The sequence below is a fragment of the Malania oleifera genome, chromosome 1, assembly GCF_029873635.1.
Source record: "Malania oleifera isolate guangnan ecotype guangnan chromosome 1, ASM2987363v1, whole genome shotgun sequence".
NCBI classification, from domain to species: Eukaryota; Viridiplantae; Streptophyta; class Magnoliopsida; order Santalales; family Ximeniaceae; genus Malania; species Malania oleifera.
Window position 1 is genome coordinate 133,751,041 of NC_080417.1, and position 72,089 is coordinate 133,823,129.

Consider the following 72,089-nt stretch of genomic DNA (forward strand, 5'->3'; position numbering starts at 1 on the left):
AACAAAATGGCAAATTGGTTCCACTATACTCAAAAATTGTCTATTAAAGGTATTTTAATTGGGCTGATTCCATGTTTGATTACGTGGTATCTTTGGAATCGAAGATGTAAAGTGAGAATAGAAGGAGTTTATCCAAGTGCAGATTATATGGAGAAGTGTTCGATTTTAGGTTAATTTTATTGCTGAGAGCACCAATTCTTTTCAAAAATTGAAGAAGTCGAACATTAAGATTTTCAATAAGTTTCAAATTAAGCATCAGGGAGTTTGCGAAAGGCTTGTGAAAATTATTTCGTGGGTTAAACTTCCAGTAGAATAGATAAAACTTAATTGTGATGAGAGTTGTATGGGCAATCTGGGTACTTTAGGAGGTGGATGAATTATTTGGGATTGTCATGGCATGGTAAAAACAGTTTTTTCAAGTTATTTTGGTAACAGTACGAATAATAGTGCGGAATTGAAAGCAATTAGGGAAGGAATTCGTTTGTGCAAACGTTTGCATTATTTTAATGTGATTATTGAAAGTGACTTGCGAATTGTAGTTGATTGGTTTCAGAAAGGTAGATGTACTTTGAAGTATCTTTGGAAATTTTGGGAGGAGCTCGTGGTGGAGCTAGAAGGAGTGAACGTCATGATGATACATCAATATAGGGAAGGCAATAGTGTGACTGATTTTTTTGTTAAAAAAGGAAAAATGGGAAACAATGTAATTTACGAAAAATAACATCTTCTACCACGTTATCTGGAAGGTATTCTTCAGATGGATAGGTGGGGTAGCATTTCCGTTTGTCGTTAGTTCAACTATGGAGTTTCGTTTGGTGTATTTTTGTTTTGAGTTTGATTGTATTTATGTTTTTATCTTCTTTATTAGTTATGTTTAGTTTTGTTGTCCTAATTTGGTTGGTTGCTAGTGTTGGCTTGGAAGGGTTTTTCTGTACTCTCCCTTTTGTTTTATCTTGTAATCACGGTATTCTTCCGCAAAAAATGAGGGTATATTAATAAATAAATGAAGGTACTGCCCTCTTTTAGTGAAAAAAAAAAAAAAGTACAAACAACAAATTTTAAAATGTAAATAATTATTTTAAATGGACTAATATCATTATTAAAACTTTTAAAAATGAAAAATGAAAATAAAATCAATCATGTGAAATTCATAAAATCTAATTTTCAATTTTTATGAAAAAAACTAAAAATTAACAACAAACATTTTATAAAAAAAAAAATCCAAGTAAAAAAACACCAAATAGCGCACACAGAAGACGCAACAGTCCAACGTTCACCCATTATTGACCAAAAATAAAGTTAAAAAATACATGAAAATGTAGCCATTCCTTGTGTCTTCTTCCCCACGCCATGGTAGATGCCAAAGACCCAGAAAGGCATGAGCAAAGGGTAAAACCCAAAAGCAGTGGGGGTGGCCGGTGGGGCCGTGTTGTTGAAAGCCGAACAAGGCAAACCCAAGTTCTCATCTGCTGCAAAACAGAGCAAGGTATAAAAATCCCTCTACCTTGTTTAAATACAAGCAATTAATCTCTTTCATAATCAGTACAAAAGGGGACCAGTAGTGAGGCAGAAGAGGGTACATACCGTAGTGGGTAGTGGGCACTAGCTTGAGATGATTACAGAGGCTGCTGGTTCAGAGGGTACTGCTTCTTCTGCACAGCCCCTGATACTGGTAGAGGATGGTAGCGGCAATGGAAGAGAATCATACTCAAAAGACGGGAGTTGGAAGAACTACTGGAAGAAAGTTCTTGTGGAGGCGAAGCGGCAGGTGCTGTTCTCGTTGCCCATGATCCTTACCAATGTTTCCTATTACGCCATTCTCCTTGTCTCCGTCATGTTCGCCGGCCACCTTGGCAACCTTCAGCTCGCCGGCGCCACCCTCGCCAACTCTTGGGCTACCGTTACCGGCTTTGCTTTAATGGTAATTCTCTCTCTCTCTCTCTCCCTCTCTCTCTCTCTCCGATAAACCTTTGTGAACAGTTTTTCTTTCGAAACACTAATGTGATGATGTGTTTGGTAAGAAAGAAAAAACGGGGAAAGAAACTATGCAAAGAGATAAAAGGAAAAAAAATTATACTTTCCTTTTTCTCTCATTGTTTGGTGGAACAGAAGGAAATGAAAAAAGTTGTCGAAAATTTTACTTATGTGAATTGCTGCTCGTCCTAAGATTGAATAGAGAATGAGTGATTTATATAGATGGGTCTGAAATTGATGAAGTTTTTTGAATGAAGTAGGTGCTCTATGTATATCAAACCTAAAGGAAGCAATTCAATTGATCATTTAAATTGAGTTCATAGTTTATGCCTCTTTTTTACTTGTCTTCCTCATATTTTTGGAGGAAGCATTGAGAAATTTTATTTTCGTTTGTTCTCTTTCCTTCCTTAGCCCTTTAACCTACTGAGCAGGAAGGGAAGGGGGGCGGGGGTGGGAGCTCACACTCACCTTAATGATCATTTATTTTATAGCCATGTGAAAAATTTCAATGCATATATATAATTATTTTATCATGTATTTGGTGCATGGAAGGGTGAGAAGGAACCATACATGGCAAGACATAGTGTCCCGTGCTACTATTCTACAGATAAGGTTTATGAAATGCTTGGTTTTCATAGGCTGTCCAATACCTGTCTATCTTCAATAAACAAAAGTTAACGTGTTTATGCTATGTTTCAATTGACGCTTGTCCTTTCCTTTTAGTCTTGGGACACCCTATTCTATATCTTTCATAGAATAATTTTATCCCATAGACATGGCATAAGGTATTAGGTCAAGAGATAATAAATATTATTAGTGCTTATGCTCCTCAAGTAAGCTTAGTAGAAAATCTTAAGAGATAATTTTGGGAAGATATGGATAGTATTATACAAGAGATACCAGGGATTGATAAAATATTCATAGGAAGAGATTTGAATGGACATGTTGGAAGAGATAATAAAGGTTATGAGAGGATACATAGAAAATATGGATATAGAAATGAAAATGAGTCTCGGGAGATGATCTTAGACTTAGATATGTCATATGATTTTATTAGAATAAATGTTTGCTTTAAGAAGAGAAGAGAATACTTAATAACCTTTTAAAGTGGACAAAATAGAAGTCAATTAGATTTTTTTTTTTTTTTAATTAAGAGAGTAGATCGTTTATAATTCTAGGATTCTAAAGTTATCCTAGGTGAAAGCCTAACCACACAAAATAGAGTCTTAGTGTTAGATATATGTATTGAAAAATGGAAGAAAGAAGGTAAAATTTACCAGTATAAGAGAACTATGTGGTGGAACTTAAAAAAACAAAATATAATAAAATTTAAAGATAAAATGATCAAAGATGAGCATTAGACTATAAAGGATGGAATAGATACAAATACTTTTTGAAATAAATAAGCTAAGTCTATTAAAAAGATAGCAAAAGAGATTTTAGGTGAATCAAGGGTAAGATTCTTGAATAATAAAGAAAGTTAGTAGTAGGATAAGATGTTCAAAATTTTGTAAAAACAAAAAGAATTTGGTATAAAACGTGGCAAAAATGTAGAAACATGGATAACTTTGAAAAGTAAAAAAAAGACGAGAAAAGGTGCAAAAAAGGTCGTTAGTAAAGCTAAATATAGATAATTTAATGGTTTGTATGATAGATTAGATACAAAAGAAGGGAAAAGAGATATATTTAAATTTGTTAAAGTTAGAGAAATGAGGAGTAAGGATTTAGGAAATGTAAAATGTATAAAAAGTGAGGATGATATTGTCTTGGTTAAGGACGAAGACATAAAAGATAGATGACGAAGTTATTTTCGTAAGCTATTTAATGAAAACCAAATAGAAGACTTAAATTTAGAATTTACAAATGTGGAAAATATTAAAAATTTGAGATTTATTCGTAATATTAGAGTAAACAAAGTTAAGTTTGCACTAAAAAAAATGAAAAATAGAAAAGCTATAGGACCGGATAACATCTCAATTGAAGTTCGAAATTCTTAGGTGATAATGGAATTATATGGTTAATTAATTTATTTAACACAATTATAAAAACTAAGAAAATGTCAGATGAATGGAGGAAAAATACTTTAATTCCTACGTACAAAAATAAATGAGATATTCAAAATTGTAATAACTATTGTGGAATTAAACTTATGAGTTATACAATGAAACTGTGGGAAATAATAGTTGAACAAAGATTAAGGTTTGAAACGAAAGTCTCAAAAAATCAATTAGGTTTTATGCTTTGGAGATCTACCATAAAAACTATATATCTTTTAAAAAGATTAATGGAAAAGTTTAAGAAAAAAAAGAGGAACTTGCATATGGTATTTATTGACTTAGAGAAAACATATGATAAGGTATCTGGGGAAGTTCTATGGTGGGTTTTAGAAAAAAAAAGAAAAAAAAAAAAAGGTGCATGTAGTAGGTATACTAATGTCATTAAGGATAAGTACGATGGAATAATGATTACTGTAAGGACTATAGATGGAGAAACTAGAAAATTTTCAATCACTATAGGTGTACATTAAGGATATGCTTTGAGTCCTTATCTTTTTGTTTTAGTGATAGACTAACTAACCAAAAGCATTCAAAATGAGGTTCCATAGTATATGTTGTTTGTAGATGATATTGTATTGATTGATGAAATTAGGGACATAGTAGAGGTTAAGTTAGAATTATGGAGAGAAGTTTTGGAATCTAGAGACTTTATGCTAACTAGAAATAAGCCAAAATATATGAAATGTAATTTCAGTAAAAGTAGGAGGAATATTGGAGACAAAGTTAAGTTTGATGATGAAAAAATAAATAACACTTGTAGATTTCGATACCTTGGATCTTTTATGCAAGCTGAAGGAGAACTTGAAGATGATGTAATGCATAAAGTTAAAGCAGGTTGGGTAAAATAAAGAAGTACTTTGAGTGTGCTTTGTGATCGTAGAGTACCCTTAAAATTAAAAGGGAAGTTTTATAGGACGGCTATGAGACCAATTATGCTATATGGATCTGAATGTTGGGCGACGAAGAAACAGAATATCCAAAAGGTAAAAGTTTCTAAGATGATAATTCTTAGATGGATGAGTGGTATAATACTGAAAGATAATTTAAAGAATGGACATATTCTTCGTAAGTTAGGTGTAGCTCCTGTAGAAGATAAGATAAGAGAGGGACGACTTAGATAGTTTGGACACTTGCAATGTAGGCCACATAGTGCGCCAGTGAGGAAGAGTGAATTAGTTACTGTGGGGGAGAGTAGAAGGGGTAGGGGTATATCTAAAATACTTGGAATGAGATAATAAGGATTTAATAGCTCTGAATTTGTGAAAAGAAATGGTCTATAATTGCATAAATTGGCGGAAAGGAATTCATATAGCCAGCTCCACCTAGTGGGACTTAAAGCTTGGTTTTGTTGTTGTTGTTGTAGACATGGCATAAGGTGTATGTACATGATATATTATCTTTTGCACATATAAGGAAACCAAATATGAGATGAAGGGTAGGATAACAGATCATATCCTACTCTTCTTTTCTTGCCAAACAATGGGACCAGAATTGTCCACAATTATGTGTTAATCTCCAGCATCCAGTATTCATTAATGTGAGGGAGTTTTAGCTCCCACCCAGAGGAGAATGATAAAAATGAAAAGAACCAAGCAGTCAAAAGGAAGAAAACTACCTAAGTCGTGTTTGGGACCTCAAATTGGTTCCTCGTGAATAGGAATAGGAGTGCTGGAATGGAAAGTACTGCAGTTGGAGTTGGAGATATTGATAGGAATGACAATCTGTCTCTGTCAGGCTTGCCACTTCATGTTACTAAAAATGCAAATGGAAGATTGGAGACTTAGTCGGTGGGTTGGGTTGGGTTGGGTAGGATGGGAATGAGAATGATTGGATTGAGACTTCTAATATTGTGTTGCCTCCCCTGATTCACTTAGATATATAACTAGTACTTGAAAGAAATATTAATGAGTCATATATTCAGCATATATATGCATAGGATTTAGTTAGAGAATTAGTGTTTTGGTGATCCCTTATCAAGCATTTTCCTTGATTAGCAATGATGGGTTTCATGTTGGAAGTGACTTCTAAGGAGAACTTTCGTTTTATGTGAGGCTTTTAGGGGCAAATTTATTTTATTTTAATTTTCTAGGTTTCTGCACTGCACTATATTTAGGACTCATGTACTGTAATAAAAGCTATGGCTTATTATCTTCTACATTTTGCACCTTAAGCAGTCAACACTGCATCTACATTTTATGGTAGTGGTTTTAATTTGAAGCTGATGGGCACTGCTCTTCCCCACACAGCCCTGTTGCACGCACACATTTTTTTGAGGGATTTTTAAATTTGCATGCAAGATTTTACAATATATTCTTGTGTATAATTTTGCACTTAATTGTCCCCATGTCCCAAGTTGATCTCAAATTTTTCGAAAGGTACTCAATTTTCTATATTTTCACTTATGGGCTTTCTAAACCTAATTAATGCTCCTCCTTTTTCATAATATCCTTCTAATTTTTTTCCCCCTCCTTTTAGATTGGCCTAAGTGGGGCACTTGAGACTCTTTGTGGGCAAGGATTTGGTGCACAGTTATATGGGATGCTGGGAATTCATCTGCAGGCATCTTGCATCATATCGTTCTTTTTCTCCATCATTATATCAATCTTATGGTATTTTTCAGAACCTGTACTGATCTTACTGCATCAAGATCGCCACATCTCAAAAACAGCTGCTCTCTTCATGAAGTATCTTATACCAGGATTATTTGCATTTGGCTTCCTCAATAACATCTTGAGGTTTCTTCAAACGCAATCTGTGGTTATTCCTCTTGTTGTGTGCTCAATGCTCCCATTGATCGTCCATTTGGGCATTGCATATGCATTGGTTCATTGGACACCTCTCGGTTATGAGGGAGCTCCATTAGCAGCCTCAATTTCATTGTGGATATCATTCCTCATGTTGGCCACATATGTTCTTTGTTCCAAGAAATTTGAGCACACCTGGAAAGGATTTTCATTGGGTTCACTTTATTATGTTTTTATGAACTTGAAACTAGCCGTGCCCTCTGCAGCAATGGTGTGGTAAGTGAAGTTTACATCATTTCTTACCTAGTTTGTTATTTAAAACCACAAAATCACATGTAACTTCTTTCAGCTATCACCAGTATTCCCTCTTTCAGCTATTACTAATATTAAATATAAAATTTCTATCTGGCTGCCTCATTCTGGTGCAGCTATAAATCAAAGAAGAAATTGCATTCTCAATCACATTTAAGAAAATCAGCATTATAGTCTTAGACCCCAAAAAAAAAAAAAAGACAAGGAGGGCTTTTGAACATGATTTGTCGAGCCAATCTTGCAATGAACCTTAAATGGCTGACTTGTATAGTTGTACTATTAATAATTGCATGCCCGAATCAATTTTACGCTTTACCATTTTGGTTCATGTTTTTCAGTCTGGAGTACTGGGCTTTTGAGGTTCTGGTGATACTAGCTGGATTGATGCCAAACTCTGAAAATACTACTTCCTTGATTGCGATGTGGTGAGTTCCACTCCTTCGGCTTTGGTTTTAGCTATTCTAAATTTATGTTTGGTGGTCTAAATTTTTTCCCTGGTGGTGGTTACATCTTCAGCGTGAGTACGGAAGCAATCGCATACATGATTACTTATGGTCTGAGTGCCGCTGCTAGGTTAGTTGCTAAAGTTACTTCTTTCACTAGCATTGTACCACTTCTGTTCCTCTGTTTTTTTTTTTCTCTCCATATTGTTCAAAATATAAAGAAAGGAATGCTTACTTAAACAGCACGAGGGTTTCCAATGAATTGGGAGCTGGCCATCCAGACCGAGCTAAGAATGCTATGGCTGTGACTCTCAAGCTATCCTTCCTTCTTGCTCTTGCAGTTGTATTGGCCCTTGTCTTTGGTCATAATATATGGGCTGGCTTCTTCAGTGATAGCGCGGTTATAATTAAGTCTTTCGCTTCAATGACACCTTTTCTTGCAGTCTCTATAATATTTGATTCTGTTCAAGGTGTATTATCAGGTTAGAATCATATAATGATGAGTAGTTCTGTTTACATTTTTTATGGGTCTTAGTCTTATTCTTTTTTTTCTTTTTTTTTTTTTTTCTCTTGGCTGACAATTATATTAACAATTTGACAACTGTAGGAGTGGCCAGAGGATGTGGTTGGCAGCACTTGGCTGCCTATGCTAATTTGGCAACCTTCTATTTCATTGGCATGCCGATTGCATGCGTTCTTGCATTTAAGTTGAAATTATATGCTAAGGTAATATAAACAGTAACTTAGGTTGGTTGGTTTAGATACATACCTACATGCATACTAACATCCTTTTTATCTTTTTTGCTTCATGTTGGTGCAGGGTCTGTGGATTGGCTTAATATGTGGTCTATCATGCCAATCTGGGACCTTACTGTTTATTACACTGCGCACCAGATGGGCTGAGGTGGGGCTATCTGTAAACAATGACAAGGAAATTCCAATTTCAGTTTAAGTTCATGTTGATAAATAGATCACAACGAAAATGCCCGGACAAAAGACAGGTTCTAAGAAGAAACATATGCATTTTGTAGCCTGAGATGAGAGATATGGTAGTCGCCTAGTAACAAGAAAAGCTTTTGTCATCAAATTGAATCTTTCTATTCGAGCAAACATCATAAACTTCTTTTTCATCACATGAAAAGATTATTGATCCCTTGCCTCTTGGCTTGACATTTTCTTCGAGGCTAGAAAACAACTGTACAATATAGTTGTGAAAAACGAATTTGCACAGTGAAATATTTTTGTATGTAGCATCAAACATATAATGCGGTAATCAATAATAAATATATAAAATAATCCACAACCACAATAAGTATATAAAAGCATTAATAATACAAGGAATTATGTGGTTCGACAATGCCTACATCCACGAAAGCAAATGACAAAATTCACTATCTTGTTCAAAGGACATGAATAATGTACAATTTACAACCATTCTCTCAACCTTCTACAAATACATCTGATATGACATAATGTTGAGAATTCAACTTTTGAGTTTGTCCCATATTGGAAAAAAATGAGTGGATGATGGGTGCTTATATAAATGGTTGGATTTAAAATCTAATAGGCTTAAATTTTTGAGTTAAGTTGGTGCTCACACATGTGTATCAAACACACCTATGGACTCCTTCGTTGCTAACCGACAATTCATAACTTTGAATGAGGGAGTGTGTGACCGAAAACTAAGATGGATTTAAATAAGGTCAAGACGTGAGAGGTAGGATTGGTGTAAAGGCCCACATGAATTATAATCCGAGACACGTAAGACGTAGTGGTAAGGCTCACTTGGGCAAACTATTGGAGAATTAGTCTCATGAGGGAAAAGATGACTTCCATTCAAGGGGGAGCAGTTGATACTTACAAGTGGGGGGAGCTTCCGTTCAAGGGGAAGCAGTTGGAACTCATAAGTAAATTAGAGATTGTTGAGAATTTCACTTTTGAGTTTGTCTCATATTGGAAAAAAGTGAGTGGATGATGGGTTTTATATACATGGTTGGGTCCATATCCCAATAGGCTTAAACTTTTGGATCAAGTTGGTATTCACTCATGTGTATCAAACACACATATGGACTACTTTGGTGTAACACATATAAATAGAGTTTCAAAGGTTTTCCCACCAAACCCCAACCATATTAATGTTTCCTTTTCAAAAATTGAAATTTGCGCTGGGTATTCCAAGTTAAACCGTCGACGGTTTGGGCCAAATCGTCGACGATTTAAGACATAATGAAATATTGCTCCAAACCATCAACGGTTGCTTGATTTCCTTCATACTTTCTCTTCATGTATGTTTTCCATTCAGTATGTGAGCCACATTTCACAATAGTTGTAGACATCCCAATTTATCTAACGACCTATATAACAAAATTTATTTCATAAAGTGAAAAAAAAATACAAAGAAATAAATTTGTACATTGGAAATAAAAAAAAAAAAATCAGAACAAGGAAAAAATAAAAAGAGGTGGGCCAACATCTTCAAGTTCCAAAATTCAAACCTACAAAGAAAAAAATCAAGAAATTAAACATGGGTGAAAAATGTGCAAAAATCAGAATTAGTGGTGATTGATGAAATTAAGTGTTGATTGATTAAATCAACATAAAGTTGGTTGAATTTAAAACCTATAAATAGAGGCTTTTGAAAGTGAGAAGGGGACATTCATGGAGAGAGACAAGCGTAGAGAGAAATCATATAGGCATAGAGAGAAATCGTATAGGCAATTGTGAGAGTACTAATCAAGAGTGAGATATAGAGCTCGAAAATTGGAGATAATGTGAAGAGGAATTCAAAAAACTGCTGAAGAAATTCAAGAGGTCAGGGGCAATTGCAAAGTTGAAGGAATCGAAGGTTTGAATTGTAGAAAAGAGGAATTTAGGAAGCTGCTAAAGGAAATTCAAGCAAAAGCCAGAGAAGAATTGAGGGTTGGCAAGAAGACTGAAGGAGTTAAAGACTAAAGTTTATTACATTTTCATTTTTGTGATTAATTTTACAAATTCAATGAATTGGAATGCAAAGATTTTGATATGAAATTAGCATGTTATTCTGACCCGTTGACCTGACCCATTGAATTGGGTCCAACCCTTTGGACTAGGTTCGACTTGTTGACCCATAACCCATGACCCATTAGTTGGATCTAACGAGTAAGTTCAAGACCCAGGTCCAATTTGGACATGGGTCCACAGACCAATTACCCATGATAGCCAGTCCAATATCCAAGCTGAACTAGGTCTGGCCCAATTATCTAGTTAAGACCAACACTAGAAACCAGGACCCAAAGCCAAATCACAACCCATTAGGCTCAATCCCAATCATGGCTAATTAGGCCCAATCATAATCAAGGCCTATGGCCTATTAAACTTAGCCTAGTTTTTTGTCAGCCCAATATTCTTAACCCAGTTACTCAAGTCCACAAAACTAACTTGGGCTTAGCCCAGTTGAATCTTAACTCAAGCCCATAATCAATTCTAACTTAGGTTAAGTTAACTCAATGAGCCTATTTGAATTATAGGAAAGTGGTAGAAAATTCAGAGGAAAAGAAAACATTCAAAAGGGGGGAAACACTTTTTCATGCAAATTAGAAAGTAAAGAGAGATGACTATCATTCAGATGAAACATTCCATGTCTAATCTATTCTCTCTTCTGAAGATTCTCAAATAAGTCTTCATGTTCAAATCTAGCTCCTCCATGAAAAATATGGTAAACTCATACCTGCTGTTGCATACATTGATATGGGATCCCATAAGACCATGATTAATCCAAAAGTCCTACCTATGAATTGTTGGTCTTGCCATACTCAATTCTTTAGAGTTGCAAATGATCATATTTTTACTACCACTTTGATTTCCAAAAGGAAAATTGGGATTAAACTCCTTCCTAATTGCATCATTTGGACTCATATTATTGGCAGCCCACTTCCTCAAAAATATGTTTTATTAGGATGAGATGTTTATTGTCTTTCTAAATCCCTGAGAATTCTTCCCACAGGAATTCGGTGCAAAAGAGAATTCAAAGCTTTTACCTCGATAAACAAAATATATTCTATTTCCTATTCCTCATCTGATTTCCAAACCATTCAAAAACAATTGTTGAAACTATGTGCTGAAAGCCATGACCAGTTCGTCCTTGATCATCCACTCTGGAAAAACCCAGACTTTTTCATTCACATTCCTTTCAAGCTAAATGAAGATGTTAGTCCAACAAAAGCCTCCCATTTGGGAATGTCCCCATTAGATCTTAAGCTCGCAAGAGAAGAATGTCATTCTTTATTATCCCATAGGACCATCTTCCTAGGTCCTCATCTTGCTGAACAATTATTACAATTTCTTGATGATAATCTCTCTATCAAAGAAATACAACAATTTCTCGATATCATTAATTACGTCAGAGACTTTATCCCGCATGCAAGTCAATTCACCAGTGCCTTGTCATGGCTTTTGAAAAAAAGCCGCCCCCATGGGGCCCTAACCAGACATAGACTGTTAGACATCTTAAAAAGCTGCAAAGGATCCACTGCCTCTGACTATTCCATCCATAAGAAATCTTATCCTCCAGTTAGACGCTAGTGACCATTATTGGGGTGCTTTACTGCTTGAAGAAAAGGATAATAAGAGATCCTATTGTGGACACGCTAGCGGAGAATTCAAAGATTTCCAGAAACATTATCACACTGTCTTTAAAGAGATTATTGCGGTGAAAAATGGAATTCAGAAATTTGACTTTTATGTCAGATCAAAGCATTTTTACAATTGAAATAGATAATTCATCCTTTCCCAAAATGCTTGAATTCCAGAACAAGATTCTTCCTGATCCACAAATTCTCAGACTGAAAGATTGGTTTTCCAGATATGACTTCTCTGTGAAGCATATAAAAGGAAATCACAATGTTCTTACTGATATGCTTTCTCCCCCTCGGAAAACTATTCTTCTGATCTCAAGATACTAGGCCATCCCTTTGATCCTTATGGCTTCTTCTTTCTCCACAGATATCCTTCACCTTGGAGACTCCACTTAAATGACCTTCTCGTTTGAATTCCCTTCAGAGACTATGAACACAGCCCAGCTGATATCCTTTTCCTTGACCCACATACGATCTTATATAAGATTGGACATCACCTCACCTTTCCATCTTATCCCTTCTTGAATCCTTACATCATCAAATCATCATCTTTTGATACTAATGATATATGGTATATATGGTATATTTCTGTTTTGCAGGTACATGTCGTATTCATACCACTTCAAGAAGTCTACGCACACCTCCATGATCCAGCCAATCATGATTCCCTGCTTTGGACTTTCCTACAATGATTCGACCCTCTTCTCACCTGGAGAAAGAAGTTGACCACTCTTATGGGAAACCACAACGTTTGGAAGCTCGACCCACAGCTTGCATCCTTCATCCACAGTATCTTTATCCTGCATAGGCCATATTTCTACAACTCCAACAGGAATCTCCTTTGGTCCCAAAACCAGTCTTATGAGTGGGATACCCTCTATGATTTCCCCAGTTCGTGGCCAAACTACAAGCTACCATTGCTCAAATATCTCTATGAGATGAATGATTTCAAGTTCTGTTCTAAAATCTTTTATGCCATCCTTGATGTTATTCCAGCTCCTAAGCCACCGTCCTACGAAGATGTTCTACAGGACTCACGGGATCCAATGGAGACTGATGACTATCCGTTTGATCCACCAACTTACCACCATCTAATCCATGGAGAAATCACGGATAAGGATTACATCAACCTCAACCTTTCACCGTCACATCACATATACATTATGTATTATTGTCACCAAAGTCCACAACGGTGGGCCGCTTTTATGTTTGCGTGTAATGTATGGTTTTTAAAGTCAAAAGTTGTTGCATGATTAAAGGTGGTGGGTCACTTCCGCACAAATGCAACCGCCCATGTGCTGTCACCTTTTGTCGTGTCAATCGTCAATCGTTGCCAAAAAGTCTTCACCCACTTTAGTATTATGTCTCCATCTACTTTAAGTCTTTGTCCACTGTTGCTTTATGTCAAGTCAAGAGAAAATGTTGTGTTTGTGCTTCTCCCTGAAATCTCTATATAAGGGACTGCCTTCCCGTTTGTAAGGCAGAACGGATTGAGAAATGAATAACCCCTTTGTGTGTTCTTTTCCATGACCTTCTAAGTTCTCTCTTTCCCAAGGACTATTTGTCTGACAAGCTTCTAACCTCACTTCTAAGAGCTTGTAATATCTTTCATGATATTATGAGGGATGACTTTATAGTGGATACCTGTAACCTGCCGAGTCATAGTGTTGGTGCAAGACTAACTTCAGGTTTAACAAAACTGTAATGGGTACCTTTGATGTTCATGACATGGCACTGAGTATGCTCTGTGCTTACCTCTAAGGAGGATCATGCACATCAGAAAGGTTGTACGGTCCCTGAAGACCTCCTATAGTAAAACATTGGTTGAAGGACCCAAGTTCTCCCTCTGAATGTCCGTGTGGAAGGACTGTATTGGAGATGTGGTCCTTTGAGTGGTCGTGAGAGAGATGCAATCTTTCTTTGTAAATCTGGCTGAATGTCTTTTGGTAAATAATTAATATAAACTTGCCTGAGATTTTCATCATTAAACCCACCAAGAAAATAATATCGCCTGGACATTCTTTGATAATGAAAATTAAGATCTTTTCTTTTCATGGAGCAACATCTCATTTCAAAATACTCTTGTCTAACCTCATTAGCATAAGTATCTGGGTCTCCAATAAATTCTCGATAAAAAGTTCCCAAAGCATAGGAGGGAGTTTGTGATATAATGAATGTTATCTATATATATTCACTAAGACTTTGAAACCAGTCCCTTAATATTCCAGTAAATCTGGATGTGAATTCAATAAGAATTGTTTCTAAAGTATTCGTAGGCTTGGAAAGCTAGAAATCAATCAATGCACCAAATTCACAAATTCGGCCTCTCCATTTAATTGGAGGTAATCCTTCAAAAGAGAACCAAGAACCCTTGCTAGAATGTTGAGGAACAGAATGATGAGCTATTGAAGTAGCCTCAATAGGTTCCTTCACAATGGGGACTGTAGTGTCGGATTCTTCATGAAATTCTTGTGTTTTGGATGATCTGGGATCAGTAGGAGATGTCATCAACATATTGGTGAGATCAGTAATCTCTTGATCTGAGGAGGACAATGTTTCAATAGAAACATCACTGTTATCATCAGTAGGTATCTTAGGAATGAGGTCTGCAAGTAGAGATGGAAGCTGATCAGGTGGTCAAAATGGGCTTTTGAGTTTTTGATCTCTATAGTTTTAGCTTGGGTAAAAGACACTTATTTTCAAATTTGACAAAAAAAAAAAAAAAAAAAAACAAAGATTTTGCTTAAGGTTTCAAAAATACCACAGATCTTCCTTGAAGTTTGCCAAAAAGTTCGCCAAAAAGACATAGATCTCCATTAAAAAAACTTATTTTTTTATAAAATACAAAAGAAAACTTGTGTCTTTTTGTCAAACCTTAGGAAGGTTCCTGAAATTCTTGAAGTCTGAGGAGAGGTTCCTAAAATTTTTGAAACCTCAATAAATATCAGTAGGAATTATGGTTTTGAGTTTTAGAACTTTTATTGTAACAAAAAAAAATTAGTAATTAATTAAGGTTTTCCTCCACATGGGCAAAGTTGAAAAACAAATATGTTATGTAGAAATAGATCCTCTAAGAAGAAGTAAAAGTAATAGTTTTGATTTAGGAAAATGATAATTAAAAAAAAAAAAAAAGTGACTGTCATTTGAAATTACAGTCACAAAAGTCATAAAAATCATAAAAGGAGAGAGAAATAAGGGAGATGATTGAATTTTATTAGGTAAATTTTTATTATTCTTCCATTATATATTAACTTTAGCAATAAATATTTTTCTATCAATTTTGTGCATAATCATACATTGTAAGATTTAGTTATAACATTGTACAAACAACAAATTTTAAAGAAGTAAATTGTTATTTTAAATGGACTAATATCATTATTAAAACTTTTAAAAATGAAAATAAAATCAATCATTTGAAATATATGAAATCTAATTTTTCCATTTTTATGAAAAAAAAAAAACTAAAATTGACAACAAACACGAAAACACAAATAATCTAAATAAAAAAACATCAAATATCACACTCAAAAGACACAAAGTCCAAAGTTCATCCATTAGTGACCAAAAATAAAGTTTAAAAAATACATGAAAATGTAGCCGTTCGCTGTGTCTTCTTCCCCACGCCATGGTGGGTGCCAAAGACCCAAAAAGGCAAAAGCCTAAATCTAATAGCAGTGGGGGTGGCCGGTGGGGCCGTGATGTTGAAAGCCGAGCAAAGCAAATCCAAATTCTCCTCTGCTGCAAAACAGAGCCAGGTATAAAAACCCCTCTCCCCTGTTTAAATACAAGCAATTAATCTCTTTCATAATCTGTACGAAAGGGGACGAGGAGTGAGGCAGAAGAGAGTACAGACCGTAGCGGGTAGTGGGCACTAGCTTGAGATGATTACAGAGGCTGCTGTTTCAGAGGGTACTGTAGCTACTGCACAGCCCCTGATACTGGTAGAGGATGGCGGCGGCGGCGGCGGCGGCAATGGAGGAGAATCAAACTCAAAAGACGGGAGTTGGAAGAACTACTGGAAGAAAGTTCTTGTGGAGGCGAAGCGGCAGGTGCTGTTCTCGTTGCCCATGATCCTTACCAATGTTTCCTATTACGCCATTCTCCTTGTCTCCGTCATGTTCGCCGGCCACCTTGGCAACCTTCAACTCGCCGGCGCCACCCTCGCCAACTCTTGGGCTACCGTCACCGGCTTTGCTTTAATGGTCATCCTCTCTCTCTCTCTCTCTCCCCCCCCCCCCCCTCTCTCTCTCTCTGATAAACCTTTGTGAACAGTTTTTTCCTTTCGAAACACTAACGTGATGATGTGTTTGGTAAGAAATAAAAAACTGGGAAAGAAAATATGCCAAGAGATAAAAAGAAAAGAAATTATATTTTCCTTTTTCTCTCATTGTTTGGTCGAACAGAAGGAAATAAAAAAAACTGTTGAAAATTTTACTTATTTGAATTGCTGCTTGTCCTAACATTGAATAGAGAATGAGTGATTTATATACATGGGTCTGAAATTGATGGAAGTTTTTTGAGTGAAGTAGGTGCTCATGTATGTATATCAGGCCCTAAAGGTAGCAATTCAATTGATGATTTAAATTGAGTTTATAATTCATGCGTCTTTTTTACTTGTCTTCCTCATATTTTTCGAGGAAGCAATGAGAAATTTTATTTTTGTTTGTTGTGGATATAAAGACAAAAATGGGTCGGAAAGATGATCTTAGACTTGGAAATGTCATGTGATTTTATTAGAATGAATAATTGCTTTAAGAAGAGAGAAGAATACTTAATAACCTTTAAAAGTTAATAAAATAAAAGTCAAATATATTTTTTTTAATTAAGAAGGTAGATCGTTTATCATATAAGGATTGTAAGGGAAAGCCTAACTACACAATATAGAGTTTCAGTGGTAGATATATTTATTAAAAATAGAAGAACAAGGATAAAAGAAATTGGAGTAAGTGAACTAGGTGGTGGAATTTAAAAGGAGAAAATATAATAAAATTTAAAGATAAAATGATTAAAGATGAGCATTAGACTATATAGGACGGGATAGATACAAATACTTTTTGGAGTATATTAGCAAACTCTATTAAAAGATAGTAAAAGAGATTTTAGGTGAATTAAGGGTAAGATTTTCCTCGAATGGTAAAGAAAGTTGGTGGTAAGATAAAGATGTTCAAAAAGTTATAAAAACAAAGAGAATTTGGTATTAAACGTGACAAAAATGTAGAAATATGGATAACTTTAAAAAGTATAAAAAGACGAGAAAAGATGCAAAAAATATTGTTAATGAAATTAAATACAGATAATTTAATAGTTTGTATGATATATTGGATACAAAATAAGGGAAAAGAGTTTTATTTAAATTTGTTAAAGTTAGAGAAAGGAGGAGTAAGGATTTAGGAAATGTAAAATGTACAAAAAGTGATGATGATATTGTTTTAATTAAGGATGAAGGCATAAAAGATAGATTGCAAAGTTACTTAATTAAGGATGAAGGCATAAAAGATAGATTGCAAAGTTACTTTAGTAAGCTATTTAATGAAAATCAAATAGAAAACTTCAACTTAGAATTTACAAATGAGGAAAAGACTAAAAATTTGAGATTTATTCATAAAATTAGAGTTAACAAAGTTAAGTTTAGGTGATAATGGAATTATATGGTTAACTAATTTATTTAATACAATTATAAAAATTAAGAAAATATCAAATGAATGGAGGAAAAACATTTTAATGCCCATATACAAAAATAAAGGAGATATTCTAAATTTTAATAATTATCGTGGAATTAATCTTATGAGTTATACAATGAAACTGTGGAAAATGGTGGTTGAACAAAGATTAAGGCTAGAAATGAAGATCTTAGAAAATCAATTAGGTTTTATGACTAGGAGATCTACCACAGAAGTTATATATCTTTTAAAAAAATTAATGGAAAAATTTAAGAAAAAGAAGAGGGACTTACATATGGTATTTATTGACTTAGAGAAAGCATATGATAGGGTACCTAAGGAAGTTTTATTGTGAGTTTAAAAAAAAAAAAATGCATATATTAGACATACTAATGTCATTAAGGATATGTACGATGGAGTAATGATTAGTGTAAGGACTATAAATGGAGAAACTAAAGAATTTTCAATCGCCATAGGTGTACACCAAGGATTTTCTTTGAGCCTTTATCTTTTTGTTTTAGTGATAGACCAACTTCAAAATGAGGTTTCATGGTATATATTGTTTGTAGATGATATTGTATTGATTGATGAAACTAGGAATATAGAGTAGTGGCTAAGTTAGAATTATGGAGAGAAGCCTTGGAATCTAAAGGCTTTAGGGTAAGTAGAAATAAGACAAAATATATGAAATGTAATTTCAGTAATAGTAGAAGGAGTATTGGAGACAAAATTAAACTTGATGGTGAAGAAGTGAATAACACTTGTAAATTTCGATACATTGGATCTATTATTCAAGGTAAAGGAGAAATAAAAGTTGATGTAATGTATAGAGTTAAAGCAGGTTGGGTAAAATAGAGAAATACTTTGAGTGTGCTTTGTGATCGTAGAGTACCCTTAAAATTAAAAGGGAGGTCATATAGAACAGTTATGAGACCAGTTATGTTATATGGATCTTAATGTTGGGCAATGAAGAAACAGAATATCTAAAAGGTAGATGATAATATTACTTAGATGGATAAATGGTATAACACTGAAAGATAAATTAAGGAATGAACATATTCTTGGTAAGTTAGGTGTAGCTCCTATAGAAGATAAAATAAGAAAGGGACGACTCAAATGCTTTAGACACTTGCAATGTAGGCCACATAGTGCGCCAGTGAGGAAGAGTGAATTAGTTACTGTGGGGGAGAGTAGAAGGGGTAGGGGTATACCTAAAATAATTTGAAATGAGATAGTGAGTAAAGATTTAATAGCGCTGAATTTATCAAAAGAAATGATCCATGATCGCATAAATTTATGGAAAAGTATTTATATAGCCAGCTCCATCTAGTGAGACTTAATTCTTGGTTTTGTTGTTGTTGTAGACATGCATAAGTTGTATGTACATGATATATTATCTTTTGCGCATATAAGGCAACAAAATATGAGATGAAGGGTAGGATAACAGATCATATCCTACTCTCCTAGTCCATGATCGCATAAATTTGCGATAAAGTATTTATATAACCAGCTCCATCTAGTGAAACGTAAGACTTGATTTTGTTGTTGTTATTGTAGACATGCATAAGTTGTATGTACATGACATATTATCTTTTGCACATATAAGGCAACCAAATATGAGATGAAGGGTAGGATAACTAAACATATCCTACTCTCCTTTTCCTGTCAAACAAATGGGACCAAAATTGTCCACTATTATGTGTCAAATCTCCAACATTCAGTATTCATTAATGTGAGGGAATTTTAGCTCCCACATAAAAGAGAATGATAAAAATGAAAAGAACCAAGCAGTCGAAAGCAAGAAAACTACCTAAGTCGTGTTTGGGACCTCGAATTGGTTCCTCGAGAATAGGAATAGGAATAGGAGTGTTGGAATGGAAAGTACTGCAGTTGGAGTTGGAGATATTGATAGGAATGATAATCTGTCTCTGTCGGGCTTGCCACTTCATATTATTAACAATGCAAATGGAAGATTGGAGACTTAGTCGGTGGGTGGGGTGGGGTGGGGTGGGGTGGGGTCACGTTGTGTTGCCTCCACTTAGATATATAACTATTACTTGAAAGAAATATTAGTGAGTCATATATTTAGCATATATATGCTAGGATTTAGTTAGAGAACTAGTGTTTTGGTGATCTTTTATCAAGCATTTTCCTTGATTAGCGATGATGGGTTTCATGTTGGAAGTGACTTCTAAGGAGAACTTTCGTTTTATGTGAGGCTTTTAGCCGCAAATTTGTTTTATTTTAATTTTCTAGGTTTTTGAACTGCACTATATTTAGGACTCATGTTGTATTTGTGTGTGACTCTTATACTTGGTGAAATTTATAAACAAAGGAAGAAATGCATATGGTTGAAGTTATTGGTGCTCTGCAGTAGGGACTCGTCGACGAGTGTGTCTAACTCGTCGACAAGGAGATACCAAAAGCAGGAAAATCTCAAAGAATTGAGATACCGAGAGCAGCGAATCTCAATTTTTCAGTGACTCATCGACGAGTGGGCCTCACTAGTCGACGAGTGGACCCTTCTCGTCGATGAGTGCTCTCGGGGCTGCGAGGAAAATTTCAAATTTTGAATGTAAACGTTGTAATAGTTGGGGATTCGGAAGGAAGCCTCCGAGGGGTTGTTAAATATACTATTCTGAGTATATTGCAAGTGGTTGAAGGGAGAGAGATGGAGAGAAGATCATTGTAATACCATTGTATTGTGTACTTTGATCTTCATAGTGAAATCTTTCCTTATTACTCCCGTGGACGTAGGCTTTACCGAATCACATAATTCCTAGTGTCGTTGCTCTTATCTTGACTTTCTTTATATTGCTATGGTCGTGGAAGTATTTTTTTTTTTTTTCACCATTTAGATTGTTGCAAGTGTATGTTTGATCCTTTATATAACATACATATTCCACTGTACATTGTTTGAGAGGCATTATTTCACAACAATTGGTATCAGAGCGAAGTTGTAATGACCTCTGCATTGAAGGATCTCTTGGTGCAACAAAGTATGTTGAAATTTTTGTACAGAGTTTAGTCGGATAGCATGGTTACAGCGACTTGGAATGAATTAGGAGCAATCATTCGAATTTGTTTGGCTAATGACGTGTAGTATCACATCATGGATGAGGATTCTCCGGCATTAGTTTGGCAAAACCTGGAATGCCGATATATATCTAAGGGTTCGTCAAAATCTGCAAGTGTAGTGAAGGAAGATTCAAAATGTAGTGATGGAGATATGCTATGTGTTTCTACGGGTTCAGAGTGTCTCATGAGTGATTCTTGCATCTTAGATACCAGATGTTTTTATCCTAGAAAATGGTTTGATACCTACAGGTCAGTTTATGCTGGTTGTATTTTGATGGAAAATGATATTTCATGCAAAATATTTGTTATTGGAAATGTCAAAATTAAAATGTATGATGGTGTTGTAAGAACCATATGTGATGTAAAGCATGAACCGGGTCTAAGGAAAAAATGTTATTTCATTGGGTACTTTAAACTATAATGGATATTGTTACAAGTCTGAAAGTAGAGAAATGAAAGTGTGTGAAGGCAACTCGATGGTGATGAAAGGAAAGAAAAAAAGTAAGCGGGAAATATCTATGCACTGCAGGATGTTACGGTTGCAAGTGGAGGTGCAACTGTTGAATCTGAATAAGATATTTTGTGGCATATGCGGTTAAAGCATATGGGTGACTACATGTATTCAGATGTTTGGGAACCGATGATGATAGCATCAGGAGATAGACATATGTATTTCATGGGTTTATCACGAAGGGTCTTGGTGTACTTCATGCAGTGGCTGAGATGGAAAACTAGACCGAGAGAGAGATTCTCAAGTCAAACATTGGGGCTGAGTACGTTGGTTTTGTTAAAGGAGTGTTGTGAACAGGGAAGATCATATGCAGGGCTTGGAAGGTACTTCTTGGTGAAGTCAATGAGTATTTCGCATTTCTCGTGTGACTGATTGCCAAAGGTATCGTTAGATGGGAAAGTTGCAGGTGAATTGTGTGCAGGTTTTGCGATAAACTACTCGGTTGTGAGTGGATGCCCACTGGTGCACTATTCTAGTGATGAAGATCTAGACTTGATTTTAAGTTCAAACAGTACACTTTTCTGGGCTATAAGAAAGGTGGGTTCAAGTTAGGTGATCCTGGCGCAAACAAAGGGGTGATCAAGGACATGACTTTTGTTGATAAAGTCATGGAGCAGCATTCTCAGGTAAAGGAAGAGAAACAAATGCCATAAAACAATTGTAACAACAATCATGTTATTCTGGTGGAGTTAAGGACTCAAGGCAGAAATGCGGGAAGTTCTATCTCAGGTCAATAGTATCACGGTATGAATGGGCATGTGATGCAGGTGGAGCAACAGACTCATGGCAGAGATGACATAGTTCATATTGCAGGGAGTTTTAGCTCGGGAGACTAGCAGAACATGTGCATTATCAGACCACCACTCAGGTATAAATTTGACATTTTGGAGTTTTATGTATTCATTACTACCAGCAGTAAGGTTTCTACTATTTTTCAAGTTGCAATACATGGCAAGGAGAAAAATAGAAAGATAAGTGTTAGAGAAAACGGATGTATTGCATATGTACCAAGTGTGTGAGTTGGTGAGACTTCCAGTGTGGAAGAGGGTGATAGTATGCAGTTGAGTGATGTATCTGTTGTGTGTGAATGACGTGTTATTGGCTGGAAAGGCTTTAACTGAGGCTAATCAGTTGAGAACGCTATTAAAATTTTTTTGACATAAATGTGTTGGGTACGGCCAAGATGGGTCTTCTTTTGCTGATTCGCATAGACAGAATTGCCCGGAGATTAGTGTTATCTCAGGATGATTTTGTGGACAAGACTACAGGGACATTGGTGTTATTTCATGGTGGTTTTATGGATGGAACCGCAGGGAGACTTTGTTTGCTGTTTCAAGTGGGTTCTGTGGAAAATCAATATGAATTGTCTACCGTACGGTACCCAAGGACAGGTTGTGATGTCCGCTCCAAGATATGTCAAAGGTACTCCCATGATTGTGCAATGGGGTGTTTTAGCAGGAAACTGAGTGAACTGTTAGTTGTCAATTTTGTTGAAGATTATGCAGGGGGCTTTGGTGATATAAGGCTTGCAGCAGTGTTTTTGTTTTCTGTTGTGAAAAGGTCTTGGTGGAAGTTTAGGGTAAAGTCTTCGAGTGATGCATCTACAACTGTATCAGGGTTCTAAGGTCAAGGTGGAGTAATCAGATATGCTTTTCAGGTTCTTTTAAGGGACGTATAATCGCCAAGGTGGAGATTGTTGTATTTGTGTGTGGCTCTTATACTTGGTGGAATTCATAAACAAAGGAAAAAAGGCATATGGTTGAAGTTACGGTGCTCTGCAGCAGGGATTCATTGACGAGTGTGCCTCACCCCTCAAAGAGGAGATACCGAGAGTAAGAAAATCTCAGAGAATGGAGATACCGAAAGCAACAAATCTCAGTTTTTCAATGACTCGTCGACGAGGGTCTCACTAGTTGGCAAGTGGACCCTTCTCGTCGACGAGTGCTATCGGGGCTGTGAGGAAAATTTCAAATTTTGAATGTAAACATTGCGACAGTTGGGAATTCGGAGGGAAGACTCCGAGGGGTTGTTAAATATACTATTCTGAGTATATTGCAAGTGGTTGAAGGGAGAGAGATGGAGAGAAGATCATTGTAATACCATTGTATTGTGTACTTTGCTCTTCATAGTGAAATCTTTCCTTATTGCTCTCATGGATGTAAGTTTTGCTGAATCACGTAATTCCTAGTATCGTTGCTCTTATTTTTACTTTCTTTATATTGTTATGGTTGTGGAAGTATTCTATTTTTCATCATTTAGATTGTTGCGAGTGTGTGTTTGATCCTTTATACAATATACATATTCTGCTATACATTGTTTGAGAGGCATTATTTCACAACAACTCATATACTGTAATAAAGCTATGGCTTATTATCTTCTACATTTTGCACCTTAAGCCGTCAACACTGCATCTACATTTTATGGTAGTGATTTTAATTTCAAGCCGATGGGCTCTGCTCTCCCCCACATAGCCCTGTTGCGCATACACATTTTTTTAGGGGGATTTATGCAAGATTTCACTACATATTGTTTTGTATAATTTTGCACTTAATTGCCCTCACATCCCAAGTGATCTCAAATTTTTCAAAAGGTACTCAATTATATTTATTTTCACTTACGGGCTTGCTAAACCTAATTAATGCTCCTCTTTTTTCATAATATCCTTCCGATTTTCCCCCCTCCTTTTAGGTTGGCCTAAGTGGGGCACTAGAGACTCTTTGTGGGCAAGGATTTGGCGCACAGTTATATGGGATGCTGGGAATTCATCTGCAGGCATCTTGCATCATATCGTTCTTTTTCTCCATCATTATATCAATCTTATGGTACTTTTCAGAACCTGTACTGATCTTACTGCATCAAGATCGCCACATCTCAAAAACAGCTGCTCTCTTCATGAAGTATCTTATACCAGGATTATTTGCATATGGCTTCCTCAATAACATCTTGAGGTTTCTTCAAACGCAATCTGTGGTTATTCCTCTCGTTGTGTGCTCAATGCTCCCATTGATTGTGCATTTGGGCGTTGCATATGCATTGGTTCATTGGACAACTCTCGGTTATGAGGGAGCTCCATTAGCAGCCTCAATTTCATTGTGGATATCATTCCTCATGTTGGCCACGTATGTTCTTTGTGCCAAGAAATTTGAGCATACCTGGAAAGGATTTTCATTGGGTTCACTTCATTATGTTTTTAGGAACTTGAAACTAGCCGTGCCCTCTGCAGCAATGGTGTGGTGAGTGAAGTTTACATCGTTTCTTACCTAGTTTGTTTTTTAAAACCACGAATTCACATGTAGCTTCTTTCAGCTATCACCAGCATTCCCTCTTTCAGCTATTACTAATATTTAAATAAAAAAATTCTATCTGGCCGCCTCACTCTGGTACAGCTGTAAATCAAAGAAGAAATTGCAGTCTCAATCACATTTAAGAAAATCAGCATTATAGTCTTAGACCCAAAAAAGGGGGGGTGCTTTTGAACATGATTTGTTGAGCCAATCTTGCAATGAACCTTAAATGGCTAACTTGTAGAGTTGTACTATTAATAATTGCATGCCTGAATTAATTTTACTCTTTTACCATTTTGGTTCATGTTTTTCAGTCTGGAGTACTGGGCTTTTGAGGTTCTGGTGATACTAGCTGGATTGATGCCAAACTCTGAAAATACTACTTCCTTGATTGCAATGTGGTGAGTTTCACTCCTTCGGATTTGGTTTTAGCTATTCTAAATTTATGTTTGGTGGTCAACATTCTTTTGTTTTTTCCTTGGTGGTGGTTCATCTTCAGTGTGAGTACGGAAGCAATCGCATACATGATTACTTATGGTCTCAGTGCCGCTGCTAGGTTAGTTGCTTCTTTCACTAGCATTGTATCACTTCTAGTTCCTCTGTTTTTTTTTCTCTCCATATTGTTCAAAATATAAAGAGAAGAATACTGACTTAAACAGCACGAGGGTTTCCAATGAATTGGGAGCTGGCCATCCAGACCGAGCTAAGACTGCTATGGCTGTGACTCTCAAGCTATCCTTCCTTCTTGCTCTTGCAGTTGTATTGGCCCTTGTCTTTGGTCATAATATATGGGCTGGCTTCTTCAGTGATACTGCGGTTATAATTAAGTCTTACGCTTCAATGACACCTTTTCTTGCAGTCTCTATAATATTTGATTCTGTTCAAGGTGTATTATCAGGTTAGAATCATATAATGATAGTGGTTCTGTTTACATTTTTTATGGGTCTTAGTCTTAGTTCTTTTTTTTCCTTTTTCTCTCTTGGCTGACAATTTTATTAACAATTTGACAACTGTAGGAGTGGCCAGAGGATGTGGTTGGCAGCACTTGGCTGCCTATACTAATTTGGCAGCCTTCTATTTCATTGGCATGCCAATTGCATGCGTTCTTGCATTTAAGTTGAAATTATATGCTAAGGTAATATAAACAGTAACCTAGGTTGGTTTGTTTACGTACATACCTACACGCATACGAACATCCCCTTTATCTTTTGTGCTTCATGTTGGTGCAGGGTCTGTGGATTGGCTTAATCTGCGGCCTATCTTGCCAAGCTGGGACCCTACTGTTGATTACACTGCGCACCAGATGGACTAAGGTGGGGCTATCTGTAAACAATGACAAGGAAATTCCAATTTCAGTTTAAGTTCATGTTGATAAATAGATCACTACGAAAATGCCAGGACAAAAGACAAGTTCTGTGAAGAAACATATGCATTATGTCCTGAGATGAGAGATATGGTAGTCGCCTACTAACAAAAAGCTTTTTCCTCGTTGGTCTTCATCAAATTGAATCTTTCTATTCTAGCTAATCGCAGAAACTTCTTTTTCATCAGAAAAAATGATGCAAAGATCATTGATCCCTTGCCTCTTGGGTTGACATTTTCTCCAAGGCTAGGAAACAACTACACAATATAGTGGCCGACTGAAACATACCCTTGAGCTTTGTATCTACAGTTTTCTTCCACCATAAGTGAGGACTATTAGTAAATTTGGAATTTTCGTTTTAAAAAAAAAAAAAAAGGTGTGTTTTGTTAGGTGTTTTGCCTTTCTCGTCTTACATTGCTCGCAAATTTTCTGGGTCTTCGCATGCGGACTAGAAATGAACAAATTCTGGGCCTCTGGTGTGATGTCTAATAGCTGGTTGTCTCTAGCTTATTAAACCTATGCATCTGTTGCTACTAGTCACAGTTTTTCTCATTGTTTGGAAGGAAAAGATTGATGGAAAGGTTGAAAGTAATCAGTTTTGAGTTGCAGAAATTTGATGGCAATTGAAATGTCGAACTATAGAAGCCAAAGATCCATCATATCTTGGTAGAACTTGGAAAACACAAAACCTTACTTGTAAAAACAGAAGTCGAAGATGTCGAGTCATGATTGAGAAGAGATGGACGTAAGAGTGGCTTCTATAATATGCTCATGCATAGTAGATATATCATGTTTGACATAAAATGATGGAAAATGAATGCCAATTGACGAGTTTGTTTTAAGTCTTGTCTCTCCTAAGTTGTATTCTTTAAGAAGAAGCTCTACTCATTTGAATGTTTTCTATTGACATTCTAAGTCATATTAGAGGGAGGATAGGTGAAGTTTGAATATCAAAACAAAACAATAACTTTGCTATGTACAAATTAGGATTGATATGATCAGAGCTAAAAATGAGCTAAGTTCTGGCAAGCTCAAGCTCGGCTCATTTATTTATAAGCGAGCTCGAGCCAAGCTTGAGCATATGTAATGAACATCCTCGCTAACTGTGGGAGTGATAGAAGAAAAAAGAAATGAAAAATACACATTTGAGTTTTTAATGTTACAAAAAGCATAAGTTTATACAATGTGAGATTTCAAGAATTTTGTAGATCTATCAAATTTAAAAATCTCATAAATTCCCTCCTAATATTGGATTTTTGGAATGCTTGGACCTTTTAAAAAATTGTCTTTTTTGTCAAATATAAGAGAAGGTTTTATCTTTTTGACAAATCTCATACATGTGAAATTTTTGAAACCTCGATTGAGATTTGTGTCTTTTACCAAATCTTAGGAAAAATCAATATCTTTTACCATTAATGATCACCTTTTAATGCAATGCAGTATTTTCTTTGTTCGAAAAAAAAATTAATCCTTCCAACTTAGAAAGAGTGAGAAAGGAAATAGGAAAAAAAAATGGAATAAATAATATAAATTTACCTAATTATTATGCTTTCTTATTACTACAATTATAAACTCCTAATATTCTCTTCCCCCTTTGATCATAAAAGGAAAGAAGAGGAACATTTTTTTTTCTTTCCATTCATTTCAATTACCAATTCCCATGAAACATGGTGCAAGAATAGAAAAAAAAAAAAATGAAAACTATTTAATTTCAACAATTAAGCAAGTGTTCATAGAAAACTAGGTTGATTGGTTATGCATATAAACTTAATTATTCAAGTTGGATCTAAAACACCTGAATACAACAAATTTAGAAAATGTTGGTCTCTTAGAATACTTGATCATTTGCAAAATCTATCATGACATTGGAGCTTCCAACGACTTGATCAAAAATAATTCGATTCCACCAAATATAACATACATAACTGTAATATGAAAAGAAGCTTTGTCATATGTATCGACATGAATTTTCAACTTACTTGATGAAATTAAATACACAAATTAAATGCTGATTAAAAGAAAAAAAAGGGTTTCATGTTAATTGGTCATCATTCTCTAGAGATCTAACATATCATACTATCATTTTCTTGAATTAGCGTTTTTTAGTTTATTACTTCCACAACTTTTCACCTTTTTCTTAGAAAAATAATTTCTTTCTTTTTTTTTTTGAAAAGGGAAATTTTATTTATCACAAAAAAAAAAAAAAGTATCACAAGCAAAAATTACAAGCAATATGACATCACATGATTTAATAGAATAAATTGAATGAGAAAAATAAAAAGTTAATTAATTCCAACACCATGTGTTTAGCTTTGAAATGATGAAGTTAGGAAGAAGCATGTGACTCAATTTTTTTAAGATGAAATAAATACTTTTTATGGAATAATTTCATAAAATATTGACTGCTTGTATGATTTGAGCTATTTGGTTTTTTATTCAAAAAAAATTAATTATATATTTGATCATTTGAGAAATTTTATACAATTCTGTGCAAAAAATCTGAGAAATTAGCACATCAGATTTAAAGCAAAATTTAATTACTAAATAATTCAAAAAAATCATTTAATTGATATATAAAAAAGTTAACCGAGGTGCAAGCCTTTTCAATAAATTCTAGCAAAATCATATAGTCTTGCGTTACTTTTGATTTTTCCTTGTCATTTTTTTTAATGATGGGTGTAGTTTTCCTATTAAGGGGTTTTATGAATAGTCAAATTTAATGAAGGAAAGAATATATATATATATATATATATATATATATATATGATGAAATATATATTTTTCATGCAGTTATTAATAAAAGTGAAAAGGAAAGTAAATAATTAGTGCATGGAACAAAGTTTTGATTTTCACATCGTCTATCTTTGGTTTTTTATTTTATTTTATATTATTTTAAATTTTTTAATTTAATAATACTCGACATAGAGAAAAAAAAATATCATAAAAATGAATTTCCTTCTTAACCAATTTTTTTTTTCTCAAATAAAATTTCTTACCACAGGGCGGAGCCCTGTAAGTAGGCTTAAATATAGTCACAACCATGATACATATAATTTTATGGATGTGTAAATTAATGATGATTTAGGAATTAGTATGAAGAATATTGAAACAATGACAAGAACACGTACACACATGCGCGCGCGCACATATATATAATATTTGAGGCAAAAATATATATCTATTTATGGGTATATGTGCCGATGTGCGTATAAATATAAATATGTATTATCTGAAAGATATATAAAATAAAAGATAACAATAAAATATGAATAAATGTAGCTAGAGATTTGAAATATGCTAGTATTGACGTTGTGAGCTTTGTTGATCTTACACGCGGCTTTTGGGGCATAATGCGATTCATGGTTTCTTTTTTTTCTTTTCTTTTTTTCAAATTTCCCAAAATTTTCCCTCTAAGATTTTTATGGTTTTTTATTTTATTTTATTTTTGTTATTTATTTTTAAGACATTGGATTTGTGGCCATTTTAACATAATTTGGGCCTAATTTTCTTTTCTTTTCTTTTAAAAAAAAGGAAGAATGAATAAGCGGAGGATAGTCAAATTAAATATGCAGCACAAGTTGATTTAGGGTTTCAAATGTGGTCTAAGCCAGGTTGTGGTCAAACCACAAATGCCTCTTCACCAGCCATCAGAGGTATAACAAAACACTCCACCACCACTTAATTCAACTCTTCCCACATTTTCCTCCACACCACTCCTCCCCAAAAATTAACTACAAACCCTTCCCCTATATATAACCCTTCTCCATGCCTCCCAACCCCCACTCAACTTCCTTCTTCCAACCCTAAAAACTCTCACACACCCACACACATTGATCCCGACCGACTTGATTAACGTCGATCGATCCCAAAAACACACGCAAAACTTCTATATCGATACAAGCAGAGAAAAGAAGAAACAAAATGGCTTCGTCATCCACAAACAAGGTTGCAGCTGCAATGGTGGTCATCGCTATGGTGATGGTGTGGGCGACGGTGGTGGAGGTGGCGGAAGCAGCCCGGATAGATCAGGCGTGCTACCAGGATTGCTACAAGAAGTGCATGGGCATCAAGGGATCCGCCCCGCCCGTTTGTGAGGAGCAGTGCACCCCTCTCTGCGACTACCTCACCGTCGGCAAGACTGATTGATTAATTAATTAATTACTTAATGAACTCTCTTAATTTGTTCTTCCATTCTTCGTTACGTGCGTGCATGAATTTGCATGCATGGAGAAGTCTAATTAACCAATGAGGCAGAGTTCAATTGCATTTATTTACACTTTGTGAATATGTACGTGAAAGAGCTAGGAGAATTTTAGTTAACGTGCGCTGATGATTCTCCTCTTGCTTAGGATCATTGAATAATAGCCCATGGTTTAGGCTATGTTACTTTTGTATTGTGCCACCCAACATTAATTAATTGTGGTGTTTAATAATCAAATTCATATCTTTTTTTATTTATTTTTTTATATGAATTTCAAATCTTAGATTTAGTTTTGAATGAATTTGAACAAATTTTAGTACAATTTTATATTACATTTGATTGAAATCCAATACAAATTCGATTTAAGACCTCTTCAAACATGGGACATATTAAAATAAAAATGATGAATTTTGGCGAGACACACTAAACCAACTCTAGAACATAATTATAACGACTCATTCCAAAATTCATCTTTTTCGAGGAGTATAATATATATATATATATATATATATATATATATATATATATATATTATATACTCCTTATATATTTATCTGGGTGAATTACCCAAATTTATAAGTCATATTGGTAGCTTTTTTAGACTAGAAAATTACCTTAATTATCCATTTCCCTATTCACAAATTGATCATGTCATGTAAGGCATTAGCCTAGCTTAATTAGAGCAGCCATGCACTTATGATTTTCAAAAGCTAAGAATAGCATAGCATGTTGGGTCTATTAGTAGGTGAACATTTAGGGATTTCCAAATCCATAGTTAGAGTAAAAAATTATATATAATTAATTAACAATGACGTAGTCATTCATTTGGGTAAAAGAGGGCCAACACATATATACTTGAAATGCTTAAAATGCATACATATATATAACCCGAAGACTCCAATCACCATCGCGTCACTTTGGATACTATGGTGCGACCTCAACCCTAGGAAGTGAAAGTTGCTCGCCATAGAAAAGAATTTGCATTGTTCATCATCATAAAATGACACAATAAAAGAAAAGGAAAGGGGAATAAAAGTAACATTGAATCGAATAAACTTTCACCTTGTTCGAATATTTTCATATTAAATATTCAAGGGTATAGCTTGTTAGTCACTAAACCTCTAAAAACAAAAAATTCAAGAGTATGTATGAAATATATATATATACACTCATTCATGTTGGAGATTTTATATTCAAATCTTTGAAAATAATATAAAAGAAATGAAATATATTATTGTTGATAAAGTATTCTTGTTGTGTAATTTACGCTGAATATCGATGATGGGCCTTCTAATGGATAAAAAGGCTCTAAGAATCAGTCTAGGGTGTTGGAATAAATTAGTATAAGCAGATTCATCACAATGCCCAATTATTTTTAACGTGGCACTAAATATTTTACTTAATTAAAAAGTGAATGAGTATTCTTTGATCCAAAATCAACTTTTCGAAAAGTTTTGGCATCTTATTTATTTCTAAAAATGTTATCAACCAAATTATTAAAGGGTGCATAAGTTTTAATCGGACCTTAGAATCTATTTTGAGCATACTAATTTTAAAATTTTAGAGCATAAAATTTACCGTATGAAATGTTAGATTTGGAACTGAATCAAACCTATATTGGCTTAATGTCAGATCAAAATTATATCTTAATTAGAACTTGTAAATTTGGCGTTAAGTATTTTTATATATATTGTTGGATTAACCCACATCGGTTGTGGAAGGGGTTGGTGGTCAATTATTAAATGTGAGGGAAAGCCTCAGCCCTTAAGCTAGCTTTTGGGATTGAGAAAACCCAAGACCATCTAACATTGATATCAGAACCAGGTTCACCAGCATTCTCCCTAATGTGCCGTGTCGAGGAAGACATAGATGGTTGCCTTGCCGGGAGAGACCCCGATGTATGAGGGGGAGATTATTGGGTTATCTCATATCGGTTGTAGAAGGGGCTGGTGGTCAATTATTAAGTGTGAGGGAAAGTCTCACCCCTTAAACCAACTTTTGGAGTTGAGAAGACCCAAGACCACCTAACATATATATATATTGAAGAACATATTAATAGTGTTTGAAAGCATAAATTTTGGACCTTGAATTTGGATTCCGGTAGATTTGAACAAATTTCAATTCAATTTTATAATATATCTTTATCTAAATCTAACACAACTTCAAATCCAATGTCTCCCCAAACATCTAATATTGGATAAATAGGTGCTTTGTCACATATACTTTTCATTTGCCAACAAAGTCTATGTTTTTAGTCTTTACCGTTATGATTTTATATATGTTCATTTGCTTTTAATCTATCCTAAAATTGTTATTGATGTGTCAACTACGGGGTGAATTCATCCCTAACTAAAACTTAGAACTAAAACTGTAAAGATCCATTCCTCAAAATCAGACCGAGAACTAGAACCCATCTTGATAAACTTTGGAAGCATACCAAAATTTACCTTCCAAGCCTAGTTCCGACCAGGTCACATCTCGTGCTCACCCTTAATTAAAAGGCTAATTTACAAATAATATTGCATCATAAAATCGCTCACACATGAAAATGCCCTAATCGATCATTTTTACAAAACAAAGTTATATCCTTAAAGAGGCATGTTGAAGTTGAAAGTTGAATCGTGATTCATGGGATAGTATGCCTTGATTCACGAATCTCATGATTTTACTTTAATTAAAAAAATTAAATTAATAGAATGAATTCGAACTTTGTAGTCCAGATCACTAAATAAATTGTTAATGTGGAAGATTATCTTGTAATTCAGAAATTATAATTATTTCTTTGTCTCGTGGGTCTCCCAAGTAACAGTGTGGAATGAGGAGCCCACTCTCTTATAGGTAACTTTTGACTGCAGTTAATGAAGGAGGAATTGAGAGTCATTTAATTTAACCGCGGTAAATAATCATAAGTGGTTTTGAGAAAGCAAGAATTTTGAGACAGCTGTAGTGCCAGCCGAATCCGCGAATGAAATCAGATGCATTGCTTTCGTAAAGTGATTCTTTGTATCCCACAACTGTCCTTTATTTTAAGGCTTTACCCAAAAGAAGATTTTGCCCAATCATAAATTCAACGTTTCCGATTCCGTCACCAATTTAAAAATCATTTGTAATCATATTATTATATATATGTGAAATTTGGATTACATTTATTAGTAATATGTTCCGAACAAATATAATTGCTAACGTTATATACGGTTCGTCAAATGAGTATTCATAGGAATAAATTAGTTATAATAATCATATTGATTATAATTAATTATGTATAAAAAAAAATATGTTGTTATCATAAAGTAAAGCATATAATAATGTGAAATTTTTTATGAACTGAAATAAGAACTATATAAAAGTAATTATTATAAGTTTTATTAGAAGAATATTTATTTATTTTTTATTACATCTTAAATGCAATAGTAAAAAGTGTATAAGATATAGCTATTATTTCGATTCTTGGATTTTTTATATTCCATCTTATTTCAAGAAATAGTTATTCATGAACCAAACATAACCTAATAATTAACAATTTTTTTTTCTTTCATTAAGGGCATTAGGACATGCTAATCGTTGAAGTAGACTATACAAGAGGCAGCTCATAAGAAGGAAGACTTAAAAATGTTGCAAGAGTATCGTGCTATGGAAAGATTTATTTTTCTTTTATTAAGGGCAAGAGTACTGTGCCCTTTTTTCTAGTCCACCGGAGTTCTCAAACCATACATTGTAATTTTACATTATCAAACACATGTAAAATAAATCATATCACATTTTAATTCTTAATACATTTCCAATATTTCTTGCATCTCATACATATATCATAGTTTAACATAGAAGCTTCATTTTATATATGCCACACAATTTAGCTACATGTTTCATACGTTCACTGAAAATAAGTCAACCAATAATCATCGTTCATATTCTGAAAATATACATTTAATTTCTTACACAATTAACCAGAAAATTTATCATTTAACTTTCCATTTTTACAAATAATATCTAATACCACAGCCCTAGGCTTAGAAATTTACCATTCAAACAGTTGGTTTTTCAAAACTCACGTGAAAATCATATACATATATACATAAAGTTTCCATTTTTCTCCAGTTATTTTCTCAAAAAAACCTGATTTAATGTATTTTCCTTACCTGATTTCTTGAATTACGCCAACAGAAACCCCAAAATGATGCCTATGGTGCTCACCCTAACCTTGAATCAAAAACCCTAGTTTAATTACATAAACCCCAAATAACATACTATTTCAACACTTTCTCAATCCATAAACCTTAAATAAATATTTAAAATCCCAAAAATTAGGAATCTGAACACTTACCTCAACTTTGGAGCATTTTTTGAAAAACTCAGTTTAAAAATCTACTCCGCTAGATGTGTAGAAAATCTCCCCTATAACACCATAGTGGTTTCTGTTTGTTGATTCTGATTGAATCCAAGCTAAAATCTTAAAGAGAAGGCAAAGAGAACATTTTAAGAGAGAGAAAATGAAGAAAAATATGATTTCTTCGCAGAGAAGCTCCTTTAATTTTTTTTATACACGTTGTTGTCATGTGGATTTGTCGACGAACCACAGAAGGGAATTCGTCGACGAGAGGATACATTCATCGACGAAACTTAAAATATGAAATGTAACAACCCAAAGAATAATGGTATTTAAATAATAAAGAGAGAGAGAAATGGAAATAGAAACAGAAGGAGGTAGCAAGCTTCGTTGACGACATTGCACTTTGAATATAATAACTCAAAAATTTGTACATAGGGCCTCATCGACGAACACAGGGAGTTCGTCGACGAGCGCATAAGTAGGCCTCGTCGACGAAGCCACGCCTCATCGACACGAAGATGTCGAGAGAGGGTTTTTAGGTAATCTGAATTTCGTCGACGAGGAGGTAGGGTTCATCGATGAAATTACTTTAAGGATTTGTCGACAAGGTGACTTGTCTCGTCAACGAATCCAACCCTATAAATAACTGAAACTCAGATTTTTAATCAAATCTTCAGCGCAAAACCCTTCTCTCTCTCTCTCTCTCTTTCTCTCTCTCTCTCTCTCTCTCTCTCTCTCTCTCTCTCTCTCTCTCTCTCTCTCTCTCTCTCTCCCCTACGACCCCCTCCCCTTCTCTCTTTGATCCTGGTCCCATTTCTCGCCGGATTGAAGATCTGAGGCCACACGATGCTCCTGGCGAAGTTCTTTGCAAGTCTGTTGGAGCAGATCGTGGGGAAAGTTGATTTGAAATTCATCCCAAATCCATGGTAAGACATTTTATTCAAATTATGTCTTCCTTGTAGTTTGTAAGAAATGTTGTAGGTAAGGAAATACTGATGTTTTGTTGTGGGGGATATTGTTTTTAGGATGTTGAGTTAGGAATCCTATGAGTATAGAGCCAGAATTTTATAAGGGCTTTTCAGATTTAAGGTAAGGGAAATATGCTATGCTAGCAATTTTTATTATGAATACAGAATATTATGATTATGTATATACAAGCATGCAAATCAGATTATTTTTCCTAGAGAATTATGAATATTATCTTTATCGCAGAATTATAGAAATTGTACATGAGAATATGTTTACTCAAATGTGTGGCATGAGTTTATTACAGTATAGTATGTAGATTTTACAGATATTCAGATATTTCAGATCATTAGCAATGAATGAAACTTACATTATTTCTTAGAATAACATGATTTCTATACCATAACACTCAGACAGATTTTACAGATATTATAGACAGATTATTCAGTTACAGCATCAAGATGCTATAACCAGATTATACAGAGATTAGATATATTATATGTAATGACCTGCTATTTAATTGGGTTTTTTTTTTTATACTATAATATTTATAATGCCCTGATATCAAACTGAATTAAACCCAACCATCAACCTAAGCAGCGAGAAGCAGAAATCAAATAAACATAACCATATATAATTATATATAATACCAGAGTGCTAACATGTTTTCCAAAATATACATGTATGACTGTTCCCCAAAAATACCCTCAACTGGCTAGGGCTATACAAAAATACTCCAAAAACATACTCACTCTTTACTGACAAGGCAGTACTGAGCCCCCTTTATCTGTGAGCCTGGTCTGCTCACCTACCTGGATCACCTGAAAATGTTAAAGTAATGGGATGAGTCCATGTTCAGTAAGAAAAAATATGCTATTGCTAGTGTGTGGCAAATGAGTTACAATATTATGAAAATATGTTTCTATATAATCATGTATAACTGGATCTGTAAATGAAGTACAAGTAATAGAAACCACCACCATTTCCATGTTGCTTAACAAATCTGTATTTTAGGTTACTATTCAAAATACTTTTAATGTACATAAGTATATTCTCTGTCTCTGTAAATATGTATATACATAATAATAACTGAAAACTTCCATGTGGATAATTGTATGTCATAATTTAACCCCTCATAACAGGGTTGTGCGGCCCGTAGGCAGGATCTAACTTGACTAGCCGACCAAGGTAAATCACTATACTCCCTCAGTTAGATCGGCCACTCCTCAACCCATATCTAATGGGGAGTCTGTCCACGTCTAGGCACGATCGACCTACTACCACGTATTATCTAAATAAGTGGTTGCACTCTAAAACTGAATATCTGTAGCTACGGTACCATGCTCTGTTGTATGGTCCAATAAGGTCTGATACTATATAATATATTTCTATATACAACTATCTGATTTACCATGATTCAGAAATAACTGTATTAACCATGACATTGAAATAAACTGTAACTGTGTTAACTATATTTCTAAACTAAATTGTAATCTGTAAGTCATGGTATTGAAACTGTATAATCATGGTACTAAAAATTGTATAATCATGGTATTCTGTAATTACTATAAAACATATCCATTGGTTGTATATTCTGTAAAACATTCCCTGAAAATACTATAAAACATGATTCTATACTATATTTTTATTCTCAAGCCACACAGTAATTTAATACATAATATTCATAATTAATAAACTGTATAAAATCCTGCTGTGAAAAATAATCTGGTAATATACATTTCATATTGGAAATCATTTTAGAACTACCTAGCATAGCATATTTCCCTTACCTGATTTCTACTAAAATCTCCCTACTGAGACAGGTCCTACACCCGTAGGGTTCTCCACCCAACACCCCGAAAACCATATATCCCAGAACAAAACGTTACTATTTCTACGTCTACAACATTTCCTACAACTTCTGAAAATTCAAATTCCGAATAAAAGACCTTACCCTGGATTTGGGATGAATTCCAACTTCATCCCACCGACGATCCACTCTGGCAGACTTGTAGAGAACTCCGCCAGGAGCGTTGTGGTGGCCTCAAATCGTCGATCCGATGACTAACGGGACCGAAATCTAAGAAAATTGGAAGGGAAACCATAGGGGAGGATGAGAGGGTTTCTCGATTGAAATTTTCTACGTAAAATCCGAGTTTAGCACTATTTATACTGCAGGCTTCATCGACGAGTCAAGTCATCTCGTCGATGAATCCTTCAATAAGTTCGTCGACGAACCCTACCTCCTCGTCGATGAATTTCAAACTGCCTAAAACCCCCCCTCAGTATTTTCTCATCGACAAAGCTTGCCTTTGTCGACGAGGTCCTGCTGTACCTTCATCGACAAATCCCTTGTATTCGTCGATGAAGTCGGTTGCCTCTTTCTATTACTATTTCCATTTCTCTCCCTCTTTATTATTAAAATACCAATATTTTTGGGTCACTACATTATACACAGATATTATATACAGATATTATATACAAATATTGTATACGGATATTATATACAAATATTATATACAGTTGTTACAGATAGTATAGACAGAAATCACAGATTATACAGACAGATATTATGAATACAATTCAGAACTATAATGTTATGGTTGTTTTTGAAATCATGTTAAAAGCAGTAAGATTATTATATATTTATATATGTATACAGTATTAGAAAGTTACAGAACCCTGTGGAAATTACAGACAGATAAATATACAGCAGAGCACGGCACCGTTGTTAGTACAGAATAGAGTGCAACCACATAACTCAGATAGTATGTGGATTCTGTCTAGCCGAGTCAGGAGAGATAGCAGTCTCCTCAGCGGCTGGGTTGAGGTGGCCGGTTAGATGATGTTAGAGTTTGGAGATTGCCCGGAGAGATTGCAGTGGACTAGATTGGCGGATGTACAGATATAGATTGACTTGCCTAGTAGGCCAACTAGGGTAAGTCCAGTCTACGGGCCGCACAACCCTATCATGAGGGGTTATATCATGATATACAGATCCTAGGGTATAGCAGAAGTTCCTATGTACAGATATATCACACAACAGTAATTTATATTATTATACTAGCAGTACCTTCAGATAGCAAACTCAAATACACGGTCATATTTTAAAGATTACATGATAGATGATATATTCTGTACAGTTTATCATTTTTCTCAGATTTCAGTATTATTTCATTATTTTAAATATGTAACTCAGCTGCCACACACTAGTAATAGCATATTTCCAATTACTGAGTATTGTCTCATCCCAGTGACTTATCATTTTTCAGGAGATCCAGCTAGGCGAGCAAATCAAGCTCGCGAGTAGAGGTTGACTTGAGCTGCCCTTGTGGGAAGGGTAGGTATTTTGAGATAATAGTGTTTTGGGATAGTTTTCAGATTATAGTGATGTCACTGGGTATTTTGTATTGTAAATATATTTCAAAGTTCTATAGTTTTCTAATATTGTATTATATATAGCAGTTCCCAGTTTTGTGTACCATTGCTTAGTTATGTATGACAGATAGAGTTTCCTCAGTGCTCTTTGGGCCTGAGATGTTATTAGTAGTATTTTAGACAGATGATATTATGATTTACAGAAAAAAAAATGCTAAATAAGTAGTAGGTCGTTACTTGGAATTCACTCACTTGGGATCTCTTCGTCGATGAGGTACTGAACTTCGTCGATGATCCCATGAAGAACACTCGTCAACGAAGACAAGGAATTCGTTGACAAGGTTTGCTATTCTTTCTTTCAAAATTTTCCCTTTTTCCCTTATTATTTATTTATCTACTCTATTTATTATCTTTCCTAGTTATTTTGATGTTTATAATTTTTCGGGTCTTTACATATTCTGTGGGTTGGGATGATTAATTTGGGGAAAATGTATTTCAGGGTTTTGAGCTTTGAATGCCTTAGGGCGTGGATCTAGGTTCTCAGAAGGCTTTTCCAGTATGCCAGGTAAGGGAATTAAGTTAAGTCAGAAGTTTCATTAAAACTAAGCCTAATAAAATGTTATATATGTATATTTATGTTTTCAATTTTTAATAAAAAAAAAAAAATAACCGTTCAAAATGATCTTTTCAAACCTAGGATATATGATATGGTATTTTCAATAAAAATGAACGGTGGAAAGTATAGTTGATGCTATAAATAGGATATACTATATATGGAAAATTGTGTGGCAAGTGAATATTATTTTGAGGGTTATTGTATAATCAAGTTTATGAATGTTTTTGAAATACTGGAACTATTTGTGAAAAATATAGGGATTTGATATGGCAGCTGTGAGCCAAGTTTTAAATGATGGTCGCGAGGGCCGAGTTTTATACTACGACAAGTTTTATATGAAATGAATTTGAAATACAGTTTTTATTACTTAAATTACATGATATGCTTTAGGAACACTGAGGACCAATTATGTTATAAGCATGGTACCATTGCTAGAGATTTAGTATTTGGCCATGTGCGCCCACATTGTTATAGGTAGTAGTGTAGGATGGTTTCAACCGATTAGCCTCAGTAGAGGGTGTACCTTCCTTGGAAGTCCGAACTTTCAGGATGTGGTAGGGCAATCAGAACCCCGCAAACAATATGCGATGCCTGAGTAATCGAAGTTAGATGCAAACGTATGTTTTGACTTAGTTTGGGTTGATCACCCCAAGCTTAGTCCAACATTCGGGCCACACAACTCGTGTCATGGGGGAAGTAAATGGTGTTAGTCACATGGAATGTCTTTTATGCATATCTGTAAATTTATGTAAACGGTGTTATTTAATTACTGGATTGTTTATATCATGAAAATGAAATGAGTATTTTCAGTGGTATATAGTGAGTACAATGTATAAATGCTATTTTCAGTTAAATAAAGGATGGATGTTTTCTATAAACACCTAATGCATGATGACCACACACTAATGTTAATTTAATCTCCCTTACTGAGAGGTGTGTCACCCCAATATATAAATTATCTTTTTAGGACCGTCTCGAGGTCAAGTTTAGAGAACTCCAGGGCAGGTTGATTGCCAGTTAGATCCTTGTGAGTGTCAGTGAGAACTCTGCTGGATATACGTTGGGTTAGAAGCCCTAATTATGTAATATGGTTGTATAGACTAAGATGGGTTTTGTTTTGTATTATGGAATGTATTATGGATGTTTGAAAACCTTTATTTATAAAGGAAATTTAGAACTCTGGTAATGTATGTTTGGAGAATGTTTCATTATTTTCACTGCATTTATTTATGATGAATATGGTAGCAGGTACACATATGTCACTAAAGTAGCACCTCGAGCCCATGTGGCAGGTCGGGGCATTACAATTGGTATCGAACCCATTACCCAGCTGGAAGTGTGATGAAATTCACGTTACTTGGTTTTGTAAATGTGGGTTGACAACGAGGACGTTGCGTTCTGTAAGTGGGGGAGAATGCGATACCCCATGGAAGAAAGGCTTAAAAAGGATTTGATATTATTACCCATATCAACAAGGTGCACCTTTCTTTTCGGGAGTCTTCCCATAAGAACTCCACGGTTAAACGTGCTTGGCTTGGAGTAATCTTGGGATGGGTGACCTTTTGGGAAATTTTCTCAGGACATGTGTGAGTGAGGAAAAAGTACACTAAAGGGGACACGTGTTGGTTTGTAGGACCAGTCATTAGTCCGATAAGGCCCGCCCCTTGTTGTCTGATTTAGGTGGAGGAGGAGAGATGCGGTGCTCCTTGGCAAACCCTAGTTATGGCATTACAAAATGGTATCAAAGCCTAGGTTTGCTAGGTTTTGCAGACTTTGATAGTGGATAATTACCAGAGTTTAGGTTGAGATAAGTTAAGGATATGAAGGGGTAAGTTAGGTTGGGTTTTAGTCTGGAAGCTTAGAGGCGGAGATTCGTTGACTATTTTTTGTGTTTTTCCTGGAATGATGATTTCAGGAAAACCATGGTAAATCCATCGAAGGTTTCGTTTCTTGGTTAAGAGACTGGAGCTCAGAAATTTAGGTTGGGAACATTAGGATAGGGGAGAATGTTCATAGTTTCAGCGTTATGATTAGGGGCCGGTACCTTGGCGGTTTTGTAGTAGAAGTGTATAAATGATTCCTTTAACTACAAACTCAGATGTTTTAAATTATTAGTTATTCCATACTTGCATCAACCATGAGAAATGTGGAATTTCTAAGTTGGTTTCTATCCTCTCTTCCAGATGGATACTAGGGGAAAGGAGCTCATGGTAGAGGGGATAATTATGTGGATACCTCCAGTGAGGATGACGTCGATGCCTCGGCAGTGCTACCCAATATAGCATGGCAGGCTAGGACAAAAAACCGGAGGGATTCCCAATAGCAGAGTTAGCTATCAGCTGATAGGGGTTACACATTCTAGCAATTTACCTAGGCAAATCCGCCAGCATTTTCTAGAGGACCGAACTTGATTGCAGCGGAAGACTGGGTTTAGGAGATAGATAAGATGTTGGGTGTGCTGGAGTGCATAGAGGAATGGAAGGTGAGGTTATCCACCTTTAAACTGGTGGGGGAAGCAGAGAGATGGTGGAGATCGGTTGAGAGAGGCCTGAGGCAGAGCATACGGTCACAAATGGTGGCATTACTAACCTATAATTTCATCGAGTTGGTGGACAGGACCATGGCATTCGAGGCTAGCATTCAAGAGGGGAGAGAGTAGTAAACCAAAAGAAGAGACCCTTGCCTCAGGGGTTTCAATCTAGCTCCAACCATAGTTTGTGGAGGCAGCCCGATAATTTTTCGGCCCAGCGTCAGGAGACAGGATCTTGAGTCCCTTGGGGGAATTCTCAACGTCCTACCTGCCCCAGACGCCATAAGATGCATTGAAGCGAGTGTAGAGCTGGATCAACTGTCTGTTACCGGTGCGGTGGAGCAAGGCATCAGGTGCAAGTGTAACGCCCCGACCTGCCACGTGGGCCCGGGGTGCTACTTTAGTGACGTTTGTGTATCTGATACCTTATTCCTCATATATGAAACATATACACGCAACGAAAATAAAATACAAAATTCTCAAATTACATTACCAGAGTTCTAACTATCTTTATATACAAATATCTCCATTTTCACATAATTACATCCTATAAAACCATACAAAAATAAAATATTTGTCCATACACACCACCTATATGAATTTAAACCACTAGCCCAGTTTCTCTAGCCTACTAGACCCGATCTCTTGGATTTCCTAAAAATATAATTTGTAAAGTAGGGGTGAGGCACAACTCAGTAAGGGAAAGACTAAGTTAATGTCAGTGTGTGGCCAGCAATTCATTTAGTGTACAAAAAATAACCAGTTCACTAAGTAGATAAACATATTTATAAAATCATTCTTATTTTACACTCACACACGCTGTAACAACCCGAATAAAAATGGAATTTAGATAATAAAGAGGGAGGAAAATTGGAACTAGGAACTGAAGGAAAGCTGCCAAGCTATGTCGACGAACACAGGGTTTCATCGACGAAGGTTTTAAGTATTTCATCGACGAAGCCCTGTGTTCGTCGATGAGAAAATACAGAGAGGGGGGTTTTGAGCCGACTAAATTTCGTTGACGAAGACTGAATTTTCTCGACGAAATTTGTGAAGAACTCGTCGACGAATGACGTGGCTCGTCGACGAATCCTCTGCTCTATAAATATGAAAAATCCGATTTTTAACTTACAAAAAAAGCCAACTCTTCTCCCTCTCTCTCCTCTTCAGTGCTCTCTCTCTCTCTCTCTCTCATCATTTTTGGGTCAAATATACACCGGATTGACAATCCGAAGTCACCACGACGCTCCTAGCAAAGCTCTCTACGAGTTTGCCGGAGCGGATCGTTGGGAAACAGAAGTTGGAAATCATCCCCGAGTTGAGGTAAGGCTTTTTAAGCTAATTTTGGTCTTGTGATAATTATAAGAAATGATGTACGTATGAAAATACTGAAATTTAATACTGAAAATTTTCAGTTTTAGGGTATTGACCAAGAAATCCTACGGGGGTCAGGCTAAGAAATTTTAGGGGCTTTCTCAGTAGTCAGGTAAGGGAATAAAGTAAAGCAGTTATTTTCCATACAAATTATTATTAATTATGAGTAAATTTATTTTCAGAAAAGCATATGTTATATTTGTTTATTACGAATGGAATGTACAATTTGGGAAAATACTGCTATGATGTTAAGATGTATATGTATGTATGAGATGCCAGAAAATCATGATTTTAGAATATGAAGTATGACTTTTAACAGCGCATGTGTGGCATGAATATTATTTTACGTGAAATGTATTATGATATGAAGGATTTTACGAACAAAGCATGATTTCAGGTATTATGAAAAATGAGTTATCTTGTGATGAATTTGACGAATATATGATTAAAGATTTATTTTCAGAATATATATATACCTAAAACGATTTTGGCGCAAGGCCATGTATTTATGTTATTGGCACGAGGCCGTATTTATGTTATCGACGCGAGGCCGTATTTATGTTATCGGCGCGAGGTCGTATTTATGTTTTTGGCACGAGGCCGTACTTATGAAATTATGAAAGATACTATATTACCATGTACTATATGTTATCAGAACCCGGATGTTAGTTTAGTTCAGTTCAGGAGTTCGGTACCGTAGCTATATTGTAGATTAGATATCTACGTCAAATTAGTGCTAACCATCCTACGAGGGGATGGGAGATGGATAGTCGATGTGGCTTTTAGTAGAGTGTGGACGTACACCTAGAAGTCCGGACCAGGGTGTGGTGGGCCCATCGTACTTATAGACATATTTGATTCGACAGTGGTCGGCTAGCCATTGTCGGGTCCCGCCTTCGGGCTGCACAACCCGTCATGAGGGGTAATACATGACACTAACTAACTATTCATCCTAGGTATATTTTTAGTATTACAGTTATAACAAATGTTTTATGTATGTTATGAATTATTAACAAATATGAAATTATATGATTATCTAGTATGATATGATGAATGTTTACAGAATTATGAAATGTACTATATACGTATAAGTGCCTTAAATATTCATGTTGTCACATAGCTATATTTAGTTTATTTTCCCTTACTGAGAAGTATCTCACCGCCGAACGTTAAATGATTTTCAGGAAATCCAGAGAGACCGGCGGGTCAGGGCCGCCGTTGAGTGATTGGAGCTCCCTTACTAGAAGGGTAAGCGTTGAACTAGGATTGGGAGTTTTTGTTATTTGATCCTAGTGTTATTTTGACTTTTTGGAGGTTGTATATAGTAACAGTATTTTGATGATATAGTAAACTCTGGTATTATGTCTTGTGGTTGGATGTTTGAGAATTTATTTTTACTGCGGCTTAAGTTTCTGCTGTGGATGACAGGTGTCCCCATTACTCACGGGTTCGGGTTGACCATTTATTCATTATATTACATTTCATGTTTAAGAAAATTAGGGTCACTACATTTGGTATCAGAGCCTAGGATACTAGGTCCTGTAGACTCTAGAATGCAGCAATTTTAATACCAGAGTATAGGATAAGGGAATTTGAGGTCTAGTTGTGTAGTCTAGATGCATGACTTCCGTGGTGGTTTGTGTGATTTTCCTGGGGTGATGATTTCAAGAAAGTCATTGTAAACTATCATTGGGTCAGGTATCTAGGTTGCAAGATTGAGCCTTAAATAAGATCAGGAGTGACGAGTTAATTAGGAGAAATATATTATATGAGTTGGATGGTATGTATTGTGAAAGGGGTTTTAAGTTAAGTTACTTGTTTTTCAAAATGAACCTTGGTGGCAATAGTGCCCACGCTAGTGGGAGTGAGGGTGCTGGACCCTCAAGCGCTGCGGGTAGTGATTCAGATGCAGTCTTACGCAGCGTAGCATAGCAGGTTGTAGCAGAAATTGCCAAGAGTTCAAAGGAACAGGGTGGTCCATCTATCGGCCACGGTAGCTTGATAGAGAAGTTTATTAAGATGAGTCCTCCAGCTTTCTTAGGAGGAATGGATCCTGTAGTTGCTGAAAATTGGGTGCAAGAGATGGAGAAGATATTTGCAGTGCTGCAATGTTCTGAGGAGCAAAGGGTACTATCTGCCACATATAAATTAGCTAGGGAGGCCGAGAGATGGTGGTCAGTAGTGACATTATTAGAGCAACAGAGGACTATACCTATGGAGATGACATGGGGGCAGTTTAAGGAAATATTCTTCGACAGGTATTTTTCAACCTCGTCCAGGAAGGCTAAGATTGTGGAGTTCCTGAATCTGAAGTAGGGACAGCTGTCAGTACAGCAGTACGCAGCGAGGTTCATCGAGCTATCTCTCTTCGTCCCGTACATTATTCCAGATGAGGCGAAGAAGGTACGGTAGTTTGAAAGAGGCATGAGGAGAGAAATTTATAAGCAGGTATCAATTCTGAAGTTGCAGGATTTTTCTGAGCTAGTGGATCGAGCCACTATAGCAGAGACTGGAGAGTGGTTGGAGGCTGAGGAGCAGAGGCAGAAGAAGAGGTCTACACCTTCTGATTCCCAGCAGGGAGTTGGTCGCACTGTGTAGAAGAGAGGTGGCTATTATAGGGACCGGAGACAGGAGACCTAGAATTGCGGTTTCCAGGGTGCGCAACCATCTCCAGCTTGCCCATCTTGTGGGAAGAGACACCTAGGGGAGTGTCATGCCGGGCGAGTTGTCTGCTACAGGTGCAGGGAGCCAGGGCGTATGATGAGGGAGTGTCCGACACAGACTGGTACTGCGCTTAGACCTACACGAGGAGGTTACCAGACACCACGAGGTGGCCAGTAAAGGAATATAGCCCCAGCCAGAGTTTTCGCTTTAATGTCAGGCGACGCTGAGGCGGCCAACAACATGGTGATAAGTACTGTTAGGATGTTTTCATTTTAAGTTATTACACTTTTTGATTTTGGTGCCACACATTCATTTATGTCTTTGAAATGTGTTAAATTATGTGGGGCATAAATGCAATCATTAGATGTCGAGTTATTAGTGGCTACACCGACCGGGTCATCGATGAAATGTAGTAGGGTACTCTGTGGTTGTCCAGTTGATGTTCAGGGGAAGATTTTATCTGCTGATTTGGTGGTATTAGATATGCACGAGTTTGACATTATTTTCGGCATGGATTGGCTAGCGGCTAATTCTGCTATCATAGACTGCCGTGCTAGAGAAGTGATATTTAGACCTCCAGGGAAACCAGAATTTAGGTTTATAGGGTCACAAGTGCAATCATTACCTCAAATGGTCTCAGCTGTTCAGGCGAGGAGACTGCTCCAGAATGGCTGTTTGGGATTCGTGGCTTTTGTAAAGGAAATGTCAAAAAATGAATTGAAGCTTGTCAATATTGTAGACACCCCATTTTTACCCTGACCCAATATATTTATTATTATTATTATTATTATTATTATTATTATTATTATTAGTAGTATTTTTATTATTTCATTTATCCATATTATTATTATTATTATTAATTAGTATTATTATTATTATTATTATTTTCATTATTATTAATATTATTTTTAATTATTATTATTATTATTATTATTATTATTATTATTATTATTATTAGTACTTTTATCTTTAGGAATAATATTATTACTATTATTATTATTATTATTATTTATTTATTTATTATTATTATTAGTATTTTTACCTTTATTATCATTATTACTATTATTTATTTATCCTGTTATTATTATTATTATTATTATCATTATTTATTTTTGTTATTATTATTTTTAACATTTTTAGTATTTATTATTATTATTTTACTATCATTATTATTATTTATTTATTTATTTGTTATTTATTATTTATTTATTTATATTAAAATACTGCATATACGTTAATAACAAAAATACATAAATAAATAATAATAGTATAAAAAATAATAATGATAGTAAAATAATAATAATAGTAATAACAAATAAATAAATAAATAAATAATATAAAAATAATAATAATGATAGTAAAATAATAATAATAATAAATACTAAAAATGTTAAAAATAATAATAACAAAAATAAATAATGATAATAATCATAATAATAATAATAATAATAATAATAATAATAACAGGATAAATAAATAATAGTAATAATGATAATAAAGGTAAAAATACTAATAATAATAATAAATAATAATAATAATAATAGTAATAATATTATTCCTAAAGATAAAAGTACTAATAATAATAATAATAATAATAATAATAATAATAATTAAAAATAATATTAATAATAATGAAAATAATAATAATAATAATACTAATTAATAATAATAATAATAATAATATGGATAAATGAAATAATAAAAATACTACTAATAATAATAAAATAATAACAATAATAATAATAATAATAATAATAATAATAAATATATTGGGCCAGGGTAAAAATGGGGTGTCTACAGCTGCCCCTCTTTGTAGGCTTAGTTGCTTCAATGTAACGGTAGGAACTCTCCTACGTTTTTTGTAGTAACAAGCCTGCAAAGATAAAAGACACCTATTTTAGCCAGGCCACGTAACTGTCTGGGCTTTTCAATCAAGTATTGTTTGCTTTTGCCAATCAGGGATAATTTGCACCGAATGTAAGAATCCAAACGCCAAAGTATGTGAGAATGACTTGCACTGGGTTTGAAAACCCGAGCGCTAAAGCACATGAGAATGACTTGCACTAGGTTTGAGAACCCGAGCGCCAAAGTACAATGAGAATGACTTGCACTGGGTTTGAGAACTCGAGCGCCAAAGTACAATGAGAATGACTTGCACTGGGTTTGAGAACCCGAGCGCCAAAGTACATGAGAATGACTTGCACTGGGTTTGAGAACCCGAGCGCCAAAGCATATGAGAATGACTTGCACTGGGTTTGAGAACCTGAGCGCCAAAGCACATGAGAATGACTTGCACTGGGTTTGAGAACCCGAGCGCCAAAGCACATGAGAATGACTTGCACTAGGTTTGAGAACCCGAGCGCCAAAGTACATGAGAATGACTTGCACTGGGTTTGAGAACCCGAGCGCCAAAGTACATGAGAATGACTTGCACTGGGTTTGAGAACCCGAGCGCCAAAGTACAATAGAATGACTTGCACTGGGTTTGAGAACCCGAGCACCAAAGCACATGAGAATGACTTGCACTGGGTTTGAGAACCCGAGCGCCAAAGTACAATGATGGCTTGCTTTGAATGTAAGAATTCGAGCCGTAGGGACACGATGATCCAGCCATGGGACACAATGATGGCTTGCTTCGAATGTAAGAATCCGAGCCGTAGGGACACGATGATCCAGCCATGGGACACAGTGATGGTTTGCTTCGAATGTAAGAATCCGAGCCGTAGGGACACGATGATCCAGCCATGAGACACAATGATGGCTTGCTTCGAATGTAAGAATCCGAGCCGTAGGGACACGATGATCCAGCCATGGGACACAATGATGGCTTGCTTCGAATGTAAGAATCCGAGCCGTAGGGACACGATGATCCAGCCATGGGACACAATGATGGCTTGCTTCGAATGTAAGAATCCGAGCCGTAGGGACACGATGATCCAGCCATGGGACACAATGATGGCTTGCTTCGAATATAAGAATCCGAGCCGTAGGGACACGATGATCCAGCCATGAGACACAATGATGGCTTGCTTTGAATGTAAGAATCCGAGCTGTAGGGACACGATGATCCAGCCATGAGACACAATGATGGCTTGCTTCGAATGTAAGAATCCGAGCCGTAGGGATACGATGATCCAGCCATCTCAACCAGTAACAAGATGTGAATGCAAAGTCGGGAAAGTTGTTACTCTATTTGGAAAATGCACTTGGGGTAAAAATCCGAATGTCAATGAATGAATCCCCTATCTTTGGGATTTGTTGCCCCAGTTCAAAATAAATCAACGTGTGTCTGGGGTCAACTTGCCCTAATTTTCCAAGTAAGTCAATGTGTGCTTAGGGTTAGTTACCCCAATACAACTAAAATCTCTCCACCAAGGATGTCAAATGATCATTCGATAGCTCAAGACAAGTGTGAATGGTGCTCTATTATTGCTTATGATGCTAGAATGCGATGATATGTTACTATATGTATGCATGTGGCTAACTTATAATGCAGTGATATGTTGCTATTGATATGCATGTTACTAACTTATGATTATATGTATGCATTTATATATATATATATATATATTTTGTGTAATGCATGAAGCGCACAATGGTGATGCATAAGATGTATGGTAACGCGTGAAATGCATGACAATGTATGGGAGGCATGGTAATACATGCAATGCATAAGGCAATGCGTGAAATGTATGAAATACATGAAATGTAGGTACTGCATGCAATGGATGATAATGCATGAAATGTAGATAATGCATGAGATGTATGGATTAGCATGGAATGCATGGCAATGCATGAAATTTAGGTGATGCATAAATTACATGGCAATGCATGAGATGTATGGTAATGCATGGAATGCATGACAATATATGAAATTTAGGTAATGCATGAAATGTATGACCATGCATGAAATGCAGGCAATGCATGAATTGTATGGTAATGCATGAAATGCATGACAATGCATGAGATGTGTGGTAATGTGTGAAATATAGGTTAATGCATGGCAATGCATGAGATGTATGGTAATGCATGGAATGCATGACAATATATGAAATCTAGGTAATGCATGAAATGTATGACAATGCATAAAATTTGGGGTAATGCATGACAATGCATGAATCTTTTCTCCCAATGCACTTGTGGTCAATGACCTCATCTTTGGTCTCCACATGAAACTCGCCATATTTGAATGGATCTGTAACTGATCTTGGCTTAATCTTCTTTATTCATCCAGTCATGAAAGTGATCGACTCAGCTCAAAAATCGCAAAATCTGTTCCAGTTGAATGGACCTACAACTGATCTTGACTCTGATTTCCTATTCCAATCCAATAAGAAAGTGCTTGAATGGGACCTACTGAGACTCAACTCGGAATTTGTCCCAGTTAAATTCATCTGCCACCGATCTTGATTGTATTGTTGGATTCCTTTTGAACTTGACATAACATTTGCTGCTCTTTCTCCACAAGGATCTTCTTTATAGAAATTTCTAGTGATTCTAAAACTCTTTGACTATCCATCCTCTTTTAATGCTCTAAAGAATAAGAAGAGTTCCTTTTTTTTTTTTTTTGTGATTTTAAGGAACGAGGAATGATTATGCAACTATGACGTCAACTTGCTAAATCAGGAGGCCATCTGCACAAAATAAATGTTTTACCATGTTTCAAGACTATTATAGGGAAAAATTCATACCAGTATTCAAAAGTCGTATGACATTGATTTCCCAGCCTAGATGACTGTCCTTCTCTTCAACTGCCCCAGTTTCATAAACTCATGCTTTGATCTCAAGATGGTCTTTAAGACTTGGGACGAAACGTAGGCTTAGGGATGTAGGATTTCAGAATCAAAGGGAAACTAAGGCTCAACAATACCACCCCAAATAATGTTTTATGCCCCTAGTTCGAGTTGAGGCGCTTTGCAAGATGTTGACCGAACTTGTTATTTAAACAAGCTGCCTACGTACCTTTTCAGGATCAGGTCATTACGTAGTTCAGACTCAACATTGAGTCTAACAAATCATTTAAGACAACAATGTATACCAATCTGGTCAGGACTTTCATTTGGGCCGTAATGTAGGCTAAGGGTATAGGTTGAAGAAGAAAGGAGTTACATAAGGCTCAAAATCATCAATTTCATCAAGGGTAATTTGGTCAAAGATCACATATGTAGTAAGTCCCTTATTCTCTTTCTTCTTCCTTCTGCTTTTCTTTTTTCTTTCCCTTTTAATCTCTTTTTCCTTCTTTTACTACAACTTTCACTTTTTCTTTTATAAAGGAATCTTGACTTCATTTTCATTTGAACTTCAATTGGGACCAATCTTTTAAAAACTGCCCCAGTGTGGGGTGTGATCGTTTGACGGGTTAATCAAGGAATGAATTTTTTAGGCTCAAACAGGGTTTGCAAGGGATTTCTTTTTTTGACTTTCTTTTGGGTAGCAGAATAATGGCCTGCCATCCTTTTGGTAATGACTATTGTCTCAAATGATTTGCCAAACGCTAAGGGACCCAAACCCAGGTTGAATTTTTGGTGATCTAACTTTTAAGAAAAAGCTGGTTTAACATTCAGGCTCAATTTGGTTAACAAATAGTAAATCATTGTTTGGGTTCTTTTTAGGGATAACTGGTTGGCCAAAGAGGGCCATCCATCATTTGATCAAAGCATGAGTGATTAATTGATAGGAAATTATCAGAACAGCGCTACCACTTCTGATAGTAACAAAAAACTTCTTCATATCATCTGAATTCAATGATTGTTTCATCCTTTAACATCTCACGAATACTGGCAATATTACTTTCCCTATTCCGACATGAAACATAAGTAAACAAAGTTTGGCAACTGGACTCATGATGTAAGTAAGATAATGAAATGCATAACTCATTTTATTGAATATAGAAAATGTTCCGAGACATAGGTGTCCACGGATTACAAAAAGCAAATAACAATGGAAAACAAAAGAACATTAACTGAAAAAGATTAGATAATCAAAAGTTCGGTACTCCATCATTTTAGCCTTGGTGGATAATGACTGAAACCATTGATTTGGGAACCTCCTGGATATGTTAACCACTTCCTTCCTCGTGCTTGGGCAAAGGATTCCCCTGGACTCCCGGTTGCTTGTCATCAAATGCTAACCATCCAGCATCTCTTAATGACTGCACCTTATGCTTGAAGGCCCAACATCTGTCAATAGTATGGCCGGGAGAGTTAGCATGGTACTCACAACGAACCCTAGGATCATACCACTGTGGAGGAGGGTTCGCGACGGGCGTCCCAGGGATTGCAGATACCATCCCCTTTTCCCGCAGCTGAGGAAATAATTCGGCATATGTCATGGGGATGGGGTCCACCCTTCGGAAGTTTCTAGTCACATTCCTATCTTGTGCTTGTTGATTTGGTGGACCAGAGTGAACAATCTGAGGCCTGGTGCCTGTATGCATCGTTTGATTTACCATGGGCTCAAAACTAGAGTTTCTATTGGGCCATTGGTTCCCACCTCTGGCATACTGATTCTTCCAATTAGACTGCCCCTGTATCATTTGAACCTCTTCCTCCTTCTTCCTTTTAGTCCACCTTTTGCCTAACCTAGTTTCTGAGCCATTATCCTTAACTAGGCCTGCCTTGATATCGCCTTCAATTCTTCCTCCCGCACCCACAATATCCATAAAATCGTGGGGAGTTGCTCCCCGAAGGTGCGTGCGGTAGGGGTCTTTTAATGTACTTACGAACAAGGAGATAGCCTCTCGGTCACTCACCGGGGGGTCCACTTGGATTGACATATCTCTCCACCTATAAGCATATTCTCTAAATGTTTCGGTGGATTTCTTCTCCATTTCTTGTAGCATCATCCGATCAGGCGCCATTTCTGTCACATGGCGGTAGTGAGTAACAAAGGCATTGGCCAAGTCCTTCCAAGTGCGGACCCGAGCCTTATCTTGCTGAATGTACCAACGGATAGCGGACCCAGTCAAACTGCTTTGAAAGCAATGCATCATTAGTTTTTCATTGTCTGAGTACGCGGCCATTGCTTGGCAATACATCACTAAATGTGTTCGAGGGCACCGGGTCCCGTCAAACTTTTCAAAGTCTGGCATTTTGAACTTCGGCGGCAGGGTGACTTTAGGCACTAAGCAAAGGTCATTTGGATTAACTGAATCGAAAGTATTAGAACCTTCCATTGCTTTTTCTTCTAATACGTCACAGCGACGCTCAGCCTCAGATTTACTGATCCCCAGATCAGAAGATACTAATGGAGGAGTTCCTACCACTGGGAACCCCTGTGCTGGCATAGCAGGGATGAAAGGAGGCATATTCGGCGGTGGACCCCCCATGACACCAGGTGGTGGAATTGATGTTTGTCCATGATCTGGGGTGAACCCTGGGGGATGAGCGGGGTCCACATCTACTTCGGGATCAATATGCACTGCCTTTCCCTTGTTCATCAGTAACTCTAGAACCTTACTTATCTTGTCATTTATCTCTTCTTGTCCTTGTTCTAGACCCAGGACTCTATTTTCCAATTGTTCACTCATTTCTCTCGCTCTTCGCCTGGTATTGTACTGATGCGTGGTGGTCTCAATTATTGCTTTATATTACTCAAACGACCTCTTTGAACTGAAAACCAACAATTTCCTCTTTAGAATCATGAATGCACAATTATGTACTGAATCTGTTTTGATGCATGATTAGGGTATGCAATAGGTGTTTATGCATGGATGCAACTAGTGCACTTATATATACAAACAAAGATATAAACATGCATGCAGCCTATCGTGCATGACTATGTATGAAATGAAATGCATGAATATGATGTCCTAAATTACTACTTAGCTAGAATTCTAGAAAAATCCCACTAATAAAATGGGTCAAGATTAACATGACCATTGATGGGCCACGATTTCAATTCAATTTCTCCCTTACCCATTCATTTCCTTGATGATGGTCCATGTACCTCAGATTCTATAAAGGGTCAAATTATGTTCTGAGGTTGGGGTTGACCCAGGCTAGTCAACCCATCGGATTCATTCAATGTGGACTTATGGACTTTAGTGTGCACTTCGGCCTCAAGTATTTTAAAATATGGGCTTCGAACTATTTCATGATAGGTTAAGGTCCTAGTTGAAAAGGAATTGGGCTTGGATTACTCGAAAAAATGTTGGCCCGAATTTTTAGGTGATTGGGCTGAAGCCCATTTTTGGAAATCTGGGTTTGACCCTCTTTGGAAATCATGTCTGGGCCAAGTTTTCACTTAGGAAAATGTCGGACCTAGGTTTGTTTTTAAAGAATTGGGCCCGATTTATTTGAAAAGGATTGGGTCGACCCATATTTCATGATGGGCTGAGGCCTTAGTTGAAAAGGAATTGGGCTTGGATTACTTGAAAAAATGTTGGCTCGAATTTTAGGCAATGGGGTTGAAGCCCTCTTTTGAAATCTGGGTTTGACCCTTTTTGAAAATAAGGCATAGGCCAAGTTTTTGCTTAGAAAAAGGTCGGGCCCAAGTTTGCTTTTAAAGAATTGGGCCCGAGTTATTTGAAAAGGGTTGGGCCGACCCATATTTTTAAAATGTTTGAGCCAAGTGCTTCGTTTTTTTGAAAGGATGGGTCATGGTCTCATTATTGGGTTTTTTCAGAATACTGACTAAGTAGTATGTAATTCTAAAATGAATGCAGAATGCATGGTATAATACAAGGTATCTCACACCATATATACAACATACTATACGTGGAGTAGGATGTGGCTCCTGTCCCAACCCAAGGTAGGTATATATATACAGGGTTCTTCATTGCTCTATCCTAGTTAAGGAAGACTATAGACAAGTATGTGTGGGTAGGCTCTAATTCTTATATACAAAAGGTTCCCAATCTAACCTCCATCCTCACCCAAGAGGGGTTTAGACAAAGTTTAAATTGAGCGGAGTGGTTCGCGGGTCCCCACAAGCCCTGCCACGTGGGGACAAAGGCTATTACACTCCTATCTAATCCTAGTAAGGAAAGCTCGGGTATAGAGCGTGAGAGTGTGTGATTTTAATTTTTAACCTAATCCCACTATTCCCATATTTATTCACATGCTATAAACAATATGGAAACAAGATATTTACAATTAATATATATATTCAAAAGATAAGGAAACACAATATATGCAATTAATATGTTTATTCACAAAAAATTTGGAAACAAAAATAAGGAAACAAAATTTTTACGATTAGTATACAAAATATCTATAATTAATTTACTTTTTCAAAATATCTTACAATTAATATGCTTTATTCAAAATATCTACAATTAATATTTAAAAAAAATTAGGTAACAAAATATTTTTAATTAATTAAGGTTATTTACAAATTATGGAAGTAAAATATCTACAATTAATCAAAGTTATTTACAAATTACAATATTCACAAAATCAGGAGTAATTAAAAGTTTTATTAAATTTGAACTTGGGATAATTTCTAATTAATTAATGGCTCGACTCTCTAACGTCCCCAGCGGAGTCGCCAAGCTGTCGCGGTGTCCCCGGGAGCGCGTGTGCCCCGGGCGGCGAAATTAAAATCCTTTTAATATTTTCATGGAAAAATCATGGAAAAGGTCGGAGTCGCCACTAACCTTTAGTGCGGTTAGAACACATGATTACTATCCCGTTAGGGGTAGAATCGGTCTACAATACCAGAGTTGGGGTCGGGAGTTCGGTTACGCAAGGGGAAGGTATGAGCACCCCCTACGCGCCCATACTTAAGAACGGTACCCAATTAATTTAAAATTATCCCTAAGTTAATCTAATAAATCTTTACATTACTCCTTTTTATGAATTTATAAATACGTAGGAAAATAAATAAATATATACATATATTCCCTCAGAGCTTAGGGTACATGATGCCCAAAGGCTAATACCCCTTGCAATTAAATCATAGGGACAAAAAAAAATAAAATACTTTATAAAATACGCTCCCAAATTTTAAAATTGTAAGTAAAATATTTATAGGAAAATAATAGTATGGGAGGTTTTAATAATAGATATAATAATTTAAACATAATAAATAAATAAATAAAATAGTAATAAACTAGAGTATTAGGATACCACAATACGTATAATCAACATATATAATAGAAGCTAAAATATCTAACATACCAATAATAGTAGAATATAAACATATAATATAGACTAAGATAATGAGCATATCATAATATTAAAATACTGCATATACGTTATAAACAAAAATACTTAAACATACCATAATGCACATAATTACGATAATAATAATAAATATCCACAAATAATATAATACGTAATAAATTACTATAATACTATATACTAAACATACCATATAATGGCATGATACCAAAACACCAAAAATATTACCTAAACTATTAAGCTTACCAAAATAATTAATACCTTGTATATTAACATGCTAAAAATATAATAATAATACATAATATTACCTAAAATGCTATGTTACTAAATGTACACGGTCACCTAAAATACTGAATTAAATGTATAATGTTACTTAAAATTCTAAGTTGCTAAATATAAATATCATTTATTCAAATAAATATTATAGCATTAAAAATTTCACAACAATGTTATGGACATGACAAAATAATAATGCAATCATATACAAGAAATAGATAAATAATAAACAATAATGAACATCAATATATACGCAATAACAATGTAAAGTAAACTAAAGAAAACACTACTCAAAACCCTAATAACGTGAAATAACCAAAAACCTAAAATAAAACAATAACCTAAAACCCTAAAGGGTCGTATTATGAAAATAATGTAAATAATCAAGAATTCTAGATGTGAATAATATTACAATCCTAAATAATAAACAAAATTCCTAAATATCGTATGAACAATAAATATGACAAATATCTTAAATACATCAAAAAGTCTAAATAATGTCTACACAATAAAACATCCTAAATAATATGTAACAATAAAAATAATGATTACAAAAAAAAAAAACGGTAATATAAGCACTTTAAACAAATATACAACAATAAATATGGACACGTAATAAAGTATTAAATAATCATCCAACACCTATAACAATAATGTTAAATATATATAGATATATAATAAAGCCCTAAACATGAAACCTATATCTTACAATAAAAGTAATTATATAAAAAAAAAAAAAAAAACTTTAAAGATTACACATGCCTGCATAAATAAAAACAAAAACAAAAAAAAGAACAAAAATGTTAGTTTTCAATACAAAACAAAGACCAGAAAAGAAACATGAAAAAAAAGATAATAAATAAATAAATGAGAAATTGCATGCCAGTGTGTGTGTGTGTTCTGTGCACGTGTATGAGTGTTTACAAGGTGTGTACGTGATGCATGTATGTACTGGGTGCACATACTGTGAGTGTGCAGAGATCAGGGAAACTTACCAAGGGGGGTTGCCGGAGAATGGAGCAGGGGGCAACGGGAGGTCTTGCCAACGGCAACGGTGATGCCTGGGCGGGGTGGTGAGTGGCTAAGCCTGCTAGTTTGGCTTGGTTCGGGGGTGCTCATGACGGTGCTGGAGTGGTGCTCACGATCGACTGCAGTGGAGAGGTGCTCGGTTGCTGCTGGTGTGGAGTTGGATTGCTGGTGGCTGGGTGACTCGTCTAGAGTGGTGCAGCGGTGGGTGCAGATGGCTGGTACTGGAGATCCTGGAGGCTGGCCGGGTTGCCGGAGATGGAGATAACGATGAGAGGGCTGGGTCGTGAGGTGGTAGGCTGTGAATGGAGAAGATGGGGTTAGCCGAGGATGATGGCTGGGTGAGCGTGAGCCGGAGGGTTGCCGAGGTTGTGCCGAGAAGAAAGGTAAGGCTTTTTTTTTGTTTGTCTTCGGCTGTGCTGTGCGCGGCTGTGGCCGCCCCCCCCCTCCGCTGTTTTGCGCTGTGGCTGCCCTCTTCTTATAAAAAAAGAAAAATTTGAAAAACAAACCCTAAAAAAAAAATTCCTTTTTCAGTTTTTGGTATTTTTCTTTTTTTGGAAATAATATATACTACTATTATGGTTATAAGGAAATAATAATAATAATAATAATAATAATAATAATAATAATAATAATAATAATAATAATAAGTATAGCAAAATAATAATAATAGCAAAATAGTAATAATAGCAAACAAACCCTAAAGGTTAGTGGCGACTCCGACCTTTTCCATGATTTTTCCATGAAAATATTAAAAGGATTTTAATTTCGCCGCCCGGGGCACACGCACTCCCGGGGACGCCGCGACAAATATGCCTGTGGTGAAAGAATTTACAGACGTGTTCCTAGATGAATTACTGGATTTGCCGCCTGACCATGAAGTAGATTTTCCCATTGATCTACTTCCAGGTACAGCGCTGATCTCTAAAGCACCGTACTGAATGACGCCGGCAGAGTTGGCAGAATTGAAAGATCAGTTGCAGGATTTGCTTGACAAAGGCTTTATACGACCTAGTGTATCGCCGTGGGGAACTCCAGTGTTGTTTGTAAAGAAGAAGGACAGGTCTGTGAGGATGTGTGTAGATTACAGAGAGATTAATAAAGTTATGATCAAGAACAAGTATCCTCTATCCCATATCGATGATTTATTTGACCAGCTCCAGGGTACACAGGTGTATTTTAAGATCGATCTCAAGTCAGGCTATCATCAAGTAAAGAGTAGAAGATGTATCGAAGATAGCTTTCAGGACCAGATATGGGCATTATGAGTTTCTTGTTATGCCATTTGGTTTGATGAATGCTCCTGCAGTATTAATGGACTTGATAAATAGAGTCTTCCACCAATACCTAGATCAGTTCGTGATTGTTTTTATTGATGATGTACTGGTCTATTCAAGGAGCTATGAGGAGCCTGAGATACATTTGAGGCAGGTCTTACAGATGCTTAGGGAAAAGAAGTTGTATGCAAAATTCAGTAAATGTGACTTCTGGCTCGAGAAAGTTGTGTTTTTGGGACATATTATTTCAGGAGGCGGAATTTCTGTAGATCCCAGTAAGATTGAGGCAATAGTGAATTAGGCTAGACCAAGGAACGTCCAAGGGATTAGGAGTTTCTTGGGGTTAGCCAGTTATTATCGTTGTTTTGTCAAGGGGTTCTCAGCTTTGTCAGGGCCTTTGACACGACTGACGAAGAAGAATGCTAGATTTGAATGGGACGATAGCTGTGAGCAGAGTTTTCAGGAGCTGAAACAGAGGTTAGTCACAGCGCCAGTATTGATCATACTGTCTGGGGGTGAGGGTTATACCATCTATAGTGATGCATCCTTGAAGGGACTTGGTTGTGTATTGATGCAGCATGACAGGGTAGTGGCGTATGCATCTAGACAGTTGAAGAAGTACGAAAAGAACTACCCTACCCACGATCTTGAATTGGCTACAGTAGTACACGCATTGAAAATTTGGAGGCATTACCTATATGGCGAGTAGTGCGAGATTTTCTCCGACCACAAGAGTTTAAAATATTTCTTCACTCAGAAGGAATTGAATATGAGACAAAGAAGGTGGTTAGAGTTGATTAAGGATTTTGACTATACTATCAGTTACCACCTAGGGAAAGCAAACGTGGTAGCTGATGCATTGAGCAGGAAGTATAGAGTATCAGCGTTAGCAGTTATAGAGATCCAGCATCCGATCATGATAGATCTGGAGAGACTTGATATTGAATTGATAGAGAGTAATACTCCAATATGTATCGCTAACCTAGTGGTACAGCCTACTCTACAGGAAAGAATTAAAGCCGCCCAGAAAGAAGATCCAGAATTGGTAGAGGTAATGGACAGAGTGCATATTGGTCAGGGAGATGAATTCTGCATTTCAGATGACGGAGCTCTACGGTTCTGTTCCAGACTGTGTGTTCCTGCTGATGCTGACATTAGAAGGACTATTCTGGATGAGGCTCACAGATCCTTGTATACAGTTCATCCCGGTAGTACGAAAATGTACAGGGATCTGCGAGAGTTTTACTGGTGGAGTGGAATGAAGAGGGAGATTGTCGAGTATGTAACCCAGTGCTTGACGTGCCAGCAGGTAAAAGCTAAGCATCGGAGGCCAGCAGGTTAGTTACAGCCTCTATTTATCCCATAGTGGAAGTGGGATCATATATCCATGGATCTCGTTTCAGGGCTGCCGTCGACATCACATGGCCAAAATGCTATTTGGGTGATAGTAGATCAATTAACCAAGTCCGCCCATTTTCTCCCTATCAAGATCAGCTATTCCCTCAGCCGATTGGCAAATATTTACGTCTAGGAGATAGTTCGTTCTCATGGGGTGCCTGTATCTATTGTGTCAGATCGAGACCCGCAATTCACATCACGATTTTGGAGGAGCTTGCAGGAGGCTCTGGGGTCTGAGTTATCGTTTAGTACGACATTCCATCCTCAGTCAGATGGGCAGACTGAGAGGACGATACAGATACTAGAGGATATGCTCCGTGCATGCGTATTAGACTTTGGGGGTAGTTGGACTCAGTTCATGCCACTGGTAGAGTTCGCATATAATAACAGTTACCAATCCAGTATTAGCATGACACCATTTGAGGCACTGTATGGTAGGAGATTTAGATCTCCTTTATATTGGGACGAGATAGGTGAGCGGCGAGTTGTGGGGCCAGAGCTAACACAACAGGCGTACAATAAGGTTTGGCTTATCAAGGAAAGAATCAGTGTAGCTCAAAGCCAACAGAAGAGTTATGCCGACAATCGCCTCAGGAATTTAGAGTTTGACGTGGGTAATCATGTATTTTTGAAGATAACTCCATTAAAAAGAGTTATGAGATTTGGTAGGAAGGGTAAACTTAGCCCTGGGTTTATCGGTCCGTTTGAGATTTTAGAGAAAGTGGGACCGGTGGCCTACAGGTTAGCTTTACCACCTTCATTATCCAGAATTCACGATGTATTCCATGTATCGATGTTGAGGAAATACGTCCCAGATCCTTCTCATATTATCAGTTATGGTGAGTTGGAGCTTAGTGATTCACTAGTTTATGAGGAGGTACCAGTGCAAATTCTAGAAAAAAAGGAACAGGTACTACGTAAAGAAAATTCCTCTGGTAAAAGTTCTATGAAGGAATCATGCGATAGAAGAGGCTTCTTGGGAGCTCGAGGAGCAGATTAGACAAAAATATCCACAAGTATTCCAAGAAATTTAAAGGTAATTAGAAATGTGAGTAAATATGTAGTTTTCTTTTGTAGGTACATGTAATGTTTTAGCAGTAAAAGGAATTTTAGTTTGGGGAAAATTTTCTTCTGGTATTTATAATCTCCAAGACTTGAGTTGTAAGCACGGTATTGCTCCGCCACAAGTGAGGGTAAGTAATAAAATAAGTAAACCATTTTACCTAATAAGGGATAATGAATTATGTGAATAACAAATTTCGAAGACGAAATTTTATAAGGAGGGGAGAATGTAATGACCCAAATAAAAATGGAATTTAGATAATAAAAAGGGAGGAAAACTGGAACCAGGAACGGAAGGAAAGCTACCAAGCTTCCTATGTTCGTTGATGAAGGTTTTAAGTATTTCGTCCGGACCTCTCGGGTTGGTCCAATTTTTACTGTGGTTAATATTTTTCTAAACAGGGTTAAAATGCCTTAAACGTCATTAAAATTTTCTAATAATACCCAATAGGTCCCCAACGGTCATATTTTCTCCTTTGCCTATATATACAAGTTCATTTGAGAAAATTAGTGAGAGATTAGCCACCTTGATTAGGGAAGAATTCTCTGAAAAATAAAAACCCTATACTACTCATTTTATTACTCAAACCACTCATACTTGCCTTCTAGCATTGCCTACATATTTTGTAAGTTGATTGAGTGTTTTGTTTAATAGGTTTGCTCTCCTTATGCTACTTGTTTGATGTGATTTTCTTAAGAGCCAAACCTTAGGATTCTTAGGAGGCTTTTGCTAATAAGCATTTCCTAAGAAAACCTTGTTAGATCTTCTAAGCTTGCATCTTCATTGCAAGATCTTAAGAAGAGGGTATTTTCATTTTGGTTGCAAAAACATTTTCAAATATCTACTGTGTTTTTATCTTGAAAATATTTGATGAGATATTTGTTAGTATGATAAAATCTTTGTTGCAATATTCTTTCACTCATATATTATTTGCTGAATACAAAGATTACACGTCTTTTGCAAACCAAGCATATACATCGTTTAATACATACATGCTTGAGATATCTTAATGATTGAATATACATAAGACTTGACATCTTTGTGTGAAACTATTTGTTGAATATCTTGTGATACAAAGATTGTTTGTTTGACACTCTCACGTACGCTTTATACCGATAGAAAATACCTTTGAGAGTTGAATCATCTAGACCACATTGAGCTTACATATTGAATCATATTTGTGGTGTATGTTATTGCGCGAATTTGGGTACTTATCTGCTTTACTTGAAAGCGCAATCACTGCACCATTTCATTGTAATACACTTTGGTTGTATTTCCAGGCACGGGCCTGAAGAGGGAGACTAGCCCTGGAATAGTCCCCGATTGGCTTAGACCCGGTTAGGAAAGCTAAGTGCGTCGTCCTGTTAAGGCGTGTAGGTTGAGGTCAGCCTCGCTAATTGACCTGGTTAAGGTTGAGGTCAGCCCTGTGTTAATTTGACCTAGTTGTAAACGGTGCCGCTCCACCCTTAAGTGAGCTATTAGTGGAATCCTTCTGCTTGCGAGCTTGAGGCGGGGACGTAGGCACGGTTGGCCGAACCCCGATAACATATCGTGTGTTCATTTATATTTCCGCACTTTATATTTACCGCATATGTATGTTATGGGTGAATGATGCGTATGACTTAAATTTCACATTATATTTATCTATGCATTTGGAAATTGAATAGACAGACCCTAGGTTGTGTATATACTGTTGTAGGATAGATTAACCTAGGAGAAAAAGTTTTAAATTCCAATTCACCCCCCCTCTCTTGGGAAAACACCAATTCTAATAATTTTCGCTATGGATGACAGGTGTCCCCGTTACCCACGGGTTCGTGTTGACCACTTATTCATTATATTACATTTTATGTATAAGAAAATTAGGGTCACTACACACACAATTAGCCGAGGATAAAGAATATTACCAGCCCATACAAGTAGCTTCCCTCTGCTTTAATACCATTACTACTATTAGGGCACTCACCTTTCTCAGCAAGCCCTCGAAGTTATCTTATTAATTATCCATATTCACATAAATTAATAGATATGCATATGAAACACTCTCTATGACAAACACGCCATTTACTTCCCCTATGGCACGGGTTGTGCGGCCCCGAAGCCTGGACTAATGTTCTAGGGGATCCACCCAGACAATAGTCATTTGTACTCTCTGCTAACATACTCCGCAGGTATATGCAACTCTAGCTGCTGATTCGATTGCCATTACCCAAGGGGGTACATTCACCTCATATAAGCAAATTGGACAAGGTCACCCTACACCTCTCAGCACAGGTGTGGGTGCACAAGGGTGCATAACAAATCTCTAGTAACGGTACCGTGCTCACAATGCACCGGTCCCCAGGGTTCTTAAAGTATATCATGCAATTTAGAAAATAAAAATCACCATTTAAAACATCAATTCATATATATTTCCTGTTATTCTAAAAACCTGGCCTTCGGTCGTCATATCAAATCCTTACATTATTCACCAGCATTTCTAGTATTTCGCAAACAATTTCAGTATTTTACAAACAGTTCAGTATTTCAAAATCTCAAATCTAGATATACAATAATCCATACCAATTAAATCATCTGCCATACGATTTCCACATTTTAACATAACCATATAAACAAACAAACTTTCCACCTTTCATTTTATTCAAAAATATCATACCATATATCCTAAGTTTGTAAAATTCATTTCGAACGATTGGTTTTCAAAATAACCTTTAAATTCTTACATATATATATATATATATATATATATATATATATATATGTGTGTGTGTGTGTGTGTGTGTGTGTGATGCCCCGAAACCTGCCAAGTGGGGCACGGGTTCCACGTGTTCCAATCACCTAAATCTGATACCATAATTAACATGCACGCAGTGGAACACAAATAAATATCCTCAAGTAAATACCAGAGTTCTATATAGTAACCCAAAAACAAACACTACAACATCCAGATATTCATATCCACATCCAACATTTAAAACATAACCCAATACAAATATATATATATATATATATATATATATATATATATATATATCAGAATCTCACAATACCCCAAAAAGAAACCACCAAACACAATCTCAACCTAGGCCTTCAAACTCGGTCTCCAGAAGAATCTAAAAAATTGTTAATCCACTAGGGTAAGACACTTCTCAGTAAGGGTGGAATAAATTATAACAGTGTATGACAAATGAGTTTTAATATTTACATATCAAAATAAACTGCTTCTCACATAATATCAATAACAACTGAGAAAATGTATCATTAATAACATTCCCGACATCTAATGTCATACACACATCCAATATACACAAGTACATAATTTTTATGCAAACGAAAGTCCCCAAGGATAGGGAAGATTACCTGCCCATACAAGTAACTTCCCTCTGCTCTGGTACTAAAAACTACCTACCAGAGCACTCACCTTACTCAGTAAGCCCTCAGGTGAAGTATTACTTTGCCGCTAGTACACACATCTTTATTATTTTAAAGGCAAAGGTTTTCGAGGATCAGGACGTCTACCCACCCATACAAGTAGCATCCCTTTGCACTGATACCAAGAAACTACCTAGCAAAGCACTCGCCTTTCTCAGCAAGCCCCTAGTGGTATGTTTATCTCGCCGCATGCACACACTTGCATTCACAATATGTTATACAATTACTATTATGTTTTAATTAAATTCACACGCACAACACATCCACACAAGAATCATGCAACTTATACTAATTCTTCCAATGTCTTCAGTACGTGGCCCACACAGAGCAACTACGTACATATCAGTACGTGGCCCACATAAACACCTACGTACTTCTTATCTACACGTGGCCCACACGGGCACCACTACCAACACAGGATACATAACATGGCCCACATAGGCGTCATTATCCACACAGGATATAACGTGACCCACACAGGTACCACTACCCACACAGGGTACATAACATGGCCCATACAGGCGCCATTATCCACACAGGACATAACGTGGCCCACACAGGCACCACTATTCACCAATATCCAATCCCTATAACCTATCCATCATACATTAGTAGAACAAGCTCCTCGACCTGCCAACGTCATATCATGATTTATATCTAGGCAATATAACAACCTCCTCATGCCAACGTTATATTGAGATACATACGAATAACCAAACCAGTTAGTTCACACAGATGCATCAATGCATTTCCACACAGGAATCCAACATATCAATTCATTCATCATGTCATAATCATTCCAAATATCCCCACATGCAAACCTAAATACCACAGTAATTCATATTCAATTTATTAGGAAAAATTGTTCCCATGTCACACGAATTTAACATCATATGCAATTATCCCAAATATAAATTTTAAACAAAATCATCATTTTCTAGTACTCACGGGGTTCTAAAAATCATATAGATAAATAATAAATTTCATACTCTCGTAAATAACCGGTTCACCTTAATAAAATATTAATACAACTTTATTCCCTCTTACCTGATTCCCTGAATCACGCCTGCAGGACTCCTAAAATTATATCCGCGATGCTCACCCGAACCCTGATTCAATCAAATCAACCATAAAAAAATATTATTTTAACATTTCCTAATTTACAATAATTAAATAATAATTAATTTCTAAATAACCCATTTATCCTAATTTTGGGCTATTTCTACAATGACCCCACGAGAAATCCGCTCCACTAGATTTGTAGAGAATCATCCTTAGATTCTCGTGGTGGTGTTCAATCATTAATTTGACTTAAAATTTAAGAAAAATTGAGGTAAGAATGAGAATTTGCCTTACCCCAGGAGTTATGCCCACGTTGCTCTTACGACAAATCCACTTTTGTAGATATGTCGGTGGCAGAGAATAAAGTCTAGTAGTATTTTTGGATTTTCAATTGGACAAGAAACCGCCGCGAAATTATAAAAAGAAGAGGAGTGGAGAACCTGAGCTAAGAGATTTTTTTTTTTTTTTTTTCTGCTTTCCTCTGCTCCAGGAAACTTAAGAATTAAGTTTTCCTCCTTTTTTCTTTTTTTCTTTCTTTCCTTAATCCATACTTTAAACTTTATTATATATTTATATATATACTTATATATATATATATATATATATATATTTACATATATACTTTTATATATATACATATATATATATATATATATATATCCAAAATCGTTAAATTTCTTAATTTAATTAATTTTCTTAATAGTAATTAATTAATTAATAATAATAATTTTTTAATTAATAATTTTTTTAATTATTATCATTATTTTTTTTTTGGTCGTTACAATATATATATATATATATATATACAGATACATATACAGAACAATTAAATTGATTCAAATTCTATAAAATTATTGACTTAACTTAATCCCCTTACCTAGTTTCCTGAAACTACGCCAACAGGGACCCCAAAACGATGCCTGTGGTGCTCACCCGAATAATTCAATAATCCTAATTTAATCAAATCAATCCTAAATAAAATATTATTTTAATATTTTCTAAACCCATAAATTTCAAATAACAATTAAACCCCCTAAAACAACCAATCTCCTTAATTCCCTAAATCTCACTCTTACTTTGGAGTGATGCCTAAGACCCCCAAATTGAAAATTCGCTTCACCCAAAATGACGACGATCGAGATTAGGATCCCGTGATGGTGTCCGATCATCGATTTAGCTAAAGACTCAATGAGAAATTGAGGAAAGAGATTGAGTATATCTTTCCCTAGGAGTGATGCCTATGTCGCTCCCACGATAAATTTGCTCTGGTAGAAATTTTGGTGGCGAAGATAGGAACCCAATGGTATTTTCGATTTTTCAATTGGTTGAATATTGACCGAGAAAATGAGGAGAGGGAAAAAGAACGAAGGAGACGAGAGGAGAGACTGTAGTGACCCGAAGAAAAATGAGCATTTTAATAATTAAAAGGGAGAGAAAATAGATACAAAAATAGAAGGAGGCCGTAGACTTCGTCGATGAACACAGGGTTTCGTCAATGAAGGTCTTCATAATTTCATCGACAAACACAGGGCTTCGTCGACAAGAAAATATCGAGAGACGGTTCGGGTTTCTCTAAATTTCGTCGATGAACACAGGGCTTCATCGACGAATTTACTGAAGGATTCGTCAACGAAGTGATGTGTCTCGTCGACGAACCCAGTCCGATAAATAGTGGAAACCCGAGATTTTTTTCATTCACTCGCCACTCTCTCTCTCTCACCTCTCTCTCTCTCTCTCTCTCTCCTATGACTCCCTCTCCCTTCTCTCTTCATTTTCGGCCCCACCGGTCGCCAGATCGACGATCCGAAGCTACTACAATGCTCCTGGCAGAGTTCTCCACGCATCTACCGGAGCGGATCGTCGGGAAATCGGAGTTGGAAATCATCCCAAATTCAAGGTAAGGCCTTTTAGTCTCCTTTTGGCCTTGTGGTAGTTATAGGAAATGATACAGGCAGAAAAATACTGATGTTTAGTTCTGGAAAATATTGGTTTCAAGATGTTTTATAGGAGGCCCTGCGGGTATCGGGCTAGAGTATAGTAGGGGCTTTTCAGAGTTAAGATAAGGGAAATATGCTATGTTAGGAAATTTTTAAATATTATACAGTTTATTTATTTACGAAAAATTACGTATTTTAGTATCGTGTGGCTTGTGATTATGTATATAGTACGGGGATATGTTTTATGAATTTAATTTCCTGATTTCATGAATTTCAGTATTATGGTTATACGAACTTCAGTATCATGATCTTATGGATTTCAGTACCATGATTTTACGATATTTCAGTACCATGATTTTATGAATCTCAGTACCATAATTATACGAATTCCAGTATTACGAATATGCAGTCCATGTTATGATTATTCAGATTTCAGTAAGTTATGCAGCATCATGGTTATTTTAGTACTTCAGAATCACGGTAAATCAGTTAATTATGTATAAAAATATATTATATGATATCAGACCCTGTTGGACTTGCAGCTATAGAGCACGGTACCGTTGCTACAGATACTATGTTATTTTATGAGTGCAACCACCTATTCAAATATACGTGGTACGGTCGACCACCTAAGCCCTAGAAGAGGTTAGGCTCCCCATCCAGATATAGGTTGAGGAGGGCAGGTCGACTGACGGAGTTCAGTGATTTATCCTCGGTTGGCCAGCCAGGGTAAATCCAGCCTACGAGCGGCACAACCTCGTCATGAGGGGCATGTTATGACACAGGTAGCCACAGGGAACAGTTTCAGTTACTATTACTTACGTGTTGATTTACAAAAACAGGGACCCTACTATATACACTAGAAGTATTTTGAATTATAACCATAATACTAATATGTTAAGTAATAGGGAAAAGGGGTGGTGTGCTTTATTATTTGTATTGTACTTTTGTACTCATTTATTCATGTTTATATGAAACAGATTTCATGATATATATATATATAGTAACTCATTTGTCACACACTAGTAATAGCATATTTCTTCTTACTGAGCGTTGGCTCACCCTAGTGTTGAATCATTTTTCAGGTGATCCAGGTAGGCGAGCAGATCAGGCTCGCAAATAGAGGAGCGTTTGTAGTGCCCTGACAGAGAGTGGGTATCATTTTTGGGAGCGTTTTTGTATATCCCAGTATAGTTTAGGAAATTTTTGAAAAAAAACAGTTATATGTGTATATTTTGAGAAACACAGTAGTACTCTGGTATTGGTTTTGTATGGTATATTATGGTTATGTTTGTATGATCTCTGCTTCCTGCTGCTTAGGGTAATATTATGGTATCAGAGTATGTTTTAAAAAAAAAAGAAAAAAAAAACCAGATAATTAGGTTGGTCGTTACAGAGACGCTGGAAGGCAAAGTGGGAGGTGTCTGTTTCTTCATAATTTCAGAAAGGCTAAAGCTTCAAAGAAGCTTCGGGTAATAGTTAACATAATAATAATAATAATAATAATAATAATAATAATAATAATAATAATAATAATAATAATAACTTTTAACCTATATATATATATATATTTTGCATTACATAATTCATAATTTTTATTATTTAATTTATTTATTTATTATTCAATTTAATTTTAAATCTTAAATTATTTATTTATTTATTTAATTTTTTTTTTTACATTCCCAAACCTATCATTTTCTAAGGTGTTACAGCGGGACTATCACGCAATGGTGAATTACACACCCCCACAACAATAGTATAGGAGCGGTAACCAAACACCCCGAGGTGGTCACCAGAGGGGTACCGCCCAAGCGTGGGTATATTCCATGACGCCGAGCACACAGGAGATGTAGTTACAGGTAACATTTATATGCTTTAAAATAAAGCTGTTGTGCTCTTTGATTCAAGTGCGACTCACTCGTTTGTATCTTGGGGGTTTATTAAATTGTGCAGAGTAGAAATACAGCCATTGGATGTCGAGTTAGCCATAGTTACACCGACTTGGTCGGTTAGTATATGCAGTAAGGTGATTAGAAACGATCCACTGGAGATTAAGGGGAGGAGGCTTCCTACTAGTCTAATTGTCTTCGATATGCATGGATTCGACATTATTATAGGGATGGATTAGCTAGCATCCAGCTATGCAAGTATTGACTGTCACAAGAAGGAGGTAGTATTCAGACCTCCAGGGGAGTAGGAATTTAATTTCGTCGGTTCGTGTGTGTGTTCTGCACCATGGATCCTTTCAGCGATTCAAGCAAGGTGATTACTTCTGGAGGGTTGCTAGGGGTACCTAGCACAGGTGAAAGAAACACCAAAGGAAGGACTGAAAATGGAGGATATCCTAGTAATTAAGGAGTTCTAGGATGTGTTTCCGAAGGACTTACCGAGGTTACCTCCTGATTGTGAGGTGGAGTTCACCATTGAGTTGACTCCAGGGATGACTCCAATTTCCAAGGCTTCATACCGAATGGCTCCGGCTGAATTAAAGGAGTTAAAGGAGCAGTTACAGGAACTTCTTGACAATGGGTTCATTAGACCGAGCGTATCATCCTGGGGAGCTAAGCGTTGGTATTGTTCGTAAAGAAGAAAGATGGGTTGATGAGGATATCTATTAACTACAGGGGGATTAATAAGGTGACAGTGAAGAATAAATACCCGTTACCTCATATTGACGATCTGTTTGACCAGATGGAGGGCACTCAGGTTTTCTCTAAGATCAATCTGCAATCCGAGTATCATCAGTTGAAGGTGAAATCAAAGGATGTATCGAAGACAGCTTTCCGAACCCGGTATGACCGTTATTAATTTTTGGTTATGTCGTTCAGTTTGACGAATGCTCCCGCACCATTTATAGATCTTATGAACAGGGTGTTCCACGAGTACTTAGATCAGTTCGTGGTAGTATTCATCGATGACATCCTAGTTTATTCGAGGAGTCCTACAGAGCTTATAAAGACCTGAAAATTTAAAATGATTAAAATAATTTGGAAAAAAATAATAAATAAAATAAAAAATAAATAAATAAAAGGAATGGCATGGGAAAAATAATAATAATAATAATAATAATTATTATTATTAAAAAAATTAAATTAAATTAAGATAAATTAAATAATTAAATAATTAGTTATTAAATTAAATATTTTTACATTGGATTTAAAAAAAAGCTAATTAGAATGATATATATATATATATAAAAGAAATTTATTAAAATATATATATATATATATATATATATATATATATAAAGTATCTGACAGAAAGAAGATAAGAAGAAGAAAGAAGAAGGAGAAGAAGATCTGGCGCCCCCCCCCCTTTGTGAAATTTTCCTGCGCGCGCTAGCCACCTCCGTCTCCGTCTCTCTCTCTCTCAATTACTTGGCGAGTTTGCGATGGATCGAGAAACAGAAGGTGCCGTTGGAATTCTGGTCCCGCTACCGACATTTCTACTGTAGCAGATTTTCTATGGGAACGGCTTAGGCACTCCTCCTGGGGAAAGGTAATTTTTTCTCATTTTCTCAATTTCTCCGTTAGTATGTGGTTAAATCGACGAACGGACACCACCACGGGGTCCTAGTCGTCGTCATAATCATTTTGACATAGGTAAATTTTCAATTGAAATTTTCTAATCCCTACTCCAAAGCGAGAGTGGGATTTGAGAAATTTGAGAATTTGGCTAAATTTAAGGGTATTATTATTTATTTAGGAATTATGGCCCTAGGAAGTATTAAATTACTATTTTATTAAAGAATAATTTATTGGAACTAGGAATTTAATTTTAGGGTCCGGGTAAGCGCCACAGGTATTTTTCGGAGTCCCTGTTGGCGTAATTCAAGAAATCAGGTAAGGGAAAAAATATATATTAAATCAAAATTTTTATGAATTTAATGAAAAAATAAATTGTGTTATATGTACGTGTATATGTTTCGATGGGTAAAATTCAACTGTTTAAATTATATTTCCTTCGAGTTTAGGGTTGATTATTAGATATGTACATGTGAAAATGAATTGATGAAAGTGGGAAATATTTTCAGGATAATTAAGTAAGAAATGAAATGTATTTTCAGTATATAAACATTAAATGTTGATTAACTTATTTTACAGGCAGTGTATGAATTTTATTGCTAAATTGTGTGGCATGAGAATCTGTGTAAATATATGTTAAATGTATGAGATGCAGGTTAAGTAAAACAATGAGAATAAAAAATGATATGGACAATATTGCCTGTGTATGTTAAATGCAACCATGTAAATGTAAGACAGCAGAAAGACAGCCATATTAGCAGATCTAGCACACTTCTGTGTAGACTAATTGATGACAGCTAAAAGGAGCTGTGTTAGCAGATCTAGCACGTTTCTATTTAGACTAACTGATGATGGCTAAAGACCAGCTGTAGTAC

The 72,089-nt window shown here is 35.9% G+C and overlaps 2 protein-coding genes across 3 annotated transcripts; both read left to right on the forward strand.

Moving 5' to 3' along the window:
• Positions 1-1,375: 1,375 nt before the first annotated feature.
• On the forward strand, positions 1,376-8,696 carry LOC131158030 (protein DETOXIFICATION 19-like). The gene is made up of 7 exons (XM_058112583.1): positions 1,376-1,921; positions 6,507-7,051; positions 7,426-7,512; positions 7,604-7,660; positions 7,774-8,012; positions 8,138-8,256; positions 8,351-8,696. Exons 1-7 carry the CDS (start codon positions 1,613-1,615, stop codon positions 8,480-8,482), a joined length of 1,488 nt encoding a protein of 495 aa, XP_057968566.1. The 5' UTR covers positions 1,376-1,612; the 3' UTR covers positions 8,483-8,696.
• Positions 8,697-15,949: 7,253 nt separating this feature from the next.
• LOC131158038 (protein DETOXIFICATION 19-like) lies at positions 15,950-26,769 on the forward strand. Of its 2 annotated transcripts, none has more exons than XM_058112594.1 (7): positions 15,950-16,345; positions 24,081-24,625; positions 24,991-25,077; positions 25,176-25,232; positions 25,336-25,574; positions 25,693-25,811; positions 25,906-26,769. In XM_058112594.1, exons 1-7 carry the CDS (start codon positions 16,025-16,027, stop codon positions 26,035-26,037), a joined length of 1,500 nt encoding a protein of 499 aa, XP_057968577.1. In that variant the 5' UTR covers positions 15,950-16,024; the 3' UTR covers positions 26,038-26,769. The 2 variants fall into 2 exon arrangements, with proteins under 2 accessions (XP_057968577.1, XP_057968585.1); XM_058112602.1 differs by having other exon boundaries at positions 24,081-24,340.
• The last annotated feature ends 45,320 nt before the right edge of the window (positions 26,770-72,089 follow it).

Bases quoted from the DNA above. Each gene is read 5' to 3' on its own strand.
- LOC131158030 (XM_058112583.1), top strand. From the start codon at position 1,613: ATGATTACAGAGGCTGCTGGTTCAGAGGGTACTGCTTCTTCTGCACAG. The intron at 7,052-7,425 runs GTAAGTGAAGTT...CATGTTTTTCAG, and splicing joins CCCTCTGCAGCAATGGTGTG to TCTGGAGTACTGGGCTTTTG. The intron at 7,661-7,773 runs GTTAGTTGCTAA...TTACTTAAACAG, and splicing joins GGTCTGAGTGCCGCTGCTAG to CACGAGGGTTTCCAATGAAT.
- LOC131158038 (XM_058112594.1), top strand. From the start codon at position 16,025: ATGATTACAGAGGCTGCTGTTTCAGAGGGTACTGTAGCTACTGCACAG. The intron at 24,626-24,990 runs GTGAGTGAAGTT...CATGTTTTTCAG, and splicing joins CCCTCTGCAGCAATGGTGTG to TCTGGAGTACTGGGCTTTTG. The intron at 25,078-25,175 runs GTGAGTTTCACT...GTTCATCTTCAG, and splicing joins ACTTCCTTGATTGCAATGTG to TGTGAGTACGGAAGCAATCG.